The following is a 72,089-nucleotide window of genomic DNA, read 5'->3' as shown; positions in this document are numbered from 1 at the left end:
TGAACAGTGTCATATTCAGTATGTTTTGTTTTGCAACTAAGTTGTTGCCTTAAGATGCTGCTAGTGTTTGCTACTATGGTTAGCATCCACTCCTGTGACTTCCGCACTGGCTTCCGTTGTAACAGTGTTATTCTAACCCCATAACTACCCTCCAGTGTATTAATTAGTCCTGTCTGGAAGGTTAAGGCGCTCAGTCCGGAACCGCGCGAGTGCAACGGTCGCAGGTTCGAATCCTGCCTCGGGCATGGATGTGTGTGATGTCCTTAGGTTAGTTAGGTTTAAGTAGTTCTAAGTTCTAGGGGACTGATGACCAGCGAAGTTAAGTCCCATAGTGCTCAGAGCCATTTGAACCATTTCGAACCTGTCTGGAATAAACAACTTTTTTTAAACCCTTCACAACGAGTTCCCTAATGAGTCTCACCACCTGCAATTCTAGTAAATGCCTGTATCAGTGTTGGCTCAGATAGAAGAAAACAATCAAATGCCTTCACTGTGAATTGTCCTTCTTCCTTCTGCTATGTACCGATCGGGTGCGCAGACTGACCAATAACCCCTTTTTTCCCTCTCCCACCTATGTCAGGGCACGACAAAGCTTCCAAAATCAAGGATGCCACCAACGCCATCCAATGAATGTACCTCTTCAAGTACAATACGTTTCTTAACCACAAAAGCCTCTACGCTAACTGCCATGCATTCGATGAGGAGAACTTTCCCATAACAGTGGTCCATGATAAAACTTAAAAGTCCTGCACTCTGGCCGCATATGGGCAATCGGGCCCGACTGACCCCCGTGTCGTCCTTTGCCAGTGGCGTCATCGGATAGGTACAGAGGGGCTTGTGATCAGTACACCGATCTCCCGGTGCTGTCGGGTTTGTTGGCTGTGGAACGGCTACCAACCGATCGAGTAGCTCCTCAGTTGGCCTCATGAGGCTGAGTGCACCCCATACCATCGTCCTATCGAGCACAAATCCCTAGCAGACCGGAAATAGAATCCAGGTCCCCAACAAGATAGTCAGCCACGCTGACTACCCAGCTAAGAAGGCGAACAGTGCATGACAAACCAGCAGATGTTTCTTAATTCCTTGAGGAATCTTACTGGGTCTTTCTCTGTTTTTACCAATGCTAAATATATTGTCTTGAATAGCTTAGACTTTGCCCTTTCGTTACGATATTCAGTTCTCCATATTGGCTTTCCTTATACGGAAGACAATGCCCTGATGCAATTTATTGTATACTCGCATCCATGGGTGTTTTTGTGAACCCAGAATTTGTTTAACATACTTCAGTCACTCCTCCTTGTTCTGTTCTCTATACATCCCTCTGTGGATAAGCCGAATTGTGGCTTCAGTCTGTGTTTTCTTCATACAAAAAAACGGTAGTCCATCACAAGTTGGCACTGGAATTTCTGCCTGTCCCTCAGCAGTCAACTGAGAAAAAGTGCCCACAATAACATTATCTCGCCTTTTCACATAGCATTTCTCCAAATCAAACTGCTGTAAGTATGTAGCCCACCATTCAGTTTAGGGCCGGCCGCGGTGGCCGAGCGGTTCTAGGCGCTTCAGTCTGGAACCGCGCGACTGCTACGGTTGCATGTTCGAATTCTGCCTCGGGCATGGATGTGTGTTCTGTCTTTAGGTTTAAGTAGTTCTAAGTTCTAGGGGACTGATGACCTCAGATGTTAAGTCCCATAGCGCTCAGATCCATCTGAACCATTCACTTTAGGATGTTTTCATTGACGCATTGCGACCTTGTCCATGCCTACCCCTTCAAGGATCTAACATAATTGTCATAATTATTCCTTGGATCAGCAGTTAACTCTTGATAGATGTACGAAGTCACCATCCGACGTCAGCAGTAAAAAACTCTGTGTCCATACCTAGTCTAGTCTCCGTCCGAACAGGCCTCGGAGGGGCCAATGATTCCGACCGACTACTGTGCCGTCCGCTGCTAAAGGCGTCACTTGATGCGGGTAAGAAGGGCCATGTGGTCAGCACAACATTCTCCCAGTCGTTGTCAGCTTTCGTGACCAAAGCCGCTACTTCTCAGCCAAGTAATTCCTCAATTGGCCTCGCAAGGGCTGAGTGCACCCCGCTTGCCAACAGCTCTCGCACAGATTCGGACGGTCACCAATCCACGTGCAAGCCAAGACCGAGTGTACGTAGCTTCGGTGATCTTACAGGAACCTGTGTTACCACTGCAGCAAGGCCATTTGGTGTTTCTGTACCCGCATCAACGTAATTAATACGCTTCCACCAATTCTCATAAAAACCTCTCGTTGTGCTATAGTTTGACTGACATTGTTTACTGATACGTTCGTACTGATATCCGGTAAATTAGCGATGGTGCCTCAACATATGGTTCGGGATTTTTTTCTTGGCGCGTTTTTGGAGGACGTGAATTCTGCACGCGTTGGTTTCAGCACGGTTCACAAGCGCAAGGCAGAGCATGTGTTTCTGGTAGCATTCTGGCCACGGTGTCTCTGGCAGCGGCGAGCACGTCACTATTGCCCACGCTTAGTAAGGGTCGTCAACATGGAAAGGTGATGGCTTTTTCAGTTTGAAGCTGGGTATGTAATTGGGTATCCACATATAAACTATTCGTTTCCTTTGTTGGCTTCTATTGCTGGTCAGGAACATTAGCATGTGATGTATCCAGATTCTGATCCAGTCACGAAGATAGTTCACTGAGGTGAATTTGCTGTGATATCGTTGCAGCAGTCACTACCAGATTTGACGGGAGTTAATGTTGAGCCTCTTTTTGCTTGCTGGTGCTTAGTTGTACCTGAGCGAGTGAACATACAAGTTGCATGGACAAAATTTGACAGAGCTCCTATGAGATCAGCTCTCCCATCTTTCATGTGTTGCTGAAGGTTGGTTCTGTTTCGATGTTCAGAAATCAGATGCCAAGTACTGTGATACAATATGTTAGATTTATGGGATCTTTTGTTTTAATTAAAATCAATGACTCTTAATGAAAAACTTGATTTGGAAATGACGAAGCTCTGCCGTCATGTTCTGACGTCCACCTATTTTTTATTTGATGACAAATATTTTGAACAAACCGACGGTGTGGCTATGGGGAGTTCTTTATCCCCCATAGTCGCTAACCTTTTTATGGAGGACTTTGAGGATATGGCCCTGACGTCCACCTATTTTTTATTTGATGACAAATATTTTGAACAAACCGACGGTGTGGCTATGGGGAGTTCTTTATCCCCCATAGTCGCTAACCTTTTTATGGAGGACTTTGAGGATATGGCCCTGAAAACTCCTTTTCTGAAGCCTTCGTGTTTTCTGAGATATGTTGACGATATGTTTCTTGTTTGGTCACATGGAATAGACTCTTTGCACCAGTTATTGGACCATTTTAACTGTCTTCATCCGAACATCAAATTGACAATGGATATTGAAAAGGAGGGAAAGTTACCTTTTTTGGATGTATTAGTTTATAGAAAAGAAGACGGAACTCTTGGACACAGTATTTACAGAAAACCGACTCAAACAGACAGATATTTACATGCTACCAGTTGCCATCCACCTTTTCAACGTACAGGTGTCCTTCGGACCTTCGTTAAACGAGCATATGCTGTCTCGGATGCTGAGAGTCTATCACAGCAGCTGCAATATCTTAAGGACGTGTTCAATAATAACGTCCATACGGACAGACAAATTCGACGTGCTTTTGAGCTTGGACCTCTACCTGAACCTTCCGAAGACACCTTTAGGTCTGTGGCTTTTCTTCTGTATGCTGGGAATGTGTCCGCCAAGATAGGTAGACTTTTGAAGAACTATGAGATCAGACGTGTTTTTCGTCTGCCAGCTAAGATTCGAGCACTTCTTGGCTCTGTTAAAGATGGTTTAGGTTTGCGAAAGTCAGGCGTTTACAAAATACCGTGTGAGTGTGGGAAAATTTACATTAGCCAAATTATTCGTACCGTCAACAATATGTGTATTGAACATCATCGCCATATGCGATTATTACAACCAGATACCAGGTAAATCTGCGGTGGCTGATTATTGCCTCACGGAGGAACACAGGATGCTATACAATGAAACGCAAATAGTTGCAAATGCTTCGCTGTACTGGGATTGTGTTTTAAAAGAATCTGTCGAAATCAGACTAGCAGGTAATATCAATAATCGTGATAATGGATACCCACTAAGTAAAATGTGGAACCCTGTTTTACTAGATATGAAGAAACAACGGCATCTGAATCGGCTGGCTATGAATAATCATTTGTAACGATATACTGTTTTCAACAGTATTCACCACTGGAGGCACTGCAACTCTCTTTGCGCCGGGTGGCAGCAGGAATGATTGAGCGCGTGCACACTGTATCTAGCGCATGCGCTGTTGTACTTCCGATGCGTATAAAAAGTGCAATCATTTGCAAGTGGAAATGCCATGCACTGCACTTCGCCTTCTGCATACGCCTACCATCTCCCATGCGCATCCTCTACGACCTCATCCCCTTCCCCCACCTCCTTTTCCTTGGACACATCTGCACCCTGTATATTGTCTGCCGCCTCGACCCCCTCATCCCCCGGTGTATCCCTTCCTCTCCATCCCCAGTCCGTTGCCGCACCTTTACCATTGTGTCCCACCCTCTCTCCATCTCCACGCCCTCCGCCTCCTTTCCCAACACAATTTCCAGCACCTACCCCTCCTGGATGATGAACTTTGCTCTGACATCTACCCTTCCTACCAACTCTAACCCCACCTTCCTTCTGCCTCCTCCTCAGGGCTCTCTCTCCTCCCCATCCCTTCTCCTGAGTGGCTTTCCCCTCCTACTCCCCCTCCCTCTCCTGTGCTCTCCTTCAGTGTCTCTGCACTCCCTACTGCCTTGTCTTCCCTCTTCATCTCCTGCCCCACCAGTCTCCTGCCTCTTGGTGCACCTGCTGACGCCCCTACTCTTTTCATCCCGCCGCCTCCCCTGCTGCCCCTTGCTCTCTCCTCCTTTTCCATCCTCTCAGGCCTCTCCCTCGGCAGGTCCCACCTGGCAGTTTTATTCTTCATTGTGTGTGCTCCAAGTGGATTTGAAGTGTGTTGTTCTGGAGTGTTTTTAATACTGTGGCCAACTTTTAACCTGTGCCTGTGACTTCAGCCTTTTTTGTGCTCTACGAATCGCTAACTGTGTTTTTTTAACTTTATGTCGACTTTTTTTAATTGTCCCCCCATGAACGTCTCCATGTCAGTGTATTTTTACCTCCATTATCTCCCCTTTCTCTGTTTTATGTCCCCCTTTTTTATCGCCTTTATATGTAACATTTTCTTCTTGTATTAGCTATCATGTCACTTGGCTGAAGAGCGGCGGATTGTGCCACTGACAGCCCTCCCATGCCCATACCCATAGGGAGAACCCATAGAGGTACTCAACGTATTCTCCGCCACACACCATCAGGTGGCTTGTGGAGTATGGATGTAGATGTAGGTCTAGATGTAGATACGGGGCAGGGGAATGAAATCACAATAAAGAAAAAAAACGAGTGGAATCGGTTAACGGCGGAGCAGCGTAGCTTTTCTCACCTGATGATGGTGGCCAGGTGGACTGCTGAAATATTGTGTTCAGATGACAGTTTGATCCGGCTGGAAACCTGACAATAATTTGATATACTACATAGTCACAAGTTTGTTGTAGTTTATAACATGAATCTGATGAATCAAAATGTTTCACATGTGGTAGTAGAGTCTAAAAATATTATGATGGGAATATTTCATCTCTGTCTACTGTTGTTAAGGATTCGATCGCAGAGAAATACTTGTGACCAGCTGAAGTATAAAGACGATTGCTGCTAGTTTCAATTGCAGTAATTTGAGTTGTTCTAGTAGATTCCTGTCTGACCACACACTCTGAAATCGCTACATAATCCGAAAAAAATTGTGAATTATTTGTGACAAGGAAAAGTATAAATGTCACTGTCAGTTGTTTCAAGAATAGCAATTTCATCTTTCATTTCTTAAACGTATGGAAGTCACTAAATCTAAGATACTTATCACTGAGAAAGCGCTCTCTTATGTGTAAATAACAATGAATACATCAGAAAAACGCTTAACTTTGACGGTTAATGAAGTCTCTGAATGTGTTACAAACACGAAGAGGAAAAAAAATTTTTTTTGGTACGGAGCAGTATGCGAATGTACGATCTCTGTACTGTACTACTACTACTCGCATGCCAGATGTTCTTTATTCCGCATAATTCCAGTCAAGAGAGATGCAGGCTGACTTCGTTGGTGACTGATGCGGGCGTAAGCCGTAAATGCATGAATTTTTGGAAGAATTCCTCTATCAGACTTCACAAAATTCCTTTGCATTGTTACTTAAAAGTTTTTAACGCGTTCTGATAGTTAATAAGTAAACCATTTGCGGAAAAATGTACGCGAAGTCACTAGTAATTTCAGCTAACACTCATGTGATATACATAAGTAGAGCAGACCTTTTGAAATTTAGTGGTTTTTTAAACTTATAATTAGTTAAAAACAGGTGTTTTGTGATAATATTGAACCGAAACTGTTTTTTTATTATAATCATTCAACAACAATACAAACCATATTTCTAACAAGGGAAAATAGTCCATAATGAACTCACTTTCCACCTAAACGCATCCTGGTGATTCTTCAGCAACACAATCACTAAATCCGAAGCTAAAACCGCTCAATATGTTTAAATTAATAAATTATAGGTGTAAATAAATGACACCGAACCGAACGAGAGGGCCATACCGAAATCAAAACCTCTTGGTAGAGATGTCGAAAAATCGGCAGGAGGACCGATCAGTAACAGGCCTTAGAAGTTTACAGAATAGTAACTTCGGGTAAAGAACCGGAAAACCGGAAATGACGTCACTACTGAGGCTAACCTAATGCACCGATGGGTATGATCGATACAGAATCGGACCCCTGGCTAGCTCAGTTGGTAAAAGCATTGCTCACGAAAGATAAGTTTCAGCTCCGATTCCGGAACACAGTTTTAAACTGCAAGGAAGTTTCAGATCATGGCTGTTTGTTTCACCCTTCTTTTGCCAACTGGAATACTAGTGAAGGGTGACAGTTTCTTGGATTGGTAGTGAAAGAGTGTTCTTTTTGGGTAAAAATATTCGATGGATACAACTTTCGTAGAATGCAGCTTGTCTAAAGAATTTACAGGGAATGTATTTCGTTCCTTCTGCACGATTCTTGATATCTGCAAAATAATCGTCTGTGGCCACCATAACTCTTTATCTGACTAAAACTTATTCTGGCCGCAAGATTCTTTAAACATGGAAGAAGGTATGTGTCGGAGGCCACCATATGTAGTGGTCAGGGTAGATGCTCCAGCAAGGTGTCGTTCAAACCCAGTTTTTGTTGACAAAGTACAGTCATGGATAAGTAAGATGTTCTACATCCTTTCTCACGTATTTTTTGATCCAGATGGTCCAGAAAATTTGTGCGGAATTTACTTGTTACTGTACAAGTGGGAAACATATAAACTTAATGTAAGAGCTTATTCTTGGAGATTATTGACATAATGAAGTGCGATATTGATTCCATATTTGCTGACTTCGAAAAACACAAATTCTTCAGTATTTTAGACTCAGTGAACTTTAATGAATTTGCAAAACAATTCCCAGGAGAAAATTTTTTTTAAATTTAAAGCAGAGGTTTGGAAAATTCTTTGGTTTTCCAATTTTGAGAACTGAGTTGCGTGTTTTTTCAGAGACGTTGAAATGTATAAGGACACCACCCTAGAATTACTGCTGTACTTGATAGAAACAGGATTAGTTCCTGCGTTTCCAGAACTACATAAACTTGTGCTTTTAGTAATTAGCGTCCCTGCATCTAGTTCGTCTGCTGAAAGGTCATTCTCAGAAATGAGGAGGATTAAACGCTAACCTTCGAAATACTCAAGATGAGGAGTCACTTTCTTCACTAGCTCTTCTCATCACTGAAAGTCCTTTCTGGCAACTTTGCGCCAAACCTTATTCTTATAAGATGATGTGAATGATATCTTTGAGAGGAAAGCTAGAAGAATCGATCTGATGTACAAAAAAGGATCGATATTTAATTTACTATTATTTATAACAATACATGGTGTTTATATATGACTATCGGGGATTTAACACTTGATAATATTTATTACATTAAACTTACAGATATAAATTATATATCAAATGAAAGAGCAACTGAAACAGTTGTGTTTGGCACCAGTGCGCATGCGCAGCACGCAATGTTTCCGCCGCAATCCGCTAGACAGCGTTGGGAGCGAAGATGGCGACTAGTGAACAGAAAGCGTTTTGTGTTTTGCAGTTTTCAAAGACCGAATCTTTAGTTACTGTGCAACGAGCGTTCCAGCTGAAGTTCGGTTGTGATCCTCCAAGTGATAAATAACATTCGTAGATGGTATTATCAATTTGAAGATACCAGCTACCTTTGTAAAGGGAAGCGCATAGGACGACCAAGAGACTGTTGAGCGAGTCAGAGTCGTTCAATTGTAGCCCAAAGAAATCAGTCCAGAAGGCTAGCCGTGAATTACAACTTCCCATGTCGACTATTTGGAAACATTTAAGAAAACGCGTACAACCACGTCCTTATCGTTTACAGTTATTACAGGCTCTAAAGCCGGCAGACCATGGATTATGTGCCATCTTTGCAAACGAAATGTTGTCCCATGATGATGAAGATTTTCTGTATAATGTTGTCTTCAGAGATGAATCGACCTTTCACCTCAGCGGACATTTTAACACTCGCAATGTGCAGATCTGGGCTCCGAAAATCCTTACGAGGTGGTACAAAAGCAACGAGATTCCCCTAAAGTGACTGTTTTTTGTGCCGTATCCCGGCGGAAAATTTATGGGCCTTTCTTTTATGGTGAACCTACTGTAACTGGCACTTCTTACCTTGATACACTAGACCAATGGCTCTTTCCTCAGTTAGAAGAAGATAAGTCAGAGAACTTCATTTTCCAGCCAGATGGTGCGCCACCTCACTGGCATAGAGAAGTATGCGATTGGTTGAACTGCACTGTACCCAATCGCTGGATAGGCCGCAAGGGGCCCAATGACAGGGCTTGCTTTGCATGGCCTCCACGTTCACCCAACCTAAAGCCATGCGATTTTTTCCTTTGGGGCTTCATCAAGGATCGTGTGTGCGTGCCTCCACTACCAACAGACCTCCCTTAATTATGAAACCGGATTGAAGCAGTTGCTGCTACAATCACTGAAGACACACTTATCAAGGTTTGGGAAGAACTCGGCTATAGACTTGATGTGTGCCGTGTGACAAATGGTACTCACATTGAACATTTATAAGTTTCTTAGTAAAACTGTATGAGTTGCTCTTTCATTTAACATATCATTTATAACTGTAAGTTTAATATAACAAATATTATAAAGCGCTAAATCCCCGATATTCATTTACGAAACCCCCTGCATATTATTCAGTTTCTATTTAAAACTATATTTATTTTTTGTGGTGAGATTAAGAAACATTAGAGATATGACATTCATTATTCTCTCTTATTTTAATAAAAATTATTACTTGGAGCTTCCCTCATTTTGAAACTCACGCCTCGCCATTGCAATTACTAATGTACACATTGTGTGGTTTTAATGTTTGGTTTCAATTTTGGGACTTCTTTCATATGGGCAATGTTTAGAAGAAGTATGGCCCTTTTATAATTCAGTCATTCGTTTCTCAGGTGTTAAAGGATGGGCACAGACTCCTTAAAAAACTTTCACAAACATAGGAAATATTTTGAGTGGTCATAAGCCATCGAAAACAGAGAATTTTTTGAGAGTTTATCCATTTGCGTGAAATACAATACGATTACTTTGCAGTATCGTGCACATAAATATTCAAGAGGAGGTCAAGTTCCAATTATTGGTCTCACGTTATTACGCGACAAGAAACAACAAAACAAAACAAAAGTTCATTGATCATTTATTTTGCTCTCAGGTGATCATCCAGATGCAGTCTTTTATGTAACGAGCTATTTTGACAACATATCTTGCTACCGTCTTCAGGTGATACCTGGAGAACGAGCGTTCTCACTACTTCGCGCCTCCTTTATACGTACTGTTACCGTTCTCCACTCTTTCCATCACTAACCAGTTGCACGCCGGATCTCATGGAGAGGTGGGGAGACGCGATCGCCGAAGGGGGGCGCGAAGCCATGTCCGTCAGTGCTTCTACCACCCTCTTCGGGGACGAAAGTCGCTCTCATTCGACGTTGTGGCTTCAGCTGACTGAGCGCTGGGTTGCTGAGAGTGATGCTACAGTTTCTGTTGACCAGACTGTCGGCCACTCATATTCCAATAGCCTTCTTTAGAAAACAGCCCCAAAACAATTAGGTCTGTTTTAGCACTTCAGTTTGTTCATACACTCCTGGAAATGGAAAAAAGAACACATTGACACCGGTGTGTCAGACCCACCATACTTGCTCCGGACACTGCGAGAGGGCTGTACAAGCAATGATCAGACGCACGGCACAGCGGACACACCAGGAACCGCGGTGTTGGCCGTCGAATGGCGCTAGCTGCGCAGCATTTGTGCACCGCCGCCGTCAGTGTCAGCCAGTTTGCCGTGGCATACGGAGCTCCATCGCAGTCTTTAACACTGGTAGCATGCCGCGACAGCGTGGACGTGAACCGTATGTGCAGTTGACAGACTTTGAGCGAGGGCGTATAGTGGGCATGCGGGAGGCCGGGTGGATGTACCGCCGAATTGCTCAACACGTGGGGCGTGAGGTCTCCACAGTACATCGATGTTGTCGCCAGTGGTCGGCGGAAGGTGCACGTGCCCGTCGACCTGGGACCGGACCGCAGCGACGCACGGATGCACGCCAAGACCGTAGGATCCTACGCAGTGCCGTAGGGGACCGCACCGCCACTTCCCAGCAAATTAGGGACACTGTTGCTCCTGGGGTATCGGCGAGGACCATTCGCAACCGTCTCCATGAAGCTGGGCTACGGTCCCGCACACCGTTAGGCCGTCTTCCGCTCACGCCCCAACATCGTGCAGCCCGCCTCCAGTGGTGTCGCGACAGGCGTGAATGGAGGGACGAATGGAGACGTGTCGTCTTCAGCGATGAGAGTCGCTTCTGCCTTGGTGCCAATGATGGTCGTATGCGTGTTTGGCGCCGTGCAGGTGAGCGCCACAATCAGGACTGCATACGACCGAGGCACACAGGGCCAACACCCGGCATCATGGTGTGGGGAACGATCTCCTACACTGGCCGTACACCACTGGTGATCGTCGAGGGGACACTGAATAGTGCACGGTACATCCAAACCGTCATCGAACCCATCGTTCTACCATTACTAGACCGGCTAGGGAACTTGCTGTTCCAACAGGACAATGCACGTCCGCATGTATCCCGTGCCACCCAACGTGCTCTAGAAGGTGTAAGTCAACTACCCTGGCCAGCAAGATTTCCGGATCCGTCCCTCATTGAGCATGTTTGGGACTGGATGAAGCGTCGTCTCACGCGGTCTGCACGTCCAGCACGAACGCTGGTCCAACTGAGGCGCCAGGTGGAAATGGCATGGCAAGCCGTTCCACAGGACTACATCCAGCACCTCTACGATCGTCTCCATGGGAGAATAGCAGCCTGCATTGCTGCGAAAGGTGGATATACACTGTACTAGTGCCGACATTGTGCATGCTCTGTTGCCTGTGTCTATGTGCCTGTGGTTCTGTCAGTGTGATCATGTGATGTATCTGACCCCAGGAATGTGTCAATAAAGTTTCCCCTTCCTGGGACAATGAATTCACGGTGTTCTTATTTCAATTTCCAGGAGTGTATTTCATTGAGACTCCCGCAGTTATGCAGTGTTCTGCAACCACAGATTTTGTTTGATGCTTAAGTTCGGTGTGTGTGCAGCGTTCCTTACATCTTTCTTCGACAGCCCTCACAGTCTGCGCGATGTACGCCTTACCGCATTTGTATGTAATACGGTAAACACTCCATTTACAGAGCCCAGAATCATCATTCACCGTACCTAACAGTGCAGGCGTTTTCGGAGGTGGAAGGAAAGGGTATTTAATGTATATCGAGTAAAGATTCTGCCGATTTTGTTTGATACTTGGTCGGCGTACGGCAGATACGCCATTGTTTTACCCTCCTCGTCTTATTCTACTGGCTGCCTTCTGCCTGAAACAACGTCGGATTTGTCTCCCGCCATATCCGTTCTTGAATACGTCCTTAAAGTGATTGAGCTCCCTCAGTTCTTTGTCTGATATTGCCAGGGCCCATTATGTTATGGCCCATTCTTCCTGGGCTACCCTGCATGTCGCTTCGGAACCATCTCGAATAAGTAATGGAATCCCACGTTGGTCGGTTTCCAGTTGGAGTTAGGTCATCTTGTATGACGTAATACACTTCAGTTGCACGTGGAGATACGTATTACTGTTGTTGTTTCTTATCGGCAGTTATCGAAATCGTTTTCCATCGATTTAAAAATAGACTTTCCAGATGCTGTTTACATTCTGAATTCGCGAGCAGCTGATTGCCTTCGATATGGTTACTGCCTCTATCACCACCTATATCTTCAGCCGCGAGAGTTTCCAGCACGCAGTTGCTCATCTTCGAGGGATAGTCAATGTACCACTCAGATTAGGTAAGTACTCCACTACTCTACACAGCCAGTCAGCTTCATTTCGTCCGTGTTGGAATGTTGTTTGGATACTGCGTCTGTTTATGATGTAAACAACAGTTAAAAATAATTGTCTGTGTCAGACAGTCTTATTTTCTTCCACGACAGGTTTCGAGGGCTTGCACCCTCATCTTCAGATAGGTGAGTGGACTACATGAATATTTCTTCTCCTAGATGTAGCCATTTGTCTGACTTGTCTCCATTTGGTATTAGCTTCAGCAAAAGTCACATTGCAGGTGATACGTTGCTAATCGGTTGCAGTGCTTTATATCATTTGCGATACAACTGTGTATTATACATAACGACGTGCAGTCTGCATTTTGTGGGAACATCTTAGAAATGAAGCGTAATAATTGTTTTAACTTATCTCTTATATCGCCACTTTTCGAAATCGATCCACCGGTAACTGCCAGAGGCGAACATACGAGGGTTGGAACTTTAATAGTGGCCACTATTTATTTATAGCTCGTAAAAATAGATACGTGTCTCAAACTTTTACTGACCTTCAGAGTTGTCACCAGCATTGTGTATAACCCGTTGCCAGCGATGTGGAAGTCGTATGATACTCTTAGTAGTGCCAGTTGTGTTGACAGTTCGAGCGGCGCGTTCTATTGCCCGACGAATTTGTAGCAGTTCTGAAGTGAATGCTGTCAAGTGTTTCCTTCAGTTTAAAAAACGAGTTGAACTCACGAGGGCTTAAGTCAGGGGACTGCAGTGGGTGGTATAGCACTTAGCAGCCCCATCAGTCAAACAAATCAGTAACAGCTTGCACTATACGTGTTTGTGCATTGTCCTGCAAAATGATGGCCAGGTCCTGCAGAAAGTGTCGTCACTTCTGTCTCTATGCTCTTCTTTTTTGGAACACAACCTACGACTTCCACATCGCTGGCAACGTGTTATACACAATGCTGGTGACTACTCTGAAGGTCAGTAAAACTGAAACACGTATCCATTTTGTACGAGCTGTAAATAAATAGTTGCCACTAATAAAGTTCCAACCCCTGTATCAAGCACTACCATCCCATCTAGTGCTGTGTGTATACTTGGATAATGAACGCAGGTGAAGGAATTTCGCTACAAATGTGTTCTTTAGTCTTAATAATTAACGTCAGTCGTTTGACAGGCTGGATCCAGATGTCCTCTAGTCTTTTCCATTCACGATAGTCTTGCCCGCACGCATCCATGATTTCTTGGAGGTTTGTAGCCAAGCTACCGTTGGTTGTCTCAGATTTGTGCTGTGTGTTTGAAACAAGGAACAACTTAAAACTTCCTGGCAGATTAAAACTGTGTGCCCGACCGAGACTCGAACTCGGGACCTTGGCTTTCGCGGGCAAGTGCTCTACCATCTGAGTCCCGAGTTCGAGTCTCGGTCGGGCACACAGTTTTAATCTGCCAGGAAGTTTCATATCAGCGCACACTCCGCTGCAGAGTGAAAATCTCATTCAAGGAACAACTTCCTTGACAACATGTACCTCCCCCCCTCCAGTTCACTTTCATTACGGTCATAATTACGACTTTCACTCTAGTCTGTTCTTGGTCGATATAATTGCTTCCCCGTCTCTCGCGTTAATTGCCAACATGCATGTTCCCATTGCCCGCTGATTAACCCTCAGTTTTCAAATGGTTTCACACTAAAAGTCCTATTCAAGCTGCCGTAAGTCAGAATTGGTAATACTTACCGATTATAAGCCTTGAGACACGGAATCTTAGTCTTGCAAATCCTATCTAATTAAAAAAACGCTTCACCTCATTTAAGTTTTTTGTTTATTTTATTTTCTGTTCATCTAACGACACTTTTCAACTGCCATAGCCACGCGGGGTGGCCGTGAAGGTTGAGACGCCTTGCCACGGTTCGCGCGGCTGCCCCCGTCGGAGGTTCGAGTCCTCCCTCAGGCATGTGTTGTGTTGTCTTTAGCGTAAGCTACTTAAGTTAGATTAAGTAGTGTGTAAGCCTAGGGACCGATGGCCTCAGCAGTTTGGTCCCAAAGGAGCTTACCACAAATTTCCAATTCAACTGCCATAAAAACAAAGAAATTAGAAATAGGTTATTTGACTGTATTGTTAGTTGTGTTATTTTCTTTTTTCTGTTGGTTATACATTATTTTAACCTTATTATAATGGATTTTCTTGTCTACTTTCTAATTTCCTCTGTTCAATGAAATGGTTCAGAACGCCGGAAAACGAATCGCGATCCTGTAGTATCTGATGCTATTGTCACAGGGAATTTTCGCTGCTGGCAATGCACACTGTTCGGCCAAGAAGATTGCGATACGTGTGCAGAGTATGGCGAAAGCCGCTGACGTGTCTAGGTTTGACAAATGACGGATCGTGACGGCCCCGCCGCTAGATATGAGTATCAATGAAGTACCGATGGCTTGTCACCTGTTCTAGCGGTATTCGTCGTCTGTAGGAAAAGAATACTGTTATGACATGGTTGGATGTCCATACCTTCGTCTAATAATTCGTTTTTAGGGTACGTTTCCGGACCGTATCGTATGAAGCTGTGTTGTCACAGGACTAGCTTACGAGCTGCAATTGCTTGGGCATAGCGAAATTACTTATTGTGTAATGTTCCGCTTCATAGTTATTCATTCGGTTCATTACCCCCAATGACCCTTCGGTGTCGCGTCGTAATGCGAATACCTGCACACCAGTGTATATGCGGTTAATACGGAATGTGAACTGTGGTTGTAAAACAGACGTCTCCGCTGCTTCATCCTACCTACCATTGACAGGACGATTAAATGTCGCCTTGTCTCTTTGTCCCTAGACATCAATCATATACTGCTCAATCCTATCTTGGGTTTTGTTTCTAACTTTAGGACTATGCTTAAGACGTGATACAATTTGTACGAATTTCCATCTCTCCTGTTAACTTCGAGTGTCTATGCAGTCCATTTAGCGTCCCTGAACAATGTTATGATCGTGGCAGTCGACAGTATGGACAGACACCTATTTATGTATATTTATAATTGTACTGTATGTACGTTTTCTCTCACAAGAGGGCAACGAATCTGAGGGGCCGATGAGAAGGATACTGCGCGTGTATTCATTTGTATTGAGCCCATAAACCGCAGAGATAATCAAGGGATTTGCATGGCGAATTGAAGCAAAATTTCTAATAAACTGTTGTTGCCTGTGATATATTCAGTATCAAGACGCTCCAGTAACTACAGGGTGTTTCAAAAATGACCGGTATATTTGAAACGGCAATAAAAACTAAACGAGCAGCGATAGAAATACACCGTTTGTTGCAATATGCTTGGGACAACAGTACATTTTCAGGCGGACAAACTTTCGAAATTACAGTAGTTACAATTTTCAACAACAGATGGCGCTGCAAGTGATGTGAAAGATATAGAAGACAACGCAGTCTGAGGGTGCGCCATTCTGTACGTCGTCTTTCTGCTGTAAGCGTGTGCTGTTCACAACGTGCAAGTGTGCTGTGGACAACATGGTTTATTCCTTAGAACAGAGGATTTTTCTGGTGTTGGAATTCCACCGCCTAGAACATAGTGTTGTTGCAACAAGACGAAGTTTTCAACGGAGGTTTAATGTAACCAAAGGACCGAAAAGCGATACAATAAAGGATCTGTTTGAAAAATTTCAACGGACTGGGAACGTGACGGATGAATGTGCTGGAAAGGTAGGGCGACCGCGTACGGCAACCACAGAGGGCAACGCGCAGCTAGTGCAGCAGGTGATCCAACAGCGGCCTCGGGTTTCCGTTCGCCATGTTGCAGCTGCGGTCCAAGTGACGCCAACGTCCACTTATCGTCTCATGCGCCAGAGTTTACACCTCTATCCATACAAAATTCAAACGCGGCAACCCCTCAGCGCCGCTACCATTGCTGCACGAGAGACATTCGCTAACGATATAGTGCACAGGATTGATGACGGCGATATGCATGTGGGCAGCATTTGGTTTACTGACGAAGCTTATTTTTACCTGGACGGCTTCGTCAATAAACAGAACTGGCGCATACGGGGAACCGAAAAGCCCCATGTTGCAGTCCCATCGTCCCTGCATCCTCAAAAAGTACTGGTCTGGGCCGCCATTTCTTCCAAAGGAATCATTGGCCCATTTTTCAGATCCGAAACGATTACTGCATCACGCTATCTGGACATTCTTCGTGAATTTGTGGCGGTAGAAACTGCCTTAGACGACACTGCGAACACCTCGTGGTTTATGCAAGATGGTGCCCGGCCACACGCACGGCCGACGTCTTTAATTTCCTGAATGAATATTTCGATGATCGTGTGATTGCTTTGAGCTATCCGAAACATACAGGAGGCGGCGTGGATTGGCCTCCCTATTCGCCAGACATGAACCCCTGTGACTTCTTTCTGTGGGGACACTTGAAAGACCAGGTGTACCGCCAGAATCCAGAAACAATTGAACAGCTGAAGCAGTGAATCTCATCTGCATGTGAAGACATTCCGCCAGACACGTTGTCAAAGGTTTCGGGTAATTTCATTCAGAGACTACGCCATATTATTGCTACGCATGGTGGATATGTGGAAAATATCGTGCTATAGAGTTTCCCAGACCGCAGCGCCATCTGTTGTTGACAATTGTAACTACTGTAATTTCGAAAGTTTGTCCGCCTGAAAATGTACTGTGTCCCAAGCATATTGCAACAAACGGTGTATTTCTATCGCTGCTCGCTTAGTTTTTATTACCGTTTCAAATATACCGGTCATTTTTGAAACACCCTGTATGTTAGGCGTTGTCTCGCCCAAACATGCCAGCGATTACTTGTCTGCTGAAAACGCTGTGGAAAATATTTCAAGTCAATGCATCATCACTACATCCATTGCTAAAGATTATGTTTTGCTAAAGGTTTTACGTAGTTCCCGTGTAAAAATTATAGCACAACTTTTCATTCAGAGTAATTTATTTTTCTCCCTGTGAAGTTTTTTCTCTTGACTTTCAGGCAAGGACTGTTGAAAAAAAGTCTTGCACTTTTCACGAGTCTGATGCTGCACCTTCATAGTGAACAGACTGTCATTTCACGATTTTTCGTAGTTGTTGTTATATTACGAAATAAATTAAGCTGTTGCACATAAGTAAAAGATTGTGTATCGTGAAATGCGCTCATTTAACACTTTCCATTTGGTGGGATTTAGATCACACATTAAGGTATATGGAGGGAAAACTGTCTCCCCTTCCTTTCGGGGTTAAATAGGTTCACTTTTCGGGGCTCGATGGTTCTCGACATTCGACGGAATCATACAGGGTGAAGAAAAATTTTCGCACTTGGTGGTCAGCATGCGGTTTCTCATCCCAGTTCAAGACAGAAGTGTGTCTAGCAAAACCCAGTCCCGTCAACAGATGTAATAGAAATGCGATTTAAAAAACGAGGCTCTGGCAAACGCGGCCAAGGACAGGTAGAATGAACTCTGCGCTACATGGGAGCTGTCCTGTTAGCGAAGTGAGACGAGGCAATGCCGTGCGGAATAGCTACGCAGAATAGCCGATGTTCTAGTAGCGTTTGCACTTACCTTTTTTTCAGTTAAAGTATCAAACTTTATCCAATTTACACCCTCACAATAAAGTATCCTGTGTATTTCTTTCTCTTACTGTTGCCTTTACGTAAAAATTAAGACGTAGCATAAACGTCTTACAGACGTAAACAAGCACTTTGTTTCGCACATGACACACCAACATAAAATGATGGTGGATACAACATCAAACTGTGCACAATTTACATCTCCAAATACGGTACCTTGTGTATTACTTTCTGTTGCTGGTTATTCAATCTGTATATTGAGCAAGCAGTGAAGGAAATAAAATAAAAGTTCGGAGTAGGTATTAAAATCCATGGAGAAGGCATAAAAACCTTGAGGTTCGCCGATGACATTGTAATTCTGTCAGAGACAGCAAAGGACTTGGAAGAGCAGTTGAATTGAATGGCTAGCGTCTTGAAAGGAGGATATAAGATGAACATCAACAAAAGCAAAACGAGGATAATGGAATGTAGTCGAACTAAGTCGGGAGATGCTGAGGGTATTAGATTAGGAAATGAGACACTTAAAGTAGTAAAGGAGTTTTGCTATTTGGGGAGCAAAATAACTGATGATGGTCGAAGTAGAGAGGATATAAAATGTAGACTGGCAATGGCAAGGAAAGCGTTTCTGAAGAAGAGAAATTTGTTAACATCGAGTATAGATTTAAGTGCCAGGAAGTCGTTTCTGAAAGTATTTGTATGGAGTGTAGCCATGTATGGAAGTGAAACATTGACGATAAATAGTTTGAACAAGAAGAGAATAGAAGCTTTCGAAATGTGGTGCTACAGAAGAATGGTGAAGATTAGATGGGTAGATCACATAACTAATGAGGAGGTATTGAATAGAATTGGGGAGAAGAGGAGCTTGTGGCACAACTTGACTAGAAGAAGGGATCGATTGATAGGACATGTTCTGAGGCATCAAGGGATCACCAATTTAGCATTGTAGGGCAGCGTGGGAGGTAAAAATCGTAGAGGGAGACCAAGAGATGAATACACCAAGCAGATTCAGAAGGATGTAGGTTGCATGAGGTACTGGGAGATGAAGAAGCTTGCACAGGATAGAGTAGCATGGAGAGCTGCATCAAACCAGTCTCAGGACTGAAGACCACAACAACAACAACAACTGTGATCTTACGTAAACATTAAGACACAACATGAACTTCTTCCCCACACACAATAGTTGGGCTACTGCACTAGATTCCACATTATGCCACGTACAGTAATTCCATTCTGTACGTCTGTCGTCCACGTTTATGTATTACACGTACGAGTAAGGTGCTCAAAGCAACCACCTTACATCCGCAAACACTTCGCCTCTCGCTGAATCATACTTTTCTGGATCGTATGCAACACACCTGCATCCACCATTGCTGAATCGGCATGCTCGTAAACTATTACGTCTTATATATCCCAAGGTGGAGTACTACAAACATGTTCCTTTAAGTGTCCCCACAAATAAAAATCTAGTGGGTTGAGGTGCAGAGATCGTGGACACCAGAACACTGGATCTCCACGACTAATCAATTTCTCTGGAAACACTTCATTTAAATAGTTACGCACATCCATTCCAAAATGTGGCGTTGCATCATTATGCTGAAACCATAGCTGTAGCCTAACAGTAAATACAACGTTTTTTAAGGCGCCAGGAAGGTATTGCAAAGATACGTAAGATACAGGGGGCATTCAACTTATCCGGTAATAGTCAAGTGTACAAAAGCACTGCTTTTGTGTGATTGGATTGAGGAGTTCCTAGATAACAGGACGCAGCATGTCATTCTCAATGGAGAGAAGTCTTCCGAAGTAAGAGTGATTTCAGGTGTGCCCCAGGGGAGTGTCATAGGACCGTTGCTATTCACAATATACATAAATGACCTGGTGGATGACATCGGAAGTTCACTGAGGCTTTTTGCACATGATGCTGTGGTGTATCGAGAGGTTGTAACAATGGAAAATTGTACTGAAATGCAGGAGGATCTGCAGCGAATTGACGCATGGTGCAGAGAATGGCAATTGAATCTCAATGTAGACAAGTGTAATGTGCTGCGAATACACAGGAAGATAGATCCTTTATCGTTTAGCTACAAAATAGCAGGTCAGCAACTGGAAGCAGTTAATACCATAAATTATCTGGGAGTACGCATTAGGAGTGATTTAAAATGGAGTGATCATATAATGTTGACCGTCGGTAAAGCAGATGCCAGACTGAGATTCATTGGAAGAATCCTAAGGAAATGCAATCCGAAAACAAAGGAAGTAGGTTACAGTACGCTTGTTCGCCCACTGCTTGAATACTGCTCAGCAGTGTGGGATCCGTACCAGATAGGGTTGATAGAAGATATAGAGAAGATCCAACGGAGAGCAGCGCGCTTCGTTACAGGATCATTTAGTAATAGCGAAAGCGTTACGGAGATGATAGATAAACTCCAGTGGAAGACTCTGCAGGAGAGACGCTCAGTAGCTCGGTACGGGCTTTTGTCAAAGTTTCGAGAACATACCTTCACCGATGAGTCAAGCAGTATATTGCTCCCTCCTACGTATATCTCGCGAAGAGACCATGAGGATAAAATCAGAGAGATTAGAGCCCACACAGAGGCATACCGACAATCCTTCTTTCCACGAACAATACGAGACTGGAATAGAAGGGAGAACCGATAGAGGTACTCAAGGTACCCTCCGCCACACACCGTCAGGTGGCTTGCGGAGTATGGATGTAGATGTAGATGTTCTACGATCCCAGACCACATGTTTATGCCAAAGTTGCCTGAAAGCCAAATTCACAGGTGACAAGTGGGCTGTGCTCCGACCAATAATGGCTGCTGTGGGGGTTGAAAATAATTTCACGAGTGAAGCTAGATTCATCAGTCCATATTTCGTTATTTATAAAATGTACGTTATTTTCCATTGGTGCAAAAGTCATTCGCAAAACCCTACTCGTCGAATGCGGTCTGGTCGCCGGTGTTGAGTCAGTGTTTAATGAAATGGATGCAGTTCTCCATCGTGCAACACTTCACGAACCAATCTTTGAGATATCTGGCACTGCCTTACAATACCATGAGTACTTCGCCGAGGTGACTGGTGATCGCTTTCTAGAATCGCTTCGTCCTTTTGTGAACTATGTCTAGACCTAGGACGACTTCCGTTAATTACTTGTCGCCGAAGATTACCGGTTTCCCGAATGCGTCGATCCAGGCGACGAAAAATATTATTATCAAAATGGCGCCTTTGAGGTTATCGTGAAACATATGCTTGAGCATCAGCATCATCTTGGTTGTCGGGTGCACCCAGCACCAAAAGCATACAGCCGTACTCGTATTCATCATTTTTGTACTCCATCGGGAAGCCGGCGTACAGGAATTTGGCAGGAACAGTTACGGTTGTACAATGCGCAGTTAGTGGACACGTGAATGCGGTTTAATAGATCCCACTGTCGTGTGATAGGCTATTGTCATGTATCAAAACGCTGATAAACGACGAGAACCAGTGAACGAATGTCTAAAAAATAAAAAAAGGAATATCACGAAGATTCGAACCATAGCTCTATGGAGAATGTGGGGTCGCTGTCCATGCTGTCTACTCAGTTTCTTTGTTTTTTATTTTCTTGCTTTTTATGTTTTTACTTAGTACTTATTTATTTATTTTCTTGTGCTGCGTTTGACAATGTTGTAAGGCATAATATGCAGTACTTCTCTTCACTTAAATAAGCAATAAGATTCTTCTTTGATGTAAAATAAAGTGCTTCCGCAATTCATAATAATTTAGATAAGATGTCTCTACCGAAACAGTAGTTCTCTTCCAAAGAATAAATAATTCCTCTCTGAAACTACGCTATGAGTTACTTCATAATAGAAAGAAATGTGCTTCTAAAATCAATGAGCTTCTTCTTCTGCTGTTAACTTTTCCCTCCTTCTAAAAAAAAAATTCTTCTCTTCTATAAGAAACCGGATTTGTGTTTCGCAGTCAGGGCGCCTCTTTCAGATCAGCGCAGCTGAGGAGCAGTCGTTCGCAGGAAAGTAAATAACCATAAACAAAAAGTACAACAAAGACCATTGGGATATTAAGCGGAATACTTTTTATGAAAAAAAAACAATAAACGGGAAAGAAAGAAGTAATAGATGAAGATCTTATTACATTTCGGAGGTATGCCCTTCTGATGTCTCACAAAGTTAACCAGCCTGCTCAAGCACTGCATGCAATACTTTTTCAGGGTTCTGCTGAGGCCTTCACAGCTACCGTAGCGGCCTCAGGGCACACGAAGTCCCCACCGTACTTCTCCTCTCCCCCAGCAGCAAACCCTAGTCAGCATGCATCCATCGTTTCCTAGAATGCGTCATCCGATTCCCTGCTTTTCGTAAAGCATGTGTAGCATGAAATTTCCCGGCAGATTAAAACTGTGTGCTGGACGGAGACTCGAACTCGGTACCCTTGCCTTTCGCGGGAAAGTGCTCTACCATCTGAGCTATCCAAGCATGAGTGAAAATCTCATTCTGGAAACATCCCCCAGGCTGTGGCAAAGCCACGTCTCCGCAATATCCTTTCTTCCAGGAGTGCTAGTTCTGCAAGTTTCGTAGGAGAGCTTCTGTGAAGTTTGGAAGGTAGGAGTCGAGGTACTGGCGTAAGTGAAGCTGTGGGGACGGGTCGTGAGGCTTATTTGGATAGCTCAGATATTAGAGCACTTGCCCGCAAAAGGCAAAGGTCCCGAGTTCGAGTCTCGGTCCGACACACAGTTTTAATCAAATAAAATGGTTCAAATGGCTCTGAGCACTATAGGACTTAACATCTGAGGTCATCAGTCCCCTAGAACTTAGAACTACTTAAACCTAACTAACCTAAGCACATAACACCCATCCATGCCCGAGGCAGGATTCGAACCTGCGACCGTAGCAGTCACGCGGTTCCGGACTGAAGCGCCTAGAACCGCACGACCACCGCGGCCGGCGGTTTTAATCTGCCAGGAAGTTTCATATCAGCGCACACTCGGCTGCAGAGTGAACTCATTTTTTTGGCATGTGTAGTATGTTCCCAAATGCTTTTGATGATTATTTTTACGAGGTATTTGGTAGTATTGTGTTTGTAAATAGTGATTATATTCCAGGACTTCGCTGGCGCCTTTTTTGTTAATGACGTAATGAAGGAAATTTCCAAATAGCCATAAGATAACGATATGTTTGTCTTGAGGAGACAATACACTTTGTGGCAAAAGTATGGTATTAATCGTTACGTCGCGGTCATCAGTCCTTTTTATGAAGGCTATTTGTTTCCTTAGATTATCCCAGACAGACTGGTTTCCCTTGCAGATGAAACGATGAATAACAGAGTCAAGTGCACTACATCTCTGACATACGTTTGTTTTATTTAAACCGATAGAACAAAGTCTGTCATTCGTACAAACGATGTTAGTTACAACCGTACACGGTGTGCCTAGTACGTCTGTGGACAAGACGTTGTTATGTATATTGCGCCAGATACTTTTCCAATTTTACTTCGGATACTTGAGTGCCATGGTATTTCGCTGTTCCTTAGTTGAAAGACGATCCATTATATTATCTGCAAGTTCTTTTGTGTGTGACCTCGCTGATTCCATCGAAGTAACTGAGCTCTAAGTAAAATTGTCGCATATGCTTTAATTTATCATCTATTCTACCTATATGTATAGGTGGATTTAAACTTCCAGGTTTGAGTATGTTGAATAGTTTGTATGTGACACTATTTTGATAGTTCTCAGTCAGCTCAAGAAATCGGTCAATAAATAGTGCCGTGTTCTTGCGGCGTACGTCGTTCAACCCTAGGCCTCCCTCTTCAGGTTTTGGGGTGAGCGTACCCACAGTCACTCTGAAAATCTCTCCCTGCCAGATGAATTGGCAAAAAATTTTCATCATGTTTTTTGATATTGCCTTAGGTATTGGAAATGTTTGCCCCACATATACAGCTTTGGAGAGCATAGCACTGTTAATTACTCTGATCTTTTGTATCAAATTTAAATCTCTGATGCGATTCAGGTTTAAAACCCCTCGGATATTCGCTAATACCTTCCTCCAGTGGAAGTTTTTTTTGTAGTAGGTCTCTGTAGAAGTCACCCATAACACCTTCTGTTGGTCAACCTACTTCGCCCACTCTATGTCTACGTGTCGAAAACCTCTGAGATTTAAAAACGAGCTTTTAGTATCATTTACTTTCGCTCCTGTGGCGCTGCAGAAGAGCCGAAAAAGTGCTGTCAGTCTTTAGATATCCCCGTAACTACTAACAATTACTCCGACGTCATCAGCGTAAGCGTTGGTCACTCGACTTTTACCTGATATCCTTATGCCCTCTAGCTCGTTATTCAGTCGACACAATAAAGGTTCTAAAGCTACGACGTATAAAAGCATTGACAGTGGACTTCCTTGCGTGAGCCGGCCAGGGTGGCCGAGCGGTTCTAGGCGCTACAGTCTAGAACCGCGCGGCCGCTACGGTCGCAGGTTCGAATCCTGCTTCGGGCATGGATGTGTGTGATGTCCTTAGGTTAATTAGGTTTAGCGGACTGATGACCTCAGAAGTTAAGTCCCGTAGTGCTCAGAGCCATTTGAACCATCCTTGCGTGACGCCATTTTTAACCTCTATTGGTCTCGTATAATGACCGTTAATTAAAATTCTTGTTTTCATTCCCTGCAGGAGATTTCGTAAAACAACAATAAAACTTTCTGTAAAACCCATCTGTGTCATTGTATTGAACAAATATTCGTGGTTGACTCTGTCAAATGCTTTCGAAAAATCAATGAATGCAAGACCGGCTGTTGCAGACGTAGTCGAAAACGGTCCGATTATATCCCTATACTCACAGACCGTTTTAAAAATATTCCGGCTAGGAAAACATGTTTGATAGGAACCAATTACTTTATCTAACACAGTTCTTAGTCTGTCTTCCACTACCCTCGCAATTATTTTACAGTCAGAGTTCATTAAAGTAATTGGCTTCATTTTGGTTATGTGCTTTAATTCCGTATTTCTCCCTTTAGGGATTAGAACGGTAACGCCCTCTTTTAATTCTTCAGTGATATGCACTCCCTTCAGTGTTTCCTTAATAACCTCTATAAATATATCAACAATTACATGCCAGTATTTTAAGTAAAATTCTGAGGGTAAACCATCAGGGCCTGGTGACTTTTCGGAGGGTGCACGTTTAATCATATCCAAAACGTCTTCGCACATTATTAAGATCACTGTTTTGTTCCTCAGTTATTTGATTTTCTAAACCACTGGTACAGAACAGTTCTGTTTCAGAGAAAGGTGTATACTGATTGTCACTGTATAAAATATCACAAAATCTACAGGCTTCACTTAAAATGTCTTTTTGATACGTCAGAATGCAGCGGTCTTCAGCTCGCAATTTCGCTATAAAAGTTCTTCTGTTGTTCTCATGTTGTATTAGATGGTAGAGTGACGTGTTTTCTTCTTCAAATGCCCTAGTTGTCTTCTTTTAAGACTAAGTACTTGAGCCTTAGTTTTGTTGATATTTATTCTAACTTCCTCGGGCATCGCCTGGTCATCAAATTCTCGTAAACAACAGTAATGAAATTCCACCGTGTTTCTAAACTACATCTCTCTTTCCCGTTCATAAGATATCAAAGTTTAACGAAGTTTCTCTTTTGCACACAGTGTATGTATGACACTGTATGTATGACACTGTCGTAGGGAAGCCTGCCACGCTCCTTCAACCTGCTCAACGAGCGCATTATCGTTCAGCATATCAATATTTAATTTTCATAATGGGCACCCCCAATATGTTGGCTGTTTTGGTAGTACAATACTACATCTCATAACAAGATGATCAGAGAAAGAGGTAGGTACAGTTCAACAGCACTGATTTTACGTGCTAAATTGGATATGACACGGTCTATCCTGCTTTGTTCATTATCGCTGAAGTACGTATATTTTACGGACAGGGGGTATTTTATTTACCAGACGTCCTTTCATTGCATCTGTTGCACTAGGCTCGCCAATTCTTTGGAGTTGTTCAAGTTGGGGTGTTGATCTTTCCTGTGTATGACACAGTTCCAGTCTGCGCCAATAATAACTTCAGGAGGATTTTCTTTTAGTAAATACACAATACCATGTTTAAAAAAATTGGCCCTGTCACGTCGAGCATTGCTTCCCGAAAGAACGTTTACGTGACCAAAATTACGTTTAAAAGTTTGCGACTGATGCCTCGCTCTGAGTCGAAGTAACACACATCTGTGACTTCGATTCCTTCCTTAACGAGGATTGCAGTGCCACATGCCCTTTCTGAGGCAACATTTAAAATTTCTTTGTATCCCACAACAGAAAATCTTTGAACATTGACTTCTTCAATAGCGCAGCACCTGTATCGGACTGATAAATAAGGTCTTTGAGAGCGGCCGGTTTTGTGTAGCTCTGAATCTTGTTTATACTTATAGTCGTGACGTTATATAGTTCAAATGGCTCTAAGCACTATGGGACTTAACATCTGAGGTCATCAGTCCCCTAGAATTTAGAATTACTTAAACGTAACTAACGTAAGGACAGCACACACATCCATGCCCGAGGCAGGATTCGAACCTGCGACCGTAGCAGCAGCGCGGTTCCGGACTGATGCGCCTAGAACAGTTCGGCGTGACGTTATATGTTTGATCCACTTTAGCAAGCTATTCTGACAATAACTTTATAGGCTATGTGCTACTCCTGTTAGATAACACCGTCCGTTTCGATAATGTGACGTACATTCACGTTATGATTTCTTAATATTCCATTCCTTTTGACTTACTCGAGATATATCATAGTTGTCATTGTCGTCTGCCCACGCTAAACCTCTTGGCCGAGGATAGCGGCTTGTCTGGGATCCAGTTCCAACTTTTTTTCCTGTAGGAGTCACTTCTGAGTGTCCTTTGCTGCACGTCTCGTCAGCGGCAGACTTCCTGAAACTCATCTTCAATCCTTCGTCAACTCTTCCCATAGCAGCTGTATCTTTCGCCTGTGAATGTTCTTGCATACTTTGCAACTTCTCCCTTACAGCTGGTGCAAAGCTCTCGGCAGTCGGATTTGCTAGGCTTCTCTTTATGTTACGTTTCCTGGATTTCCTGGGTGATCTCGACCGCTCTGGAGACGAATCTGGGGACTTCTCAGAGGACTCTGATGATGGGGTCGTCAAAGGAAACTTCCATTTTCCAGCAGATTCACGACTATCTTTGGCCATTCCTAGCCGGGAGATTGCTCCCTGCTCGGGAACGTCTGATACAGTGAAATTGTTTTCTTCCTCAGCTCGTCGCTTAGTAGTGGTGTCGTTGACAGTTCTGTTTTCCTTGGCCCCCTGATCCATCTGGAAGGCTGTAACATCAGTATTTGTCCCGTTTCCAGCTCCTACAGGGTGTTTCAAAAATGACCGGTATATTTGAAACGGCAATAAAAACTAAACGAGCAGCGATAGAAATACACCGTTTGTTGCAATATGCTTGGGACAACAGTACATTTTCAGACAGACAAACTTTCGAAATTACAGTAGTTACAATTTTCAACAACAGATGGCGCTGCGGTCTGGGAAACTCTATAGTACGATATTTTCCACATATCCACCATGCGTAGCAATAATATGGCGTAGTCTCTCAATGAAATTACCCGAAACCTTTGACAACGTGTCTGGCGGAATGGCTTCACATGCAGATGAGATGTACTGCTTCAGCTGTTCAATTGTTTCTGGATTCTGGCGGTACACCTGGTCTTTCAAGTGTCCCCACAGAAAGAGGTCACAGGGGTTCATGTCTGGCGAATAGGGAGGCCAATCCACGCCGCCTCCTGTATGTTTCGGATAGCCCAAAGCAATCACACGATCATCGAAATATTCATTCAGGAAATTAAAGACGTCGGCCGTGCGATGTGGCCGGGCACCATCTTGCATAAACCACGAGGTGTTCGCAGTGTCGTCTAAGGCAGTTTGTACCGCCACAAATTCACGAAGAATGTCCAGATAGCGTGATGCAGTAATCGTTTCGGATCTGAAAAATGGGCCAATGATTCCTTTGGAAGAAATGGCGGCCCAGACCAGTACTTTTTGAGGATGCAGGGACGATGGGACTGCAACATGGGGCTTTTCGGTTCCCCATATGCGCCAGTTCTGTTTATTGACGAAGCTGTCCTGGTAAAAATAAGCTTCGTCAGTAAACCAAATGCTGCCCACATGCATATCGCCGTCATCAATCCTGTGCACTATATCGTTAGCGAATGTCTCTCGTGCAGCAATGGTAGCGGCGCTGAGGGGTTGCCGCGTTTGAATTTTGTATGGATAGAGGTGTAAACTCTGGCGCATGAGACGATACGTGGACGTTGGCGTCATTTGGACCGCAGCTGCAACACGGCGAACGGAAACCCGAGGCCGCTGTTGGATCACCTGCTGCACTAGCTGCGCGTTGCCCTCTGTGGTTGCCGTACGCGGTCGCCCTACCTTTCCAGCACGTTCATCCGTCACGTTCCCAGTCCGTTGAAATTTTTCAAACAGATCCTTTATTGTATCGCTTTTCGGTCCTTTGGTTACATTAAACCTCCGTTGAAAACTTCGTCTTGTTGCAACAACACTGTGTTTTAGGCGGTGGAATTCCAACACCAGAAAAATCCTCTGTTCTAAGCAATAAACCATGTTGTCTACAGCACACTTGTACGTTGTGAACAGCACACGCTTACAGCAGAAAGACGACGTACAGAATGGCGCACCCATAGGCTGCGTTGTCTTCTATATCGTTCACATCACTTGCAGCGCCATCTGTTGTTGAAAATTGTAACTACTGTAATTTCGAAAGTTTGTCCGCCTGAAAATGTACTGTTGTCCCAAGCATATTGCAACAAACGGTGTATTTCTATCGCTGCTCGTTTAGTTTTTTATTGCCGTTTCAAATATACCGGTCATTTTTGAAACACCCTGTAGTTGGTCTTGCACTCCGTCATTGGTCGTGTGTATTAGAGCACTGTCGCGTTGTTCTCCCTCGGGTGAGGTCTGTGTGGTCTCCACATCAGATGTAGGTGGTTTTACATTCGAAATGTTAGATGGGCCTGCACTAACAACGGTGTCCTCTTCAGAAGCGACACTGTTTAGGGCAAGGCCGGCCAGAAATTGTGCAAGCGTGCGCTGCTCTTGCACATGTGCAACTTCCGGGTCACAGCGTGCACGCGGCAGCCGTCAGCGTTCATGTAGTGCATGTTCCTACGCACAGATGTCGCTCCTCTGTTACACAAAGTGCGTTATCGACACCTCGTATGTATATAAGAACCTGGGCTGTATCTGTAAGATCTGTTGCTTCATCGAGCGCAACAGAGAAAGCAACAAAGTATTTAGCCTTATTTATTAGCTGCCTGTTCAGATCGCCGGCCATAGCACTGATACGTCTTGTCACTGTTTCGATAGACTGATTTCTTGAAACCTGCTAACGTTCGTGGGACACACAAGCTCTGCAGCATCAATCAGACACCCTTTCACAAACTCCCCTTCGGAAAAGAGTTTCCCAGATTGTGCAATTCTTAATGCGATTTTAAAATTTGCTCGCAGTGATGATTTAGTGTGGTTGTAATTCTGGAAAATTGAAAACAGTACATTGTACAGCGTACAGTGAAACAGACATAAATGTAACACAAAAAACTAAGAGTTCAAGAAGTAGCAGTTACTTTGACGTACAGTAAAATCGAGTTGATGTGTCTCATCCATTTTCTGAAGCACATTTAATTTTGCTTGCCGTTCGCCACTGTTGAGTGCACTACACTCGTCTTTGTGATATGTATTGTAGTGTCTTTCAATTGAAAACTTACGCTGGCCGCCTATTATTCGGCAGCACAGCAAACACTGAGTTTTCACCAACGGCTACAAAAAAGAATTGCAGTTCGCTGTCTTTTTAAATGACTGAGAACACAGATCTCCCGTCCTTTGCTTTTTCACAGTACCTGCCATTTCTCAGTACTTCTCTGTTAAGGTTACGGTCACCAGGGGTAAACGAGACTGGGTATGTTGCGCTCTTGCTTGTACCACAGGGAAGTGGAGCCGCCGCCGTTCATTTAGGACACATGTCTAATAACAGATGTGTCGCTCACGTGCGCACATGTGCAGCACTTCCGCAACTCTGCACTTTGCAGCGTTTCGCCGGCCCTGGTTTAGGGCATCGTTGGCATTCTTTAAAGACACGATTTGGCTAACTACAGTTTATGTACGTAGTGTTGGTGTCATTCCCCTGAACCGAAGTAAGTTTCCCTCGCTCCTCCGAAATCTGTTCCGCCGGTCGCGTATAACCAGGTCTCAATAACCGCATACAGTAACATAAGATGAAATGTGCCTGTGAAGTTCGATTTTAATCTGGTGGACACCATTAAGAACAGGGAACATGTGGTTTTCGGACCATTTTTCCGCGACATTGGACAGAATCCTGCCGTACGGTCTAAAAACATTTTTAATCTTATCAGCCGGTATTCCAAAAGTTCAAACACCCTGGGCGTCCAGATACCCATCCCAGCAATAGTCACAATAACATCACTTGACAGTGCCACCTGAATGGTTGAACTTAATTATGCCATCACATTTTTCAACAATGGAAGCACACAATTCAGCAGTAACCAGTTTTACGTAAGCAGCATTCGTCACAAAAGACAAATGAACACCAACAACATCGGATTCAGTAATCCTAACTTTTTCAGTAAACCAAGCCTTAATCTCCACAGCTTTAGGGCGAACGAAATTACGCTCAAATGCAAATTTAATTGTGTCTTTTCGGAGGTTATTAAATAGACTCATGTTTCTCTGCGAAACCAATCGCAAAGTAGAAAGATCGCTTGCAGAAACGACTAACTTCGCACGCAGGTAAACAAATGTGTGTGAATTCCTAAGGGACCAAACTGCTGAGGTCATCGGTCCCTAGACTTACACACCACTTAAACTAACTTATGCTAAGAACAACAGTCACATCTATGCCCGAGGGAGGACTGGAACCTCCAGCGAGAGGGGCCGCACGATTAGTAACACGGCGCCTCTAACCACGCGGCTACTCCGTGCGGCGCGCGGGTAAACAGCCTTGTTTATAACGTGCGTCCAGCGGGACCGCCACACATCCGTCCCGTTCGGCGGTTGACTCGCGACTGTCTCAATGAGCAACGACGGCGCGTCCATTAGTGCAGACGATACATTTTCGATTTACATTCCAATGAACTACTCTACGCGCGTGAGTTGCCAGCTCCTCGGTTTCATATCTATGTTTTCAAAATGTACCCCATCTAATTTTGTTAGATAAACGTTTGTCATGGTTCTGGATGAGGAATCGCATGCCGACCTTCGAGTGTGGCACTTTTTCTTCACGCTGTATTGAATTTACCGGCTGTATTTTGTGAATTTCCATCAAATATGCTGTATCAAGTCAAATAAATTCACAATGAAAATTTACTATACATTTACGCTTACTTTCCGGCCGCTGTGACCGAGCGGTTCCACGTGCCACAGTCTGGAACCGCGAGACCGCGACGGCCGTAGATTCGAATCCAGCCTCGGGCATGGACGTGTGTGATGTCCTTAGGTTAGTTAGGTTTAAGTAGTTCTAAGTTCTAGGGGACTGACGACCTCAGATGTTAAGTCCCATAGTGCTCACAGCCATTTGATTTTTTTACGCTTACTTTCCTTTTTGGAAATTACACAAAGTGATTCATTTATACATCTGCCAAATATTGTGTCGCCAGCAGTGCGAGACCTGTGTCAGAGACTTTACTGCTCTCATACAGAATTGATTTTATGTATATAGACTAAAACGGCGAGTTGAAATCGAACCTGGGTCAGCTGCTTACGAGGCAAGTGCGTTTTACCGTCAGCCTATCCACTTTTGTCTTCTTTTTTAAGTTGATTAACCGGGCCACCTGCGTGGCAGTCAGACGCGCCGACCACTTTTTTTCCCTTAAGGAATGGACCGGTGGGGGCCCAGGGTGGCGCGGGATTAGCCGAGCGGTCTGAGGCGCTGCAGTCATGGACTGTGCGGCTGGTACCGGCGGAGGTTCGAGTCCTCCCTCGGGCATGGGTGTGTGTGTTTGTCCTTAGGATAATTTAGGTTAAGTGGTGTGTAAGCTTAGGGACTGATGACCTTGGCAGTTAAGTCCCTTAAGATTTCACACACATTTGCACAATTTGAACATTTGGATCAGAGGGCAGAGTGGGCAGGGGTCGAATCCAGAGGCCTGGCCACAGTGTCTCCCTCACTGCCACGGAGCCTATCGGGCACAGGAAAGTGGGAGCTACAGGAATCAGCAGAAACGGAAGGCTTTGTTTCTGTTTATCTATTTGTATTATTTCGTAATGTTTACTATTATTATGAAATCATGTGGAACAGACGTCCCCCACACAGAAAAAAAAGACTTGGTAAAAGAAAGAAAAAATAAATAAAATCCGCGCATTTACGGCGCACTCTCCCATCCGCGAATGTCAGGGTTTAAATGGCTCCGAGCACTATGGGACTTAACATCTGAGGTCATCAGTCCCCTAGACTTAGAATTACTTAAACCTAACTAACCTAAGGACATCACACACATCCATGCCCGAGGTAGGACTCGAATCTGCGACCGTAGCAGCAGCGCGGTTCCGGACTGAAGCGCCTAGAACCGCACGGCCACCGCGGCCGGCGGAGGTCAGGGGTAGAATCGATCAGAGGCGGGTTAAACTCAGACAACCCTCAGATCCAGGCAGTCCCCTAATAAATGGAGGTCTAACTAAGACCCCTCAAAGAAAGTTGGCATATAACGTTCGGTAATGTGGCGTGTGTTCGAGCGCTGCATGGACTGTTTGTAAATAGGTCCAGAAGTCGAGGTGGGATTTAGGCCCGTCAAGAATAAGTAACCGACCGCCCTTCCCTTGACCCACGTAATGGCAGACGTTTGGTGGCGGGAAAGTGTTTCGCCACCGTGTATAGAAACATTCGCGGTTCGATCGTATCTATTGGCACTGGATATAGCACGCAGTCGTTTGCTACACGAAAGGAAACAAAGAGGGGAATCCGAAAATCCAGTGTTGTGCAGCCGCTGTTTTGTAGCAAATTTCCTGTTGACTATGTGATACCACATTGCCCGGGTATCTGTAGGCAGGAAGAGCTGGTGGATGATACTCCACACAACGGGCCACCGGATGGAGGGATATTTGGCCTCCATCACATTACGAGGAACACGGAGCAATAGTAGGTTGTGAAAATCCTTGGTCCTGCACGGACGTGTATCTAGGAGGCTGGATGTGTGTAACTGTAGTCGACGAAAAAGGCCTAAATGTGAGTCAAATGAGACGCGATGTGGCCTACAGACGTCGGTGGTGAGGTGGATCCAGGCAAGAGGACCTCAAGCAAGCTGCGCGTTAGGGATGTGCCCCGTCCACCCATGCCCGAGGGAGGACTTGAACCTCCACCGGGACCAGCCGCACAGTCCATGACTGCGGCGCCTCAGACCGCTCGGCTAATCCCGCGTGGCTCTTCTTCTTCTTCTCATAGTGCCCATATACAAGGCTGCAGCTCGAATACCGACGTTGACGAGTTCGAAGCCACCATCCTGTGGGGACGGCGTAAGTGTCTCATAACGGACTTTAAACATGGAACGAGGCGTAAGATAATAACCAAGGGCCGCTTCAATATTGCGCCCAATTGCCATCGGCAGTGGGAGCACCTGCGCGACATGGACCAGTTTTGATGCTACATAACGATTAAGGAACTCAACCCGTTGAAGTGTATCCTGGCAGCGCAAAAAGTTCTGGCGGACGCCTTTACGGATGATGTGTAACAGGGGATGGAAATTCGTCGAGGCTCTGTGGGTGGCAGTGGGGTTAAAAGTAATGCCCAGGTACCGGAAAGTCCGCACTAGCGACAGGGGTGCCACTTCAACTCCCTGGAAGCCTCGTACAGTGTACTTCGCAGAAGATTTGGCGACGTTCATAAAACTGCCAGCAGCAGCCCTGTAACATGTAATCAATTCGAGGACTGCTCGAATCTCAGAGCGAGAGGAAACGAGGAGGAGGGGGTCAACAGCGCATGCTCGACAGAGAAAAGTGTGTTAGCGAAAGGTGACGCCGAAGAGCTCGGTCGTCACGCCCCCAATGAGTGGCTCTAGGGCAATAGCATACAGGAGGGTAGAGAGGGGTAACCCCTGCCGAATTGAATGGCGGGTGAGTACCGGCCCTGCTGAACGTCCACTGATTTGGACTCGTGAAGTGGTACTGCTGTAAAGGCGTCGGAGGACGTCGTTGAAGGGAAGTGGGATGCCCATGCGAGCTGCGACCGAAAACAGGAAATGATAGCGCACTTTATCGCAGACCCAATCGGAATATATAGCGACAACCGCTGCACGGAGTCTGAAGGCGGCCGACAACGCAATTAAGTCGCGGCGTTCCCCTGTAGCGGTCTGTGTGTTAGCCTGTCATCCAGGCGTCTTTTGCTCTGATGAGAGGACATGAGGGGGTACTGTCGGGAGGCGCGTCACCAGTAAGCAGGCGAAGATCTTGTAATCGGCGCTGAGTAGGGTGAGCGGCCTATAGCGCGTGACCTCGAACCATGGGCTGGTTTGAGGACCAGAATGATGATGCTCTCAACAAAGGTGGGTGGGACTGCTTGGTCAGATGTCATCAGTTCTTGAAACATAGTCGTCCACCGCATTGCCATGAACCCTCGGAAGGCTCGGTTAAACGCCATAGGTAAGCCATCAATGCCAAGCGGTCAGTTGACTACACCCTTATCCATTGTGTGGGATCTGGTGGCCAGGGGAGTACGGTAAACTCATCTTGGTACTCTTGGAATCGCGCACGTACCCTCAGAGATGTGTGACATATTGTTTTGTCCTGTTGGTAGATTCCATGGTGCAGAAGAGAAGCAAACTGCATGTGGGGATGGATATGGCCCCCAAGGATAGATGCACACTTGTATTGATCAGTTGTGCCTTCCATAGTGACGAGATCACCTCTGGAATGCCATGAAAACATTCACCTATCGACGATTGTTGCAGGGAGTTTGCTTGCAGCCGTTTCATGTCGTACACGCCACTGGCCGCCTATCCGGTGGAGCATAAAATGTGATTCATCTAAAAAGACCACCTGCCACCACTCACTGGAAGTCCATTTGCGGCACTGCCGTGCAACTTCCAGCCTTCGTCGTTGATAAACAGCAATCAGTGTGGGTGCATGGATCAGGTGCCTGCTGTGGAGGCCCAGATGCAGGAACTTTTTTTTTTTTTTTTTTCCTCCGCAAGCCACCTGACGGTGTGTGGCGGAGGGTACCTTCAGTACCTCTATCGGTTCTCCCTTCTATTCCAGTCTCGTATTGTTCGTGGAAAGAAGGATTGTCGGTATGCCTCTGTGTGGGCTCTAATCTCTCTGATTTTATCCTCATGGTCTCTTCGCGAGATATACGTAGGAGGGAGCAATATACTGCTTGACTCTTCGGTGAAGGTATGTTCTCGAAACTTTGACAAAAGCCCGTACCGAGCTACTGAGCGTCTCTCCTGCAGAGTCTTCCACTGGAGTTTATCTATCATCTCCGTAACGCTTTCGCGATTACTAAATGATCCTGTAACGAAGCGCGCTGCTCTCCGTTGGATCTTCTCTATGTCTTGTATCAACCCTATCTGGTACGGATCCCACACTGCTGAGCAGTATTCAAGCAGTGGGCGAACAAGCGTACTGTAACCTACTTCCTCATTCTCCCAACAGTCGTTGAGGAGATGCTGTTGTTATCCCCTTGGTTCATCTGGGCGGTCAGTTGCTCAACAGTTGCACAACTATTCGCCTACACGTATCTCTGCAGCCATCGATCACCCCTGTCATCTATGGCACATGGTGATGTTAGTTGCCTAAGCACCAGTTTTGGATAGTGGTTATTGCACGTTGACGTCGAAGATGTGGTCACATTAATGTGTCTAGACCGTGTATTACTAGCAGCGCAGTTGTCCATGCTAGAATATTAGAGTCGGCGTATAAGTACTTGAGAAACCCCAACTAATGATCCTGCCTCATATCGACTGAATACTAGCACAGTGGAATATGTATTGCGTGTCAAGAACGACTTAGAGCTTGAACATAGTCTCCACGTAACTAAAGGAATTGTCTGACCTATTGAACTTCCTCTTCGTATGTAAAGAATGACAGTGCTGGAAAAACTCTTACGTTATTTGATTTTAAAACAGCTGAGTAAAACTCAACGTACAAAGACAGTTTTCTCTTTACTTATTCTGATCACCACTAAACCGACACACGATATTTTAGCGCAACGCAATCTGACTTTCAATAATCCCTACAAAACAATGGCCCTGACTAACAATAACCTATACCTTTCATGAATCATTTACCTCACAAAAATCTTCGTTACTCGAACTACTGCAATACAGGACCGCCAATACTGCCAGCTAAATAAAAGATTCTAACTACTGAAGGCACTAACTACTGATATACATCGTTACCAAATGAAAGATTCTGTTACAGAACAAACAATGTACACTCCTGGAAATGGAAAAAAGAACACATTGACACCGGTGTGTCAGACCCACCATACTTGCTCCGGACACTGCGAGAGGGCTGTACAAGCAATGATCACACGCACGGCACAGCGGACACACCAGGAACCGCGGTGTTGGCCGTCGAATGGCGCTAGCTGCGCAGCATTTGTGCACCGCCGCCGTCAGTGTCAGCCAGTTTGCCGTGACATTCGGAGCTCCATCGCAGTCTTTAACACTGGTAGCATGCCGCGACAGCGTGGACGTGAACCGTATGTGCAGTTGACGGACTTTGAGCGAGGGCGTATAGTGGGCATGCGGGAGGCCGGGTGGACGTACCGCCGAATTGCTCAACACGTGGGGCGTGAGGTCTCCACAGTACATCGATGTTGTCGCCAGTGGTCGGCGGAAGGTGCACGTGCCCGTCGACCTGGGACCGGACCGCAGCGACGCACGGATGCACGCCAAGACCGTAGGATCCTACGCACTGCCGTAGGGGACCGCACCGCCACTTCCCAGCAAATTAGGGACACTGTTGCTCCTGGGGTACGGCGAGGACCATTCGCAACCGTCTCCATGAAGCTGGGCTACGGTCCCGCACACCATTAGGCCGTCTTCCGCTCACACCCCAACATCGTGCAGCCCGCCTCCAGTGGTGTCGCGACAGGCGTGAATGGAAGGACGAATGGAGACGTGTCATCTTCAGCGATGAGAGTCGCTTCTGCCTTGGTGCCAATGATGGTCGTATGCGTGTTTGGCGCCGTGCAGGTGAGCGCCACAATCAGGACTGCATACGACCGAGGCACACAGGGCCAACACCCGGCATCATGGTGTGGGGAGCGATCTCCTACACTGGCCGTACACCACTGGTGATCGTCGAGGGGACACTGAATAGTGCACGGTACATCCAAACCGTCATCGAACCCATCGTTCTACCATTCCTAGACCGGCAAGGGAACTTGCTGTTCCAACAGGACAATGCGCGTCCGCATGTATCCGGTGCCACCCAACGTGCTCTAGAAGGTGTAAGTCAACTACCCTGGCCAGCAAGATCTCCGGATCTGTCCCCCATTGAGCATGTTTGGGACTGGATGAAGCGTCGTCTCACGCGGTCTGCACGTCCAGCACGAACGCTGGTCCAACTGAGGCGCCAGGTGGAAATGGCATGGCAAGCCGTTCCACAGGACTACATCCAGCATCTCTACGATCGTCTCCATGGGAGAATAGCAGCCTGCATTGCTGCGAAAGGTGGATATACACTGTACTAGTGCCGACATTGTGCATGCTCTGTTGCCTGTGTCTATGTGCCTGTGGTTCTGTCAGTGTGATCATGTGATGTATCTGACCCCAGGAATGTGTCAATAAAGTTTCCCCTTCCTGGGACAATGAATTCACGGTGTTCTTATTTCAATTTCCAGGAGTGTATTTACCTTAATAGTGTTCGAGAGTCATAATATATATATCAGTTCATGACATCCAATCTTAGAAATTTCCTTTTTCTAACGGACGTACGTCCAGATCGTCTGCTCATAGTAACCTCTCAAAACTCTGGCATCTCTTTCCTCACATCCACCACTGCTAGCGGCTCACCTCCAACAGCCCAACGCTACGGGCTGTTCACATCCAACTGCCCAGCACTACACAAGCGAATATTCCAACAATGAGTCCAACCAGCCACAGACTGCATGCACACAGCGCATCAGCGATTATCATACAGAGCACTACGTGGCGTTACCAACATAAAAACCTAAACAGCCTACTTATGCTGTCCTTTACCACATAACAAGGAGTCGTATTCCATACTACAAATACGTATCTCCATTTTACTTGACAAAAGTGGACAAGTGTCTTAACTGTGAGCACTATCGTAATGTTCCGGTTGATCACTGTAGTTAATAAGGTGACCATTTGTGGACGGCTCACTCAGTGGGGCAGAGCTTCTGTTAACTTTTAGATTCGTTAACCTTCAAACACTGATTGTAAACAGATGCACAGTTTCACAGATAAATGATCTTGATGGCTGATAAACAGACACATATGCTTATTTAAAAATAATTTTTATTTGGTTTCAGCAGTTCTTGGTGTGGGTTCCTGTAGTCATGTCCTAGCTCATGAACCACAGGCAACGTATGAGTGGCCAAGTAAGTGGTCCTGACAGTCGGGATACCAGTTGCTTTGGAATAAGGCTGGGCATCTCGGACATATTCTGAGTCGTGGTCACCTTTGTGCTCAGACGGCAAAGACTACCAAATCCACCGCTTAGTCCCTCAACTGTTGGGGGTAAAACTCAATGGGACTCGGGGCAAGTAAGGCTAGCAACCTGCTTCCCTGGTACTTCAAATATGATGCTGGCAACAATCAGAGCAAAATGCCTCGGACCTTTGGAGGTGACGGAGTCCCACCTCTAATTGACAAACCAGGGACTCCTAAGATACGACTCGGAAAACGAATGGTAACGAGATGGGGAGCTATTAATATCAATGGGGGCTACTCTGGGAAGAAGGTAGAGCTGACAGAGGCTGCAAGTAAGATGGGGTTGGACGTTTTAGTTGTTAGTGACATTCGGGTAAGGGGTGAGAAAGAAGAGGAAGTGGGAGAATACAAGGTCTACCTGTCAGGAGTCAAAGCAGGAATAGCACAATGGGGTGTAGGGCTTTACATTAGGAAAGAAATGGAACCCAGCGCAGTTGCAATAAGGCATGTAAACGAACGACTGATGTGTATAGATTTGACAGTGTCTAGCAAGAAAATTAGGATTGTGTCAGTATATTCGAATTGTGAAGGGACAGTTTTTATGACGCACTCAGTGATGTAGTTATTGGAGTAAAGGACAAGGACAGTGTTCTGCTCATGAGTGATTTTAATGCCAGGATTGGAAATCGAACAGAAGGGTATGAAAAGGTTATGGGTAAATTTGGAGAGGATATGGAGGCCAACAGTAACGGGAAACAACTCTTGGAATTCTGTGCCAGTATATAATAACAAATCAGGAATTCAGGAAGGCTGTGAGGGACACACGTGTATTCAGGGAATCCTTTGATGACGCTGATCACTATTTAATCTGCAGTGAAATTGGTATTGTGAGGCCGAAAGTGCAGAAGGTCAGGTCCATATGTAGGAGGATAAGAGTGGAGAAACTTCAGGATAAGGAAATCAGGCACAAGTACATAACAGTGATCTCTGAAAGGTACCAGTCAGTTGAATGTAGTCAATTACAGTCATTGGAAAAGGAATGGACAAGGTACAGGGACACAGTGCTAGAAGTGGCTAAATAATGTCTTGGAACAGTAGTGTGTAAAGATAGGATGAAACAAACAGATTGGTGCAATGACACAGTCAAGGCAGCCTGTAAAAGGAAAAAGAAGGCGTATCAAAAATGGCTACATACAGAGAAAGTTATGTTGAAGAAAGAAACAAAGCCAAACAGATAATTGCAGCATCCAAGAAGAAATCTTGGGAAGACTTTGGAAACAGGTTGGAGACTTCGGGTCAAGCTGCTGAAAAACCATTCTGGAATGTAATTAGCAGTCTTCGAAAGGGAGGTAAGAAGGAAATGACAAGTATTTTGGACAGGTCAGAAAAACTGCTGGTGAATACTGTTGATGCCTTGGGCAGATGGAGGGAATATTTTGAAGAATCGCTCAATGTAGGTGAAAATACGATCAGTAATGTTTCAGATTTCGATGTACAATAGGATAGGAATGATGATGGAAATTGGATCACATTTGAGGAAGTGGAGAAAATGGTCAATAGATTGCAGTGCAATAAAGCGGCTGGGGTGGATGAAATCAAGTCGGAAGTCATCAAATACACTGGAATGTCAGGTCTTAAATGGCTACACAAGATAATTGAAATGGCGTGGGAGTCAGGACAGATTCCATCAGACTGGACGAAAGCAGTAATCATACCAATCTTTAAACATGGAAACAGGAAAGATTGTAACAACTACAGAGGTATCTCTTTAATCAGCATTGTGGGTAAAATCTTCTCAGGTATTGTTGAAAGGAAAGTGCGAGTATTAGTTGAAGACCAATTGGATAAAAATCAGTGTGGGTTTAGGCCTCTTAGAGGTTGTCAGGACCAGATCTTTAGTTTACGGCAAATAATGGATAAGTGTTACGAGTGGAACAGGGAATTGTATCTATGCTTTATAGATCTAGAAAAGGCATATGACCGGGTTCCTAGGAGGAAGTTATTGTCTGTTCTACGAGATTATGGAATAGGAGGCAACTTTTGCAAGCAATTAAAGGTCTTTACATAGATAGTCAGGCAGCAGTTAGAGTTGACGGTAAATTGAGTTCATGGTTCAGAGTAGTTTCAGGGGTAAGACAAGGCTGCAACCTATCTCCACTGTTGTTCATATTATTTATGGATCATGTGTTGAAAACAGTAGACTGGCTGGGTGAGATTAAGATATGTGAACACAAAATAAGCAGTCTTGCATATGCGGATGACTTAGTTGTGATGGCAGATTCGATTGAAAGTTTGCAAAGTAATATTTCAGAGCAAGATCAGAAATGTAAGGACTATGGTATGAAGATTAGCATCTCTAAAAACGAAAGTAATGTCAGTGGGAAAGAGATATAAACGGATTGAGTGCCAAATAGGAGGAACAAAGTTAGAACAGGTGGACGGTTTCAAGTACTTAGGATGCATATTCTCACAGGATGGCAACATAGTGAAAGAACTGGAAGCGAGGTGTAGCAAAGCTAATGCAGTGAGCGCTCAGCTACGATCTACTCTCTTCTGCAAGAAGGAAGTCAGTACCAAGACTAAGTTAACTGTGCACCGTTCAATCTTTCGACCAACTTTGTTGTATGGGAGCGAAAGCTGGGTGGATTCAGGTTACGTTATCAATAAGGTTGAGGTTACGGATATGAAAGTAGCTAGGATGATTGCAGGTACTAGTAGATGGGAACAATGGCAGTAGGGTGTCCACAATGAGGAAATCAAAGAAAAACTGGGAATGAACTCTATAGATGTAGCAGTCAGGGCGAACAGGCTTAGATGGTGGGGTCATGTTACAAGCATGGGAGAAGCAAGGCTACCCAAGAGACTCATGGGTTCAGCAGTAGAGGGTAGGTACCTGGATTCGGTTAAGAATGATTTTGAAGTAATAGGTTTAACATCAGAAGAGGCACCATTGTTAGCACTGAATAGGGGATCATGGAGGAATTTTATAAGGGGGACTATGCTCTAGACTGAACGCTGAAAGGCATAATCAGTCTTAAATGACGATATGATGATGATGATGACGACTATGATGATGATGATGATTATTTAGAAGTTCGAGTTGGAACATTTCTCTTGTTAGTATGTGCGCGACAGTGCGGACAGAGGTCGACGCTAATAGTGATTGTGACAGCCGGCTATCTTCTGTTGCACTCAAGACTCGTGTCATAGGATAGAGGTGTGGAAAAAAAAGTCACATCTGGAGATATTATGAATATCTGATCGTTGTCAAGCATACGCTAGCCATTGCCGTAAGAAGCGCGATGATCGGCGGTTCGTAAATGTCGCCCGTATTGTCATCTTACGATCGCGAAGAAGATTCCAGGAAAGAAGGAACATTCGGTGATACTGATGTGGCGGTCGATCGCTTGCTAAGGCCGTAGACTACGATTTTCACCTTGCCGTAAGTTCTCGAATCAGCCTAATACACTCCTGGAAATGGAAAAAAGAACACATTGACACCGGTGTGTCAGACCCACCATACTTGCTCCGGACACTGCGAGAGGGCTGTACAAGCAATGATCACACGCACGGCACAGCGGACACACCAGGAACCGCGGTGTTCGCCGTCGAATGGCGCTAGCTGCGCAGCATTTGTGCACCGCCGCCGTCAGTGTCAGCCAGTTTGCCGTGGCATACGGAGCTCCATCGCAGTCTTTAACACTGGTAGCATGCCGCGACAGCGTGGACGTGAACCGTATGTGCAGTTGACGGACTTTGAGCGAGGGCGTATAGTGGGCATGCGGGAGGCCGGGTGGACGTACCGCCGAATTGCTCAACACGTGGGGCGTGAGGTCTCCACAGTACATCGATGTTGTCGCCAGTGGTCGGCGGAAGGTGCACGTGCCCGTCGACCTGGGACCGGACCGCAGCGACGCACGGATGCACGCCAAGACCGTAGGATCCTACGCACTGCCGTAGGGGACCGCACCGCCACTTCCCAGCAAATTAGGGACACTGTTGCTCCTGGGGTATCGGCGAGGACCATTCGCAACCGTCTCCATGAAGCTGGGCTACGATCCCGCACACCGTTAGGCCGTCTTCCGCTCACGCCCCAACATCGTGCAGCCCGCCTCCAGTGGTGTCGCGACAGGCGTGAATGGAGGGACGAATGGAGACGTGTCGTCTTCAGCGATGAGAGTCGCTTCTGCCTTGGTGCCAATGATGGTCGTATGCGTGTTTGGCGCCGTGCAGGTGAGCGCCACAATCAGGACTGCATACGACCGAGGCACACAGGGCCAACACCCGGCATCATGGTGTGGGGAGCGATCTCCTACACTGGCCGTACACCACTGGTGATCGTCGAGGGGACACTGAATAGTGCACGGTACATCCAAACCGTCATCGAACCCATCGTTCTACCATTCCTAGACCGGCAAGGGAACTTGCTGTTCCAACAGGACAATGCACGTCCGCATGTATCCCGTGCCACCCAACGTGCTCTAGAAGGTGTAAGTCAACTACCCTGGCCAGCAAGATCTCCGGATCTGTCCCCCATTGAGCATGTTTGGGACTGGATGAAGCGTCGTCTCACGCGGTCTGCACGTCCAGCACGAACGCTGGTCCAACTGAGGCGCCAGGTGGAAATGGCATGGCAAGCCGTTCCACAGGACTACATCCAGCATCTCTACGATCGTCTCCATGGGAGAATAGCAGCCTGCATTGCTGCGAAAGGTGGATATACACTGTACTAGTGCCGACATTGTGCATGCTCTGTTGCCTGTGTCTATGTGCCTGTGGTTCTGTCAGTGTGATCATGTGATGCATCTGACCCCAGGAATGTGTCAATAAAGTTTCCCCTTCCTGGGACAATGAATTCACGGTGTTCTTATTTCAATTTCCAGGAGTGTATCTGTTCCGTACAGAGACGCAGCTGCAGCTTTGGGAACCAATTCATCTTCCAGACCGCATATCATCGATGGCGAGAGGTTGTTCTGAGCCTTCAGCGAGCGGTCATATGCATGCCTCTCATAAAAAATCACACTTGACTCGTTGTATGTGATTTCGTGCACGCTATGGAGGGGTCCAGCAACACTGCAGCTGTTTTCTGATAGCAGTTGAACCGCGAATTAGATTACAGAGCAAGTCTCGCCGTCTGTTCCGAGGGAACTTCACGACGCTGACAGTACTCGTACGGTGTTTTTGGGACCAACCACTTATTTCACCACATAAGTTTCTTGGGTGTCGTGACTATAGGGTTGGCATTCTACGACTTCACACGAGACTTTCTCGTGATGCAGGCAGTTCTTATTACTTTATGATGGCTCATACTGCCTGCACACACAATCAAATCGATTGCAAACTCTGATAATTCTTGATACGATGAATCGACCGCGTGATTGCGAAGTTCGGACTCTGGAACTAGCGAGATAAGGCCAGTGGACAAGGTAGGTTTCCAGATAACGGCATGCGTAACTTTTACTTTAGGTTGCAATACTTTTCCAGATGCTGATACTGACAATCGTCATAATCTCGTGATGTGGAAGAGTTAGTAGAGGCGGAACAGGCGGTCCTGGAAGCTGGAAAAATTTACTACCGTAATTTTTTTTGTCCTTGTTATCTCTGAAAATGTCTACTTGCGTGTTATTTAACGATCGTGATTCAAAGGCGTTAGTACAAATCTCAACGTACAGTGCACATACTATAGTCTAGATAGTCATATGAAATGAACAAAGTGGCTCAGTAATAACACGTTGGGCAAACATTTACGATACCATTTAGTCAGATTGCCGTCCTGTCGTACACCTGTAGGTTTCCCGTGGCTTCCCTAAAGCACTCCAGGCAAATGCCGGGATGTCTCCTTTCAAAAAGACACAGCCGAATTCGTTTCCCATCCTCCCCCAATCCGAACTTGTGCCCCGTTGCTAATGACTCATCGTCAATAGGACATTAAAGCGCAACCTTCCTTCACTTTTATATATGTTAGTATCTTCACCTACGTACGGACGGACTCTGCAGGTCAGGCCATAGTCACGGCAGTGTGTACCTCATATTGATATTATCGATCTTCTTTCATATTCCATTTATATTCAGGGTGTGGGATAACTAATGACGTGAAGGGATACAGCTGAAAGCGCACGGCACTAGTAGTAGAAAAGTCTCAGTAAACATAGGTACGAAAGCGAACCGTTTGCTGGATAATTGTGACTTTGTGGTTACCAGCCACCACTGATTTAATTGTGCGTCGTATTCATCCCAGTTTGGAAAAGGTAACAATACCGTGCAACATTAAGAAAAGTTATTAGAGATACGTCAGTAGAAGTTCAGGTGTTTCGAATGAACATGACAACGATTACACGACTACACTCGTAGTTAAAGCAGGTGTTCAAAGTGTCGTCCTTGTACCTGGATGCAGGCGTGTACCCGTCGCCGCACTGAGGTTCGAATCCTTTCGTACATGCCTGGATTATTTCGAAATTCTTGACAAGCGTTGACGAGTCCCTGTTCTCGTTTTTCCACCGCGTGAACTTGAGTAGCAAACACTACACCTTTAACGTGGCCCCAAACATAGAAATTGACTGAGCTCGGACAGGGTGATCTTGAAGGCAACGATGCAGGAACTCATCGCCCAATCCATCTTCGACCATATCGGAGCGTTAGCCCCCACACCCGTGTTCTCGGGTTCGATTCCCGGCGGGGTCAGGGATTTTCTCTGCCTCGTGATGGCTGGGTGTTGTGTGCTGTCCTTAGGTTAGTTAGGTTTAAGTAGTTCTAAATTCTAGGGGACTGATGACCATAGATGTTAAGTCCCATAGTGCTCAGAGCCATTTGAACCATTTGGAGCGTTAGCTGTTGTCTTTCCATAGCAGAAAAATATGCTGTACTTCATCATGCATGTACAACATCCACCGGCGTTGCTATAAGGCAGGGGCAGTCAACTTTCTTCACATATCGTCCACATCTGTATCTCTGTTAGCTGTAAAAAATTTTAAACACCCACCGGTTCCACAGTAACCGTGATTTGTAAAATGAGGAATTAATTTTTTGTTATAAAACATATAAGACAGAGTTACAATAAATCAAAGCATATAATAATGACCCTTACCAAATACTTTGTCAAAATTTTACGAAAACGTAATGAAAATATTTTGAAAATATTCTATTGCCTACCTCCCCCTATGAAGTCTACTGAGTTTGTTTGGTAACTTGTACGGCCCTATAAGACGATTGCATATTACCGCTAGCCACACACACAGCGAGAAACGTCGCTGATGTGGGTTGGAGCCTAGATGACTCCAAATGTGATAACTGTTTTAATTAAACGTATCATCATAAGTGAACCCTGCTTCAAGTGTAAATAAAATGTTGTTGTTAAATGTATGGTTGCGTGCAGCTTGTTATTAACAGAACGTTAGTCTAGGACTAAAGTCTGCCTCACTAAGACACTGGAGGTAGCCAAGGTGCAGTCCATTGCGATGCAATATTTCCCATTCCTCCTGTAGCTCATTCCAGGAATACGTGTGGTAAGTCTCCTTCTCGAGATTCCCTGCGGTTGTTTGCCCGCATCTTGTGGTCGTGCGGTAGCGTTGTCGCTTCCCACGCCCGGGTTCCCGGGTTCGATTCCCGGCGGGGTCAGGGATTTTTCTCTGCCTCGTGATGGCTGGGTGTTGTGTGCTGTCCTTAGGTTAGTTAGGTTTAAGTAGTTCTAAGTTCCAGGGGACTGATGACCATAGATGTTAAGTCCCATAGTGCTCAGAGCCATTTGAACCATTTTTTGCGGTTGTTTGGCTGTTTCCAGCACTACATATTCAAGCACAGGTGTAACTCGTTCAGGCTTACCCAATCCCGCAGCATGTACAGAGCTCCCAGTTTGGGGGGGGGGGGGGGGGGGCGTTGATGGCCCTTTGCAAATGATCGATTCTCGGGATACCTTGGGCCATGTTATGTTTCTTTGTACAAACAAACGGGATTTTCCTTGTATGATTTGTACTGAAATGTGCACAGTATTAATCAAGAAAATTGCAGAACATGCACGTGCGGTGAAAAATACAAACATATCAGTATTTTCTGTCGAAGAAAATAGTGAATGTTGTGTTCGTTGTAGGAAAAAAGGTGTCACTCGTCCTATGCAGCTAACTTTTATTTTGTTTCCTAAGCAAAACATTGTTCTTGTAATTGCTTCAAGCTCCTTTTGTCGTCATCGAAATAATTATTGTTTATTACAATCGTTTTGTTTCGTGTAGTTTCATTTGGATACTGCATGTGGAGTTTTAGCAGCGCTTTTAGGTTAACTCCTTGTTTGCTTAAGTAAAGTACATAGATTAATCATTTACCTTCATCCGTCCTCAAAAATGGTTCAAATGGCTCTGAACACTATGGGACTCAACTACTGTGGTCATAAGTCCCCTAGAAGTTAGAACTACTTAAACCTAACTAACCTAAGGACATCACACACCCATGCCCAAGGCAGGATTCGAACCTGCGACCGTAGCGGTTGTGCGGTTCCAGACTGTAGCGCCTTTAACCGCTCGGCCACTCCGTCCGGCCCATCCGTCCTCTGTGCTAGATAGTTTCGTAAACTATTCCGTTTAATGACCTGGAGATGAAACTGAGAGATTAATCTTATTTCACTTATGAGTAACGTCGTCAGCAGCTAGTGGTCTTGTGGATAGCGTTACTGACTCTCTATCATGGCTCTCCGGTTTCGATTCCCGGCCGGGTCGAGGATTTTCTCCGCTCGGGACTCTGTGAATGTGTGTGTGTGTGTGTGTGTGTGTGTGTGTGTGTGTTTTGTCCTAATCATAATTTCATTGTCATCATTGACTTAAGTCGCCGAAGTGGCGCTAAAAAGGAAAGACTTGCAAAATCCCCAGAAGGGTACCTTCTGCCAAATGTGCCATATGCAAGTCTCATTTACAAGTAAAACCAATAAGAGATTGACATAAGGGTGCTGCTCCAGCCGTCGACACACGGACCGAGCTTTCGAATGTCAGCGTTGAGCGTGCCGAGTTCAGCGTAGTGCTGAACGCTCAGGAATGACGCGGTTTGTGCTCCCGGTACGTGTTCTCAACGAGATATACGCTGTCGTCGCGCGCTACAGCGGCTGTTGTAGGCTGTGTCTGGCTCGCACATCAGACAACCACGAAATGGGCGGGCGTAAAACTCTTACGTTCGCTTTGTTAAAACGTGCATTTCCTCCCTTGTCTGTATGCTAGTCATGTTGTCCTGTTGCGTAGTACACATCAATAAAAACTTCAATACCCATGGACATGTCATGGACATGTCATAAGGCAAAAGGGAAAGTATAGTACCATGTCCAGTCAGTACGTCATCGGCTTATAAAAGTTCCATTACAAACAGTACGGTACAACTTTACAATAGTTCTATACATAACATAAAAATTATTTCATCATTCTTAGTTTTTAGTAAAATCCTAAAGCCATTCTTGCTTGATTTTTGCTCCTGTTCAACAGCAGAATCTTTACAACGTGTGAAATACAAAACTTGAAACAAAGGCAAAATATCTTACTGCAAGCAGGGCAAGCTGTGTTGAGGATTAAGCAAATCGAACAAACGCTCTACTCAGAAACAGCGCACTTATATTTACATAACATCGAATATTGCGGAATATACTTTTATTAAACTAATAAGAAAGTATCATAACCTATTACAAAGCGGAAACGCCAGTAAAAAAAAAAAGAATTGAATCAGCGAGACGAGAACCTGCACACCTCACCTCATTCCTTACACGTCTGCATCTCCCTTCATTGCACTGTACCGATCATGACTGTTAAACGGCCACACACTGCCGCTTACCGTATCCTGAAAGCTTTAATCGTAGATATGTTATGAACTGACATTTAATTATAACAAATTGTACCAAGCACAATTGTTAGGGATCGTCAATTGCCGTTGCCTTCAAACGGCATACTCCCGTAATACGGTAAACAAGTCACAATAACTCCTTAACCATGACTTGAAGTTTCTCGTCATTTTATTACAACGAATCACACAATTAACGACAAGTTTTTGAGAGATCCTCAGTTTTCTGGTGCTCAGAAACTATCTATATACCTATGGGCTTCAACTGAAAACCAATATACCGACACTAACAAAGAGTGATTGCGTGCGTGTGACGTAGTTGGCGTTCTTTCATCTCATTAGTCAACGTTCAAACGCAAGCTCAGAATATCTGTCATGCAAGATATTGTCCTGTACGTTCGAAAAGACTCCCCAACAGGCTTATTCCCCGCTATGACGTCACAAACTCGGCACGCTCAACGCTCAACGTTCTCGTGCGTGGTCCGTGTGCCGACTGCTCTAGCAACATCAAATAACGACTGAGGGCAGAATAATTGTAGCAAGAAGTTAATTATAAAAATCATTTCTGTTATAGGCTACTGAATATGCGGAAAGCAATTATTTGGTTACCGTACTGGGTGAGTCATTTGAGACGTAAAACTCCTTTTATTTCGTGAGCGGTTAAACATATCGTAATGCGGTTTTCGGCAAATTTTAGAGCGTCGATGGGCGCATATTTTTTGTTGGTTAACGTTTTTCGCGTTGGTAAAAACGGAGATATTGAAACAAGCGCTGTTTTAAAAATGGAACCAAATAATTTTTATAACTGCATTGGATAGCTCTTGAGAAAACATTTACAGTGATATAGCATTTGTTAATGTTGACGTTGAAACCTGTTGTAAAAATTCGAGGAATGTCCTAAACTTGAGAGCGCGGTACCTGGAATTGGCATTAGTGGTGCAAACACCGCCAAGCGGAGCCCTCGTGCTACGCTATGTCAGAATGTCAACACATTCGCCTGTTTACTTGTATGCGCCTCAGGCTGCTCATTTCTGCTTGAATATTCGTTGCGTGCAGACGTGTACACCAATGAGGAGCACTTGGATATACCACTTTTATATGGTGAATGTTAAAGAAATGCCGTAAAAACATTACAGTGGTATAGGGCTATCTATCTGGATCGCCAATCTCCGATGCACCAGGCAGTGGCACGAATTATTAAGACGCTAGTGCGGACAGGCATCTTGAACGTCAAGGCGAGGACAAGAAAGAAGACTGCAACTGACAGAGACCACGGAGAAGCTGTTCTGGCTACGGCGATAATGAATCCGCGCAGTGGTACGAGGTGCTGATGACCTCGACGTTGAGCGCCCATAAGCTCCAACACACACACACACACACACACACACTCACGCACAGCGGCACGAGTCATATTGCCTAAGCACGTGGAATCAGCAAGTCAATTGGTGTTCGCATCCTGGATAGTCAGAATTTCCATCACTATCATCTGTCACTAATCAGGCACTCGAGCACCGTGATTTCGAACGTCGTACTGTAACGTCTACGCTCGGGCGTACGTTAACTCTTTAAAGCCTGTACTATGGTAAGTTGACGGGCTTCACCTTATAAGAAAGGATTTTAGTAAATATGTTGACCGCGTGTACCTGAATGGAGGCAAAATCAGACTTACACCCACTAACAACAATGATACGTCAAGCAAGTCTAAAGTGCAACTACACGTTAGGACGGGCAAGAAACATACACAGCAGATGCTACCAATTGTTAATAATACGGTCGCCAGCCTAATTAGGCATTAAGTGAGTTTTTTCTTTGTACAAGTGGATGTACGTACAAGCATAACAACACGTAGTAATACTGCATTATATGGTAAACTTTAGAACCAGAAAAATCTACTGAACTAATATTTTCACTTTCTGTACTAATTTGGACAAGTTATAAATACACAACATTATACTATAATGATTACTACAAACTGCGTTTTGTCTATTCATCCGACTGAAATCGGGCATAGGTTACCCTAGAAACAGCACTTTTGAAACACACATACAATGTCAATTTTAAGAAGGGTAAAACACTGATAAATTTAGGTTTTATATTGACTTTAACTTTGCTGGTCAAAGCAGTTCAGCACGCTTCAGGATTCAGATGAATAGAAAAGAAACAAAGGAGAAGGGGGGGGGGGGGGGACCCTGAAACTGTTATGATCACTGTAGTGAAAGTTTGATCATTGAGAGCCTTAAGCATTCTAGATTTCCAATATATGATTTACCACTCTTTTTGTCTTATTTCCTGCTCATTTAACTACCGTTATTTTTGTCTCAATTTAAATAAACTTCATTACTAAACCAATTTCAATATTATCTTCCATCTTGGTCAGACCTATATTATTCGTCCAGTATTTCATTAACAACAAAGTTCTTTAAACATCATTCTAACATAGATAGGTCTGCAGGTAATTATTATTAACATATACTGTAAATCTTCATCTTGGGATACTCGGATTGCACAACATGTGGAAAGGACCCTGTCTAGGTTAGTTGTGAGGATAATTAATTGATAGGACAGTTCTGGTAAAATTTAAGTTATTATTGAACAGTATGTAGCAAAAGTGACACTGGTCCACACGAATACAGTACTGAAAGTTTCAACCTGTTCGTATCGATGAGGCAGTCGGCAGGCGGCGAGATGGCGAGGCACAAAGCACACGTGCAATTACAGCAATGGCTCATGAAATATCGGCACTTTACTTCTTCATGGCGTCGCAATGCTTTTCCATTTAGTGCCTATAGAATATTGTCATGCTGTATAGACGTCGGAAACAGCGCATCCGAGGCTCAACGAAACCTCTTTTTCCAGGAGAGCCTCCTCGACCCAGCACATGTTCCTCAGATCGATGCCCAACTCCGACTAACTCTGCTGAGCCCGTTGTGCCGTACCGTGTCCGTGTGCATTTTCCCGCGCTCGCCTACCTCCACCTTTTCCTGCTCCCCTACAGACAGGGTATTCACCAAAGGTTTTACATTCCACATATTCTAATACATTGCCTACGTATGGACCAGGCATACAGTTACATCTTTCACATCTTACAATATCTCCAACATTAGTTCCACTTCCCTTTGATTACAACATTACTTGAAATTTGACATAAATATTAAAATTTACATCGAAATTTGTTTATAGCTTCTTCAACATAATGTCATGAAACAAATAAGAAATGAAACCAGAATATCAATTATACTAATTTATCGAAATTCAGGGGAAAAATTTATTACATATACAGTAGGATAACGTTAGTGTTGTTACAGTACACGTGGGACCCCACCTTCATGCTGCGAGGGTAGGACAAGTCAGCATTTCATAATGGAAATCCCATACCCAACGTTGTATTCCTCCGACATGTGGTCGTGGCTCGACCCGAACGCTGCTCTACTTTTCAAATTAGAGTAAGTGTTCACACGTAGTACCACCAACTTCAATACACTTAGCGATCAACTTTTCAAATGACCGTATCCAGGACAGAAGCATATCTGCCGGAATGTCAGTACAGGCATTTCTGATGCGGTCGACCATGTCTTCACGGCGTGTTGGCACTTGTGGTACACCATATCTCTTAAACATACCCATAAAAAGAAATCCGGCGGCGTCAAATCCGGCAACCTACGGACCAATTAACAGGGCCACCTCTGTCTATCCACCGACGAGTGTAAACACGGTCTAATAGCTGCCGTGCTTCAATTGCCTAACGAGATGGACAACTGTCGTACTGAAAACACATACGTTGTGGAACGTCCATGGCAACACCCTGCAGTAGTAACGGTAGTTACTGTTCCGAAAACGTTCCGTATTTGCGTACATTCAACGTGCCGTCCATAAAATACGAACCAATGAGTTTGATTCCCATGATGCCACACCATACGTTAACACATCAAGGACATCGATTGTCAACTTGCCGTAACCAATGCGGATTGTCTACACTTCAGTAATCCATGTTATACTGGTTAACGCTACCATGACTTGTAACTGTAGACTGATTAGAAGATACTACCTCGGCAAAGAATATGGGTGGGGGCGGGGCTTTGAAATTATTGGCATGCCCATTCATAGAACGCTATCCGGTTATGGAAATCAGAGCCGTGAAGTCGTTGGTGGAGCGATACGTAGTATGGATGATACTTATGACAGTGCACTATTGTGACAATACTACCTACGGACATACCGGAATCGTGGTGTAATTGCCGGACGCTTATATGTGGGTTGTGATCCATTGCGCTAGTACAGCTATTTCATTAGCCTCTCCGGTAACACGTTTGCTTCGCTTCCTTTTGCCGGTGTGTACGCTACCATCAGTCATACAAGCGTTCATAACCTTGTAAAAGAACGAAATAGGGCTAGCCTTCTCCGGAAAACGCCCGGTATACAAGGCAACAGCAACCTCAACATTCTCCGTAAATCAGGTTAATTTCAGTTTTTACTTCTGTGGTTGGAACCTTCATCGTCCACTTGCACGTGTGTTCTCCAAATGACAGGCAGATGTGCAGGCAATAAACACTGTGCAAGAATTGTAGTATTTGGAGCAGCTGTCTGTTCCACGTCTGCACGACACGTGAGCTCCGGTCGTAGTGTATTGCCTGTTATGATACGACATAGTTCGCTACACGACCACGGTGGCGCGTCGAGAAGGATACAACTTTGCGAATGGGGTTTCCAATTAGAAATTGTGAAATACTGACCTGTCCTACCGTCGTAGCATGGAAGTGGGTTCCGAGGTGCCACTGCATATGCAAGGGCCATTGGGTAGCATGATAGAAATTATGATTGCATACCCAATTCTATTCCTCCGATTACAGCGCCATCTGTGTCGAAACGAAGAAAATGCTTCCATCAACTTGTATGTAGATTTTGCGGTAGAATCGTAATCTAATATTAAAAAAAAAAAAAAACTGGGGTTCCCACTGAAGCTTTCAAAGTTGCCCCCTCTTCCCCACCCCCGCCACCCGCGCACGGGGTGGGGTGGCGGGTCTAGAGTGCTATCGCTGGATGTCCCCCTCCGAGACAAACAAATTGGAATTACACCTTTTTCCAACAGATATGTAGTATTCGAGATGTTTCAATGTCTTCAGATATATATATATATATATATATATATATATATATATATATATGTGTGTGTGTGTGTGTGTGTGTGTGTGTGTGTGTGTGTGTGTGTGTGTGTGTGTGTGTGTGTATGTGTGTGTTTGTGTTTGCGTGAGTGCGCACGAGAGCGCTCTTGGAGTATCATTCTAATTATGTTGCGGTAATGATAAAAATGGTTCAAATGGCTCTGAGCACTATGGGACTCAACTGCTGAGGTCATTAGTCCCCTAGAACTTAGAACTAGTTAAACCTAACTAACCTAAGGACATCACAAACATCCATGCCTGAGGCAGGATTCGAACCTGCGACCGTAGCGGTCTTGCGGTTCCAGACTGCAGCGCCTTTTAACCGCACGGCCACTTCGGCCGGCTGCGGTAATGATAGTCTCTATTATTACTGACGTTGGAAAAGACCTTCTGTGATTTGAATTCAAGAGTGTAGACGTCGTGGTCCTCCTCCCTCTTTGGAAAACATCTCGTGTTTCATGGAATGGTTGTTTGTTATTTTCTTCACGACGACGACATATTTCTGTGACTGGAAACGGGTTTGAGCGAACGAATTCTCTCTGAATCCCATGAAAAGAAAACTATAACCGATAAAAGTCTTGCAAATGGAGTAGCTATCCAATAGTTACGAAAATATACAAGGTGTACAACTTTGCTTCCGCCCTTTGCCCATAGGTGGCGACAACGGTAAGTAGCAGTCGAAAGAAACAGATTGCAGAGGTCAGGCAGTTAGCTTGGACATCTGTCAAGGTAACCTCATTCATACATTAGTCGATTTGTGTCTGCATCATAAAGTTGTTCTGGATTGAAAATGTCAGTTTACGAGCCTAATTCTCGTCATTTGCGGGAGGTGTTACTGTTTTGTTTCAATATGAAGAAAACAGCGGCTGAGTCTCATCGAATGCTCTCAAGTACGTATCGTAAGGACGCTATTAGTCAAAGAATGTGTCTTTACTGGTTTCAACGCTTCAAGAACGGTGACTTTAACGTCGTAGGCCGACATAGTCGTGGAAGAGAGATGTTTCCGAATATGCATAATTGGAGACATTGCTGAGTGAAGACTCGCGTCAAACTCAAGAAAAATTGGCACGATTAGTGGGAGTGACACAGCAAGCCATTTCAAAACGTTTCAAGGCTATGGGCATGATTCATAAAGAAGGAACTTGGGTCCCGTGTGAACTGAAACCAAGAGACGTTGTACGGCGTTTGTGTGTTTGTGAACAGTTGCTTCAGAAGCAAAACCGGAAGGGATTTCTGCATCGCATTGTGACCGGAGACGAAAAATGGGTTCATTACGTTAACCCAAAACGCAAAAAATCATGGGGATATTCCGGCCACGCTTCCACGTCGACGGGCAAATAGCATATTCACGGCTCCAAGATGATGCTCTGCATTTGGTGGGACCAGTTCGGTGTCGTGTACTATGAGGTGTTAAAACCAAGTGAAACAATCACAGGTGCTCGTTATCGAACGCAGTTAATGCGTCTGAGCAGAGCATTAAAAGACAAACGGCCGCAATACAGCCAGAGGTACGATAAAGTGATTTAGTAGCACGACAACGCTCGACCCCACGTTACAAAACAGGTCAAAACGTACTTGGAAACGTTAAAATGGGAAGTCCTACCCCACCCGCCGTATCCTCCAGACACTGCTCCCTCTATCATCTGTTTAGATAAATGCCGCATGGCCTGACTGACCAACACTTCAGATCTCATGAAGGTTCAGATGCTTCTTCTCTTAATTTTCTCAATAGCGTTTCTCAAAAAGAAAGTCACCTTCCCACCAGGGATTCCCATTTGAGTTTCCGAAGCAGCTCTGTAAAACTTAGGTGCTGTTCAAACCTACCAGTAACAAATCTAGCAGACCGCCTCTGAATTGCTTCGATGTCTTCCTTCAAGCCGACTTGATACGGATTCCAATAACACAACTGGTACTCAAGAACAGGTCGCACCAGCTTCGTATATGCGGTTTTATACCCTACTGGCCATTAAAATTGCTACACCAAGAAGATATGCAGATGATAAACAGGTATTCATTGGACAAATATATTATACTAGAACTGATATGTGATTACATTTTCACGCAGTTTTGGTGCATAGATCCTGAGAAATCAGTACCGAGAACAACCACCTCTGGCCGTAATAACGGCCTTGATACGCCTGGGCATTGAGTCAAACAGAGCTTGGATGGCGTGTACAGGTATAGCTGTGCATGCTGCTTCAACACGATACCACAGTTCATCAAGAGTAGTGACTGGCGTATTGTGACGAGCCACTTGCTCGGCCACCATTGACCAGACGTTTTCAATTGGTGAGAGATCTGGAGAATGTGCTGACCAGGGCAGCAGTCGAACATTTTCTGTATCCAGAAAGGCCCGTACACGACCTGCAAGATGCAGTCGTGCATTGTCCTGCTGAAATGTAGGGTTTCGCAGGCATTGAATGAAGAGTAGAGCAACGGGTCGTAACAGATCTGAAATGTAACGACCACTGTTCAGAGTGCCGTCAATACGAACAAGAGGTAACCGAAACGTGTAACCAATGGCACCCCATACCATCACGCCGTGTGATACGCCAGGAAGGCGATGACGAATACACGCTTCCAATGTGCGTTCACCGCGTGTCGCCAAACACGGATGCGACCATCATGATGCTGTAAACAGAACCTGGATCCATCCGAAAAAATGACATTTAGCCATTCGTGCACCCAGGTTCGTCGTTGAGTACACCATCGCAGGCGCTCCTGTCTGTGATGCAGCGTCAAGGGTAACCGCAGCCATGGTCTCCGAGCTGATAGTCCATGCTGCTGCAAACGTCGTCGAACTGTTCGTGCAGATGGTTGTTGTCTTGCAAACGTCCCCGTGTGTTGACTCAGGGATCGAGACGTGGCTGCACGATCCGTTACAGCCATGCGGATAAGATGCCTGTCATCTCGACTGCTAGTGATACGAGGCCGTTGGGATCCAGCACGGCCTTCCGTATTACCCTCCTGAACCCACCGATTCCACATTCTGCTAACATTCATTGGATCTCGACCAACGCGAGGAGCAATGTCGCCATACGATAAACCGCAATCGCGATAGGCTACAATCCGACCTTTATCAAAGTCGGAAACGTGATGGTACGCATTTCTCCTCCTTACACGAGGCATCACAACAACGATTCAGCAGGCAACGCCGGTCAACTGCTCTTTGTGTATGAGAAATCGGTTGGAAACTTTCCTCATGTCAACACGTTGTAGGTGCCGCCACCGGCGCCAACCTTGTGTGAATGCTCTAAAAAGCTAATCATTTGTATATCACAGCATCTTCTTCCTGTCTGTTAAATTTCGCATCTGTATCACGTCATCTTCGTGGTGTAGCAATTTTAATGGCCAGAAGTGTAGTAATGTTTAACAACAAGGACGCGTTCTTGTACCGTGTAGCGCTCCACGTTACTAACTCAGATCTGTCATTTGCCGAACTGCTTCACTTACGGAAGTATGTCAGCAAAAATAGCGAAATTCAAATCTTTCTCTCTTATTTCAAACCTTTTTTTTTTTCACCTCTGCCGACTTTACTCCCACCTATTAGGAGCAACTTGTGTGTTGATACCCGATTGTTTAAGTCATTAAGGTTTCATATACACTATAAGATGAAAAGTATCCGGACCTCTTATGTAACGAAGAATTCACCACTAGATATCATGAGAGAGTGACCTGCCAATATAAGAGGTGAGGGGAACTATTGTGTTGTCTGTAGAGAAGCATTAACAGCTGAAGGGGTCAGTGACGAGAACTCAGTGACATCGAACATGGACTTGTCATTGGATGTCTACTGAGTGACAAATCCATCAGGGAAATTTCAACCGTTTTAAAGCTGCCTATTGCGACTGTTGGTGATGTGCCTGTGAAACGGAAACGCTACTGAATAACCGCAGCTGAACAAAGACCGGGCATATCTCATGTACTGACGAACAGGGACCGACAAGAATTATTAAGGGTGGTTGTGAAAAATTGATTGAAATCAGCAGAAGAAATCTCTCGTGGGTTGCAGAGTGCTACCAGCGGTCCATGTGGCACTATGACTCTCCGTAGTGGATTAATAACGATGTTCAATGGTCAAGGAGCTCTTCATAAGCCATACAGTTAGTTAGCCTATTACACTGAAGCGCCAAAGGAACTGGTATAGGTATGCAACTTCAGTTACAGAGATATGTAAACAGGAAGAAGACGGCGCTGTGGTCCGTAATGCCTACATAAGACAACAAGTGTCTGGCGCAGTTGTTAGATCGGTTACTGCTGCTACAATGGCAAGTTATCAAGATTTAAATGAGTTTGAACGTGGTGCTACAGTCGGCGCACGAGCGATGGGACACAGCATCTCCGAGGCAGCAAAGAAGTGCGGATTTTTCCAGTACGACCATTGTATGGGTGTACCGTGAATATCACAATCCTGTAAAACATCATATCTCTGACATCGCTGCAACCGGAAAAAAATCCTGCAAGAACAGGACCAACGACGATTGAAGGGAATCGTTCAGCGTGACGGAAGTGCAACCATTCCGCAAATTGCTCGAGATTTCAGTGCTGGGCCATCAAACCATTCAACGAAAGATCGTCGATATGGGCTTTCCGAGCCGAAGGCCCACTCGTGTACCCTTGTTGACTGCCCGACACAAAGCTTTGCGCCTCGCCTGGGCCCGTAAACACCGAAAAAATGGCTCTAAGCACTATGGGACTTAGCATCTGAGGTCATCAGTGCCCTTGGCTTAGAACCACTTAAACCTAACTAACGTAAGGACATCACACACATCCATGCCCGAGGCACGATTCGAACCTGCGACCGTAGCAGCAGCGCGGTTCCAGACTGAAGCGCCTAGAACCGCTCAGCCACAGCGGCCGGCTATCAGCAACTCACAGAGTTTAAATGAACCTCATTGTTGGTCTCCATTCAGCCAGCTGGTCGAATCGTGCAACATCCAGATTTTGTGGTCATTCAGATCTGACTGTGGCCCAGTGACAGCATGGGAACGTGACGGCAAACAGACTCGCCATCTAGGTTTCTGTTTATCATGTCTGACCGCCACAAGGGATGTCCACCAAGTGTATCGAAGCCGTGTATGTCTACGCATGACTTACGAGAATAAATAATTGTTTCCCTGCTACATTCTCTGTTATCCCGCGGTGACTATCAGCAGCCAAACCAGAGTATTACTGTTACATGTGTAGTTTTCCGTTAACGCTACAACAAAAACGACTGCGTTTGGAATGGTGCGGTCATTGTGAAGCATGGACTGCTGATAAATGCGTCGCATTTAGTGATGAATTACATTTCTGTACTACCCCGGATGCCCATCGTATGGTGTTGACTTGGGGATAGGTTTTATTCTTCCAGTGGTTTGGAGAGGCGCAACGGCATTACTCTTGGCGACATGGTGTGGAGAGCCAGTATCGTGGTGTCAGTTTTCAACAAGACAGTGCTTCGCCACACGTGACATGTGTCTCTACCAACTGGCCACGTCAAGGCATCACAGCAGACTTGTTTCGCTAGCAGACTGTGCGCGCTGGCCTCCGAGCAGCGAGTACTGCAACCCCTACATCGTCACTGAGAAGGAGGTGGGGAGCCATCTGGGGACTTACGTAAAGTAAGATATCGGTCCTGACGGAACTGCCCGGAGAAATCTTAACTCTCATTATCATCCCTATCGCAATACGAAATTGTTCAAATGGCTCTGAGCACTATGGGACTTAACATCTGAGGTCATCAGTCCCCTAGAACTTAGAACAACTTAAGCCTAACCAACCAAAGGGTTTCACAGGCACCCATGCCCGAGGCAGGATTCAAACCTGTGACCGTAGCAGTCGCGCGGTTCCGCACTGAAGCGCCTAGAACCGCTCGGCCACAGCGGCCGACCTCTTGCATTACAGATCAGTTACTTCAGCCTGCAGATCAGTGCCAATTTGGTTCTGCAAACTTCTTAATTTTTCCATTCAGTTACGCTGCGGATTCTGATTTACTTCCAAACATGATTGGCGCTGCGTCTGTAGACATATGAACTAAAAAATTCCACGATAAACCTACATTTTCTGCACTCTGTTCTTCGCTGCTATGAATGTCCTGCGATACCTACACTTCAGTGACCTCTATGCTACCTGGATGTTAAACTTAAGCTTTCTGATTGTGCCAGCCATAGATGCTTATATTTCGTTTCTTGGCAAACTACAACATGGCTGCCAGGAAATGTCACTAGAACACGAAAAGAAAATACTTTTCAATTCCTCTCCCTCATAAGCCTATTACTTCATATGTTGACATAAAGTTCAAAACAAGAAATCAGTCTGCAATTCTGTGTCACATGCAGACCGATGGAAATTTGTTTGCCAAACTACAATATGGCGGATGATACAAAGCACGTGTATTTGCAGACACGCTGGAGTTCTATACTCAGAGACCAGACTTCTACATCCAGGTTGTATAGAGATCACTACTACACTTTCATAGAGCGCCAAAGAACATGCAACTCGTTATAAAGATTTTACAAGCTGACTCTGAACGTCGTCTGCCATAGTCCACGCGCGATTGATGATCGCACCAAGCGAAATTGTTTTACCTGAAGTGGACATAAATGTTTAGATGCAGCTCCCAACTATTCTTTCATTAAATCACCATCCGTGAAAGGGCGCTAGAACTTTGCTAAATGTAGTGCAATTTTGTAACTCATCCGAACGGAACACTTACTTTATTATTCTGCTTGTTCTCCTTCCTCTTCAGAGAAGTTCCTTTTAAGTTTTAACCTCTCTTGTCGATGCTCAGATCCTTTACATTTTACTTTTCCGTATTCGTTGATGTTGCAAGACACTAGCAAACAGAGCTTCCCTAAGAAAAGTAATAATAACTCTGATTCAGATTTGTTTTTTACAGACTGCAACTTAGACAAGTACATTTACGCTTCTAAAAAGGGATCGTTGTAAGTCATGAGTGTTTTATTAGCCTTGAATCCAGGAACATAGTGGACTATAAACCATTCTTGCGCACAGTGTAAACACGCAGACTTTGTCAGCGTGGCGCAGTGGCCAGCTCCAAACAGTATTGGATTCCAGATTGTTGATTGCATTTACGTGAACACTCAGGGACCTAAACACAGTGTTTTGCTCACACTGCTTTCGACAACAGTTTACTCTAGCGAACTCGCTCTTGAGAAATAAAGAGCTAATGTTAATAGAGTAACTGCGCTGAAATATCGCAAATAATTGACGATGAATGTGAGATTTTTATCACGGCGTACTGACAGCACACAGCAACCGTCATTGCAATGCCTACTTGATGACCAGGTGACACCTGTAACTCACGCTGACTTCGTACACTGTTTTAATTCTCGCCCACAAGGCATATGTCGCAACCTGTTGTGCAAGAAAACGAAGACCGTTATCGCATATCGTGGGAATAACTGATTTTGCATGAAGTTATTTCATTGGTTTCGGTAAACAAGTCGGAAAAACCTTACATCATTTGACAAGGAGATGTTAAGGTTTAAGAGACTGGAGTCACATTTGGAAGGAGCTGGGTTTAAATCCCTCTCAACCGATTACATGATTTTCTTAAATGTTCGAAGACGAATAACCGCACGGTTCCATTGAAAAAGAGGCGGCCAGCTCTCTTTCTTATCCTTGTCCAATTCCAGATAGTGCTCTGTCTCTAGTGATTTCGTGGTGGACTGAGAGCTAAAGCCTAATCTTATTTCCTTCCTCAGCGCTGCAGCACAAAATACCACACAAAACTCAACGCTGCAGTCTGCAAGTGTTTATACTCCGTCAGTCCAAAATGTTTCGAGACTGTATTAATAGAAGAACAGAGAAAAGTTTAAGAGTAGTGGATTTAATGCTTCAGCTGCTCTACTTAGTCTTTTCCCCCCTCCCCACCTTAAGTACAATGCACAGAACGTTCATAAAAACACGTTAAACTATCATAATAATCCTTCTTTGGGACGATGTTCAACTTGGCCCTTACATTAGCTCTAATCTCGGTTATGTCGTCAAAGCTTTGATCCTTCATACGAATTTCTGCACTTAATCGTTTTGTGATAGAAGTCTCGCCATACGTGATGAACTTTTCCACAAAAGAACTATCAGCGTTTCGCATTTCATTGAAATTGCGGCAGAGGTCTGTCCGGGAGTCAAGGTGCGCGGGATAAACTTATCACGAACTTTCGCCTTCTTCAAAACATTCTGATGGTTAGTGTCACAACAAATTTGGCACAAGCTGCCACTGTTGCTACTGTACTAGCGTCACATATACACTCCTGGAAATTGAAATAAGAACACCGTGAATTCATTGTCCCAGGAAGGGGAAACTTTATTGACACATTCCTGGGGTCAGATACATCACATGATCACACTGACAGAACCACAGGCACATAGACACAGGCAACAGAGCATGCACAATGTCGGCACTAGTACAGTGTATATCCACCTTTCGCAGCAATGCAGGCTGCTATTCTCCCATGGAGACGATCGTAGAGATGCTGAATGTAGTCCTGTGGAACGGCTTGCCATGCCATTTCCACCTGGCGCCTCAGTTGGACCAGCGTTCGTGCTGGACGTGCAGACCGCGTGAGACGACGCTTCATCCAGTCCCAAACATGCTCAATGGGGGACAGATCCGGAGATCTTGCTGGCCAGGGTAGTTGACTTACACCTTCTAGAGCACGTTGGGTGGCACGGGATACACGCGGACGTGCATTGTCATGTTGGAACAGTAAGTTCCCTTGCCGGTCTAGGAATGGTAGAACGATGGGTTCGATGACGGTTTGGATGTACCGTGCACTATTCAGTGTCCCCTCGACGATCACCAGTGGTGTACGGCCAGTGTAGGAGATCGCTCCCCACACCATGATGCCGGGTGTTGGCCCTGTGTGCCTCGGTCGTATGCAGTCCTGATTGTGGCGCTCACCTGCACGGCGCCAAACACGCATACGACCATCATTGGCACCAAGGCAGAAGCGACTCTCATCGCTGAAGACGACACGTCTCCATTCGTCCCTCCATTCACGCCTGTCGCGACACCACTGGAGGCGGGCTGCACGATGTTGGGGCGTGAGCGGAAGACGGCCTAACGGTGTGCGGGACCGTAGCCAAGCTTCATGGACACGGTTGCGTATGGTCCTCGCCGATACCCCAGGAGCAACAGTGTCCCTAATTTGCTGGGAAGTGGCGGTGCGGTCCCCTACGGCACTGCGTAGGATCCTACGGTCTTGGCGTGCATCCGTGCGTCGCTGCGGTCCGGTCCCAGGTCGACGGGCACGTGCACCTTCCGCCGACCACTGGCGACAACATCGATGTACTGTGGAGACCTCACGCCCCACGTGTTGAGCAATTCGGCGGTACGTCCACCCGGCCTCCCGCATGCCCACTATACGCCCTCGCTCAAAGTCCGTCAACTGCACATACGGTTCACGTCCACGCTGTCGCGGCATGCTACCAGTGTTAAAGACTGCGATGGAGCTCCGTATGCCACGGCAAACTGGCTGACACTGACGGCGGCGGTGCACAAATGCTGCGCAGCTAGCGCCATTCGACGGCCAACACCGCGGTTCCTGGTGTGTCCGCTGTGCCGTGCGTGTGATCATTGCTTGTACAGCCCTCTCGCAGTGTCCGGAGCAAGTATGGTGGGTCTGACACACCAGTGTCAATGTGTTCTTTTTTCCATTTCCAGGAGTGTATGCCAGGAATAAAATCAACCTCTGAACGTTTTGGGTGGACAGTGTACATCGCAGTTTCCTTCGCTTTAAGAACAGCGACGCCTATGAAAGGTTTATTTTGGCACTGTGATGTAGGGGTTGCAGTACTCGCTGCTCGGAGGCCAGAGCGCACAGTCTACTAGCGGAACAAGTCTGCTGTGATGCCTTGACGTGGCCAGTTGCTAGAGACACATGTCACGTGTGGCGAAGAACTGTATTGTTGAAAACTGACACCACGATACTGTCGCATTAAAAATAAGACATGAGGATGCAGAATGTCCGGGACGTAACGATATTGTCCATATGTCTGCATGTAATAGTCCTCGGTTTCGACTTCAGACGCTTTTGGGTCTTGGAGAGTACAGCGATTATTGCTAATCAAGAGTGATCAATGAGCAACAAAGACACAAGACTTCTTGAGGAGTACACAGCATCCCTTCTGTCACTTCACAAAAGACAGGATAAAACCCTTCCGAGACTGAATGCAGAGAAACGATTCAATCATCTGACGACAAGACTTCAATATCAAGAAGCCTTTAAGCAAATGTGCTACGACTTAATGTTAGACAACATTACGAAGGGGCAAGTAGAGGTTGCTCCCACTCAGCTCTCAGGGAAGAGGGAAGACCCTGTTTTATCTCCCTAACTGTGCAGTGAGGAAGAGAAAAATGGGGAAACTAAATGTAGAATTTTTGCAAAAACAGACATAATGTCTTATGGGATGACAGCAATCAGTGATTTTATAATGTTACTTAAAATCCGTCTTGATTGCAAAAATTTTTTTATTATTCATATGACCGGTTTCGGTTCTTTCAGAACCATCTTCAGATCTGTAAAAATAATTATACTAATTTACTATTTCACGGAAGCAAATGTTTTTCATCCTATCTAATCAACATCAAATGTACCAGAACGTACCTGATATTTCAGTTACAGGAGTAACCCGTCCAAATCCAGCAACTTTCACATGCTACGTCACATAAAATTGGTTGGCAGAGTGCACGTCATTTATATTAATTATAACACTATAACCGACAGGTGGCGTCTGGTACGTTTGTTACATTCCATTTGTACATACTGTATTCAGTAGATCTTTTTTATATTAAAAATATTTGGTTAAAATATGTAGATGTCAAAGTTAAAATCTGTACTTGTCAGGATTAAAAAACAGTAAAATTATCATTTTTATACGATCTAAAAGCATAGGGCGATTTATATATCTATGGTGCTGGTGTGAACTTGTTTTCCTCTACGGTCTGCTTCCGTGGTTCCCGCCATTTTGGTGTTGTGCCGCGGTGCGCTCAGTCGTCTGATGTCCATCGCCGCGGGCAAGAGGGCCGCACAGGAGGGCCCCGTCAACGACGCCAGGCGCTGCACGCGTCTTCCGGCTTCTCCACCGCGCACCATCTCTCATCCCTCGGCCAGGATCTCCACACGCAACAGTTGTCATCTTAGTAGGTCGTCATAAATGCTAAAATAGGCGTTACGATTGAATTCGTTTTGTTCGTTGAGGATTAAATCCGGATCTTTATTTTTGTGGGTGTATATTTCGATCTCTTCCAAAATGTTAAGAAACCGCCCCTTATGAGCTCTATGCAGGATTTCTAAATTGTTTTCAATATTCGTGACTGAGTGCTTTGTCGCAGCCATATACGCCCCAAAATCTGTTTTGTTTTGAGAGTAGGTGTGCTCCCTGAATCTGGTTTCAAAGTTCCTACCAGTCTGTCCTATTTGGACGGGTTACTCCTGTAACTGAAATATCAGGTACGTTCTGGTACATTTGATGTTGATTAGATAGGATGAAAAACATTTGCTTCCGTGAAATAGTAAATTAGTATAATTATTTTTACAGATCTGAAGATGGTTCTGAATGAACCGAAACCGGTCATATGAATAATAAAAAAAAATTTTGCAATCAAGACGGATTTTAAGTAACATTATAAATGTAGAATAATCTTCGAGATGTCATTTCATGAAAGAAATTCCCCTTCTCTGAACGAGATACTAGAGTAGGGTCGAATCTACCACTTGAGATCCTAAGGACTGTACTGTGATTTGGACTAGATTCCACTGATGTTGTCACGGACATCACGCAGGCATTCCTTCAGCTGATTTTGGCAGAAGAAGGCAAAGATCTGATCAAATACTTCTGGTTCAGAACGAACCGGAACGAAACGGGAGACCTTCAAACGATGGACGACATAATACAGCCGGCCGGTGTGGCCGAGCGGTTCTACGTGCTTCAGTCAGGAACCGCGCGACCGCTACGGTCGCAGGTTCGAATCCTGCCTCGGGGATGGATGTGTGTGATGTCCTTAGGTTAGTTAGGTTTAATTAGTTCTAAGTTCTAGTGCTCAGAGCCATTTGAGCCAACATAATACAATACCTCATCACCAGGATCCCATTCGGCCTGACCTACAGCCCGTAAACTCTCGGTAACTCTAAGAGAACACAACAATAAGTGTACAGTATTATTTCCCACGGTGGCGCCTCTTATAAACAGGAATACGTACATGGATGACTTTGCGATCGGAGTAGAAAGTGACACTGTGAACTTTTAGCCCTAATGAAACTGATCAACTTCCCTTATCGAAACGGGCTACCAACTACAAATAACTTAAAACCATTTGGAATGTCGAAGATCGAGAACCCAATGCACAGTGTCAAGTTTTCGTTGTAGACTGGAACACCGACCTCTGTATTGACCCAAGTGACACCAAGAAGTTATTAGAAGTGCCAGAGGAACCGTTACGCGATCGACTGTGTTCCTGCAACACTATCTTCTACATCTACATCTACATGATTACTCTGCAATTCACATTTAAGTGCTTGGCAGAGGGTTCATCGAACCACAATCATACTATCTCCCTATCATTCCACTCCCGAACAGCGCGCGGGAGAAACGAACACCTAAACCTTTCTGTTCGAGCTCTGATTTCTCTTATTTTATTTTGATGATCATTCCTACCTCTGTAGGTTGGGCTCAACAAAATATTTTCGCATTCGGAAGAGAAAGTTGGTTACTGCAATTTCGTAAATAGATCTCGCCGCGACGAAAAACGCCTTTGCTTTAATGACTTCCATCCCAACTCGCTTATCATATCTGCCACACTCTCCCCCCTATTACGTGATAATACAAAACGAGCTGCCCTTTTTTGCACCCTTTAGATGTCCTCCGTCAATCCCACCTGCTAAGGATCCCACACCGCGCAGCAATATTCTAACAGAGGACGAACGAGTGTAGTGTCAGCTGTCTTTTTAGTGGACTTGTTGCATCTTTTAAGTGTCCTGCCAATGAAACGCAACCTTTGGCTCGCCTTCCCCACAATATTATCTATGTGGTCTTTCCAACTGAAGTTGTTCGTAATTTTAACACCCAGGTACTTAGTTGAATTGACAGCCTTGAGAATTGTACTATTTATCGAGTAATCGAATTCCAACGGATTTCTTTTGGAACTCATGTGGATCACCTCACACTTTTCGTTGTTTAGCGTCAACTGCCATCTGCCACACCATACGGCAATCTTTTCTAAATCGCTTTGCAACTGGTACTGGTCTTCGGATGACCTTACTAGACGGTAAATTACAGCATCATCTGCGAACAGCCTAAGAGAACTGCTCAGATTGTCACCCAGGTCATTTAAATTAGATCAGGAACAGCAGAGGTCCCAGGACGCTTCCCTGGGGAACACCTGATATCACTTCAGTTTTACTCGATGATTTGCCGTCTATTACTACGAACTGCGACCTTCCTGACAGGAGATCACGAATCCTGTCGCACAAGTGAAACGATACTCCATAGGCCCGCAGCTTGATTAGAAGTCGCTTGTGAGGAACGGTGTCAAAAGATTTCCAGAAATCTAGAAACACGGAATCAACTTGAGATCCCCTGTCGATAGCGGCCATTACTTCGTTGCACAAGAACGATGTTTTCTGAAACCATGCTGATTACGTATCAATAGATCGTTCCCTTCGAGGTGATTCATAATGTTTGATACAATATATGCTCCAAAACCCTACTGAAAACCGACGTCAATGATATAGGTCTGTAATTCGATGGAATACCCCTACTACCCTTGTTAATCACTGGTGCGACCTGTGCAATTTTCCAATCTGTAGGTACAGATCTATCGGTGAGCGAGCAGTTGTATATGATTACTAAGTAGGGAGCTATTGTATCAGCGTAATCTGGAAGGAAACTAATCGGTATACAATCTGGACCTGAAGTCTTGTCCCAAACAAGCGATTTGAGTTGCTTCGCAACCCCTAAGGTATCTACTTCTAAGAAACTCATGCTAGCAGCTGTTCTTTAGCGTGAAGGGGGGTGACACGGTTGCCGCGAGTGTCGTTGAGACCGTTTTCCCAGTAGACGCAGTCAGTGAAACAGAACGGACAGCACAGGTCTGCGGGGCAACGGGCAAGCTGTTTGTTGTACCACCCGTGTGACTTCCAAGTTGGTCTGGCTGGGCAGCTTCTGGACACTAGGGACGTGCACTGCAACCAGGAGAGGACACATCAATGCTTTCGCCGTCCAAGTCTGGAGGCGGGCGGCTGGTCGTCCTGGCGGCTCCATGTTTTCTGCTTTCGTCAGCTACCAGATCTGAACAGTGCGCACTACAGGCGTAAGGTTGACTAGGAGTGGAAGGACCAGACCAAATAAGGGCTGAACATCATTCGTATGAAGGCTTTCACTAACACTTCCCAACAGGATAACTTTACTAAATAGGCTAACAGGACCTTGACATATTAAAACCATACTGTAAAATTAGGAGGTACTGAATAGGATTGGGGAAAAGAGACGTTTGTGGCACAACTTGACCAGAAGAAGGGATCGGTTGGTAGGACATGTTCTGAGGCATCAAGGGATCACCAATTTAGTATTGGAGGGCAGCGTGGGGGGTAAAAATCGTAGAGGGAGACCAAGAGATGAATACACTAAACAGATTCAGAAGGATGTAGGCTGCAGTAGGTACTGGGAGATGAAGAAGCTTGCACAGGATAGAGTAGCATGGAGAGCTGCATCAAACCAGTCTGTGGACTGAAGACCACAACAACAACAACTGTAAAATTAAATTAAATTACGTAAAAACAATTACTGATAATCGATAACAATTTATAACCTTTTGATATTTAATGTCGCTGAAATATTTGATAGCGTTAATTCAAATGCTTGCTCTCAACCCTCCGAAGTTATTCATGGGAACATGAAGTATGAAAATTTAAATTTACAAGAAATGTTATTGTCTTTCCAAAAATATACAGATCTTGCGTGCCACTGCAAATTTTAATACGGGAAGCTATATAATATTTCATCTATTGAAGTTACATAACAATCTCTTCAAAGGTTCTGAGAAAACGGTTTTCAAATAGGTGGTCCACAAACATTTCTTGAACGTGTTTCACTAAAACACAACAAACCTGCACGATATGAAATACCACACGTTGGGCAATGCGATCCGGATGAACGGACCCGAAATGACGTAGGACAGGCCCGATACACTACTCACCACGCTCCTCCTTTCCTAAGCAACTAATGAGAATACGCCCCAAGGCGCAAACATACAATGATAGCCTCATGAACACAGAAGCAATTTTTAAGTAAAACGAATAAAACTGCAGTCATCAGATAACACGCTAGCAGCGTTAAAATCCGCTAAAAGGTAATTAGGTGACTGGCCAAGGCAACCACCCACACTTACACCCGATAGTAAGGAAGTTCAGAGGCCAACCAAGATTCAGCTTCGCCGAGCGGTTCTAGGTGCTACAGTCTGGAACCGCGCGACCGCTACGGTCGCAGGTTCGAATCCTGCCTCGGGCATGGATGTGTATGATGTCCTTTGGTTAGTTAGGTTTAAGTAGTTCTAAGTTCTAGGGGACTGATGACCACAGTAGTTAAGTCCCATAGTGCTCAGAGCCAAGATTCAGCTTCAAATCACGCCACGAGGTGGAAAAGGTAAATACTCAACGGTCGCGTGGGATGGAAAACATAGGTGCAACGCGAACGGTTGGCTGATAAATCCCACCCACGTAAACACGAGCTTGGCTTGGAAGCACACGGGCGCGCACTTACCTTGAACAGCCCTTCCTCGCAGAAACCTCACTGAACATTTCGACCTAGGACCCTTGAAACAAACGATACAGCAACTGAAAAACGGTTTCCACGGTATTGTAAAAACGCTAACGCGTTCTTCTAAAGTAACAGTAAACCACAAAAATTTAACCAACCCCTGCTGAGTATCGATAGCAAGGCATTCTATCCCGCGCAACACATTCAAGAAGGGTTTAGATAATTTAACAGTACTGGGCTGCGGATTCTCTATATCGCCACTTCTGAGCCCCAGAGACATGGTTTCACTTTCGGTAACCACTGGATTTTGCAACTCACTAAGCCCCTGATGACTCGCCGACTCCAAGGCACTCAAACTAATTTGCAAATTTACCGCTTTGTTATATAGTTGATCCACCTCAGGTTTGAACTGGAAATCCGTGACTATTTAAGCCAGGTCTTCAACTATACACAACCAGTGAGTAATATGCGCCTGCAGCTGAGTGAGCGATGGGGCACTAAACCGAAGAAAATTTAAGGATTCCTCTTTCTCTGACAAAGAAGTGACGCAGTGCTCGATCGTCACGCTCGCCTGATCAATACGCTCTGTTGTCTCCTGAACTGCAGTCCCCATAACTGCGCGAAGATGCGTCGATAGCTGTGCGATGTCCCCGTCCTCTCCCAATTCTAGGATTTTATTCTCTTATCTCTACTGGTCCTTGCGAAGGCAGCCCATTCCCTCCATGACATGACACGAGACTCCATAACAGATGAATGCATCTGAAACCCAAAGCCAAAAACACAACAGATTGTTACATTGAAATGAACACCCCTAGCTGCATACAGGCGTTTATATAAGTCAACGGGGACAGTTGAAAATGTGTGCTCAGACCGTGACCCAAACCCGGGATCTCCTGCTTACATGGTAGACGCTCTATCCATCTGAGCCACCGAGAACACAGAGGATAGTGCGACTGCAGGGACGTAACTCTGGCACGCCTCCCGTGAGACCCACATTTGCAACTTATTGTCCCGCACTATATTCATAATGACCCTACCCATTATACTCATCACTCGCGGCTTTTCTGCCGATTCCCGTAAGAGTTCGGGCACTGTTTGTGCATCTGCACAGAAGAAGATGCTCAAATCGCCGGTGAGCCTTAATTGAGAAAGAACAGGTACCATTTTCATATATTCAACAGATTGTGCCTAGCCAGACCCAATACAAGTATTAAGGTATTATGTGTGTGTGTGTGTGTGCGTGTGTATAATTGTACCTTGGACATCGACCATATGTGGTGGGGAGGAATAATGGGTATTATAAAGCGTTGCCTGCAGAGCATATTGGGACTCAGAAGACTTAGTGAGGAACAATTGAACATCACCTTGATTAGTGTTGATGTCACTGTGAACCCACGTCATCCTCCTAAATCTATACATATGGATAATGTTCAATATAATTCAGTCCTTCAGCTTCCAGGAACAATCACGCCCTTGCTATCAGATCAGAATGGTACGCGCTACTGGCGTAGGGTTGCCTGGGAGTGGAAGGACCAGGCGAAATAAAGGTTGAAGATCATTCGTATGAAGACTTTTTTAACACTGTTCACCAGACGACAGCTCTTGCAGTGTACGGCTAGGTCCTATGATCCACTTGAACTGTTCTTCCATGTCTCTCTTGTTGGAAAATTCTTATTCCAGGTTCGGGAGGACGACGGTTCAATCCCGCGTCCGGCCATCCTGATTTAGGTTTTCCGTGATTTCCCTAAATCGCTCCAGGCAAATGCCGGGATGGTTCCTTTGAAAGGGCACGGCCGAATTCCTTACCCGTCCTTCCCTAATCCAATGAGACCCATGACCTCGCTGTTTGGTCTCTTCCCCCAAACTATCCCAAAATCATAGGAACTGGCTGGGATGAACTCGTAACCTGGCACCTAGGAGCATAATGGTGAGCTTGGATATCCAGCTTAACTCGAACATTGTACATACTTGTCAACAGGTAAGTTTCTCATCGCACTCCATTCGCTGGAAGATGTGGACTACCTTATGCGATATACACAGTCAACCAGAAAACATTCCAATCTGCAAACATTTACTTATCACGACACTGAAAGGCGTTAACAACCACAAAGACTTACCAAATCCTTCCCCACCACAGTAGCATATGGAAATTCATTACATCAGGAGATGGTGGGAAGGAATAATGGGCACTATAAAGTGTTGCTTGAAAAGTGTATTGAGACTCAAAAGACTTAGTGAGGAACAGTTGAACATCATCTTGATTACTGTTGATGCTGCTGTGAACCCAAGGCCAATCACAAGGAGACGATTTAGATGCACCCACCTCTTCACTGCTTGAAGAGTTTGACATAGCACTGAAAGACCTGAGTCGAAACAAGGCCCCCGGAGTAGACAACATTCCATTGGAACTACTGACGGCCTTGGGAGAGCCAGTCCTGACAAAACTCTACCATCTGGTGAGCAAGATGTATGAGACAGGTGAAATACCCTCAGACTTCAAGAAGAATATAATAATTCCAATCCCAAAGAAAGCAGGTGTTGACAGATGTGAAAATTACCGAACAATCAGTTTAATAAGCCA

Source organism: Schistocerca cancellata, chromosome 6 (genome assembly GCF_023864275.1).
Source record: "Schistocerca cancellata isolate TAMUIC-IGC-003103 chromosome 6, iqSchCanc2.1, whole genome shotgun sequence".
Taxonomy (NCBI): Eukaryota; Metazoa; Arthropoda; class Insecta; order Orthoptera; family Acrididae; genus Schistocerca; species Schistocerca cancellata.
This window is presented reverse-complemented; position numbering follows the sequence as displayed.